The sequence below is a fragment of the Rhipicephalus sanguineus genome, chromosome 1, assembly GCF_013339695.2.
Source record: "Rhipicephalus sanguineus isolate Rsan-2018 chromosome 1, BIME_Rsan_1.4, whole genome shotgun sequence".
Lineage (NCBI taxonomy): Eukaryota > Metazoa > Arthropoda > Arachnida > Ixodida > Ixodidae > Rhipicephalus > Rhipicephalus sanguineus.
Genome location: NC_051176.1, coordinates 209,262,346 through 209,334,434, shown reverse-complemented (window position 1 = coordinate 209,334,434; position 72,089 = coordinate 209,262,346). Strand labels below are relative to the sequence as shown.

General features: G+C 45.1%; 1 protein-coding gene across 2 annotated transcripts; it reads right to left on the bottom strand.

The window, feature by feature from the left end:
• Window positions 1-45,255: 45,255 nt before the first annotated feature.
• On the bottom strand, window positions 45,256-63,086 carry LOC119387547 (uncharacterized). 2 transcript variants are annotated; one of them, XM_037654981.1, is made up of 7 exons: window positions 62,860-63,086; window positions 61,863-61,933; window positions 60,084-60,180; window positions 54,164-54,255; window positions 47,278-47,500; window positions 45,830-45,885; window positions 45,256-45,546 (listed from the first exon to the last, which is right to left on the bottom strand). In XM_037654981.1, exons 1-6 carry the CDS (start codon window positions 63,050-63,052, stop codon window positions 45,872-45,874), a joined length of 690 nt encoding a protein of 229 aa, XP_037510909.1. In that variant the 5' UTR covers window positions 63,053-63,086; the 3' UTR covers window positions 45,256-45,546; window positions 45,830-45,871. The 2 variants fall into 2 exon arrangements, with proteins under 2 accessions (XP_037510909.1, XP_037510901.1); XM_037654973.1 differs by lacking the exon at window positions 45,830-45,885.
• Between the last annotated feature and the right edge of the window lie 9,003 nt (window positions 63,087-72,089).

The following is a 72,089-nucleotide window of genomic DNA, read 5'->3' as shown; positions in this document are numbered from 1 at the left end:
TCTTCTCACGTTTGACATGCTGAGTACTGTACAGGTATTTTATATTTAAAAAAAATTGGGAATTAAATTTGTCGGTTCTGTGCTTGCGCACGGGCACACATGTTTACGCTGCGAAATTGAAGCCGAGCAGTTGCTGTACAATGTCCGCTTAGCAGAAATCCCAACACGAGCACACCACTTTTGCGATATCCATGTTTAGAATCTGCTCCGAAATGCATTGGCGTGTCACTCACTTAATTTCATAATTCCTCCCTCTGTATCTTGGTGTGCAAGGCTAATATCGTAATTAAACTTTTGGGACGAATGACTTGAAAGTGGCGCTACCGTTGAAGTTTAAGCTGAGTAAAAAGGACTTACTGAGTATTCTAAAGCTTTAATTTCGCAATGTCTACCGTTCCATTAGGTTCAACTTAATAATTTAATGATGATAGTATCGCTTTTTATTCACCTGTCTGGGCTCTGGTCTTCCTCCAGCAATTAATATTTGCCTCATCCACATATCCACCTGAATTTAATGAACGGTTCTATCTGGGACAAGCAAGTTGTGTAATACGCTTCAGAAATAGAGTGCAATCTATGCAGTGTTTGCTATCCTGAGTTGTCGTGATAGCAAAATAAACGCTGTTAGCACAGCATGGACGCGTTTACGTTGGAAGAAACTTCAAGTGTCGGCATATTGTGCATTGTAAAAACGTGAAAGGAGTGCTTCTTGGCAGCCATTGTCGCTCTGGTTCTCTTTACGCACTGCTGATTCACTCAAGAATGCCATTTTAAAGCTGAGTCAGCTATCCAAGTGTCTTTACTTGCAGTGCTTGGGCTACGTTATCGAGAAAAGGGCAGAAGAAAAAAAAAAAACTTCCTTGTTGACAGAACTAAGCACCCCAATTCATCTGCTATACATTGGATTTTTGCGGAATTCCAGGAGTGGACCGTTGAAGCTTGTTTGAAGAGCAGCCACTCGCACTGTTTCATTCCTATGTGTGTTCGAGATGAAGTGGATGAAGTGAATATCTTCTTCTTTTTCTTTTTCACCTGTTCTTGAGCAAACGACTGCTGGAAGAAAAGATGTCGCATCCTGACTTCCGGTTTTTCTTGTTTGAGCACGTCACATATATAAGAAAAGTGTAGCAAGAAAGAATGGCGAAACAAACGCGTGGCATAGAGTTGTATAGCGGACGTTTTATTTGCCTTTGGCGAAATGACGTACACAGTGTGTTTTCGCAAAATCAGGATTCAAACCCATTCCAGCGTTCAGATTCTGTCGCATTTCTTTTGTGCAGTGTGCGTGAGGCAGGTGAGAAAAAATAGCATAGAAGTGTGGTGATCGATCGCCAAACGAAACGTGGCCGACCCGCGCTCACCAAAGCGACTAATGCGCTTCCGCACTGGTGCAGACCGATTGCTGTACGGACGCCGTTGGCGAAAGGAGTCGAGAGAAAACGGTTGGCCGCTCTAAAGCAACACGGCAGGCAAGAAGTATCGTCCTGTCTGCCTCGGACAGCTCGGCTGGCCACATCATAGACAGAGCGGCCCAGCCAGTCTAGTCGACAACTTTTCTTGCGCTCGGTGTTTGCAAGGCCCCGCATACGGGGTTCGACGCGGTGGCCCGCTCCATGGCCCCTGCTTCCGGCCGGCGCCTTGGCTGGGCGGAAGGAAGAGCCACGGAGGAAGGCCCTCTCCGAGGGCTTTCCCGGCACAGCGGCTGCCGAATCCCTGCTGCCTCCGTGCATGGTTCAGGTGCTCAATCAATTCGGCGCACTCCTTCACGTGAACGCGCGGCCTAACCTCGTGGCCCGTGGTGTGCCTCAACCTCCACCTTACCTCCTCCCTGCGGATCACGTGATCAACTTCGCCTCTGGCACTCCCTATCGCACGGTGTGCGCCCCTGCAGCTTCCACGTAAGACACGGGTGGGCGGTGATGGCGACAGCGGTTATAAGGGCCCGCGTCATGCTGGGCGCGAGAGAGGCACGTCAGCCCGAATTTGCCTTCAGGTCTTTCGATTCTGTTGCTTTAGGAGCGCGCGCCGCGACGTGTTTGCACTCGGGGCCTTGTATGTGTCTGTCAGCTGCGACAGCTCGGAAGAAGGGGAGTTACGTGCTTGGAGGTTTCCTATTGACTTGTCCTTGCGCACCCCTTTCTGCGCTGCTTCCTTTTGCTCGCTCTGAGCAGTCGTTTATTATTTGGCTTTGTTCTTGGCCTGGCTTTCGCCGCTTCTATGCGCCCCCCGTTTACCATTCCCGTTTTCTATCTTTCCTTCTTCAGCGACGAATGTCTGCTTCTCTGCGAATGTTGTGTATGCGCTGATGGATTTGCTTTCTTGGCCTTGTCTTGCGGCACCGAGATTCAATACGAATACATGCTGGCATACTGGAGAAGATTCAAATAAGGCACTCGAATATTCTTTCGGCGAACTGTTGTTGGAGGAGTCTGTCGGGAGACTGGCGGTGCATTCATATTCTCAGATAGATGTGCAAAGCTCCGAGATTCGAGTTCGCCGAGCTGCCTACTAACGAGTAATACGCGGTGGTCATGAAAGATTTTACTAAATACTTTGAGCCAGTTGGCAGTGCTTGCTGGCTGTAGTTTTATTCTTTCAGCTTATAAGAGCGGAGCCAAATTTTTTAAGCAAGCGAAAAATCGGTATTATAAAGAAGCCTCGCTGTGCAGCAAGAACGTTATTTCCTGGGGGCACTCGTTTACTGAGACAGAGTAACGAAATTCAGTTTGTTTTGTCTGTTCCTTTTTCTGTCCCCTTGTGATGTAGGGTGCCGTTATTCCGCCACATGGACATCGTCAGCCTCGATCACGTTCTCCACATCGCGAAAAAGAAAATAAGCGCTGTCGCTTTCTGAGCGTAACATACAAAACAGATTCGTAAAATAGCTAATGTAATGATAATGCCGGCACAAATGACACTGACAACGACGTTTGTAGCAGGACGAAGACACTTCATTGAACGAAACTTATGAAAACTGAATGGCTGCCTTTGTGACAGGAGCACTGAGAGTGAGGGAACGGGGAAAAAGATCGCACACACGTTTGTAGCCCGGAGCCAGCTACGAGAATCATGGGTTTTTGCAGACAGAAAGCTCCGTCGGTTGAAAAATTTCCTGACAAGGGCGAGCTTTCTCACTTAGTGGCTTTCTGCGAAACTGATTTGTCATATTCATTGTCCCCCTGCTTCAAGCAGCCGGATAATGCGCCCCGTTCAACAGACTGATAGCCTCCTGGTTAGCTCAGATTGTAGAGTGACCGCCCCGGAAAGGCGTTTGTCATGGGTTAGCATGCAGGAGGAAGACACATTTTTCTTCAACGGCAAAGCTTTTTTTTTTTTTTTTTGGGGGGGGGGGGGTTCCTGTGTAACGTACTTTGTATGTCACAGGTTTCCTTTGTACCTTCGTATTACAGTCGGGTGGATGAGAATTTTTCCTGTTCATGAACCAGATTACGGGTTCAGCCTTTCGAGCTTGCGCAGAAGTGATTTGCCACCACTGCGAATGCTTCACGCTTCATCAGATGGCGGAGAGACCTCGATCATCATTTCATAAGCTCTCGCTACGCTTAACCTTACCTACGTACCTCTTTTAGGTTTCCATGAAGTTCTCTAAGGGACTTCAGTTTGAGCGTTACGCTCTGATCCGGCGTTCAAACGCCTTTGCACATTCAGACAAAACGTTTTCCGCCATCTCTGCGAAATGGGACGAGCGCCACCGCTTAATAGACTGGCGTTGCAGTTGGTGTGATGTGGCATGAGGGATCGTGCGGAAACAGCTGCTGAGTCGGATGTTTCAAAACTGTAGGGGAGTGGGCTGAAATGAGAATTATTAGCGACGCCAGGGAAGCAACTCCAGCCGTAGGCGTCCGCACAAAGAGACAGGAGCTCCCCTCCCCAAGTCATCTGAGGGGGGAGGCGCCGAGTCATCTTCACTTAGTCGGACTTGGCCCGTCATTGTTAAATGGGCAGGGTTTTGGCGACACAGATTTTTGACGACTAATGGCAGCCAAGGACCGCTGATGTTGCAGTTCAAGAACTCTCTACTTCTCGCCTTTGGCCCCGAAAAGCCGGGGACCAAGCTCAGGCATTTACGAGGCGTGCGTCATCGTTGCCACTTTCATTTTTGCATCCAATAAAAAGCCTTTTGCGTTTCATAATCGTCCAACGGGGGATATATTGCGGAAGGGGCGGGGGGGGGGGGGGTGGCGCTTCGACGAAACTTCGCTCCCCTTAATGGATTAATGGAGAACCTTGCGCAGGCCAACACTCAGAGAAAAGATGGAGTAAAGAGGGCGTCTTTTTGTCCCACAACAATAATCGTCATTTATTTTGCCTTCCTTTCCATGCGTTATCGCCGCGCGCCCGGCACTTTCTGGTCACGAACGGCATGTGCGCTATCGGCGTGACATAACATTCTTGGTAGGAGAGTGGCCAGCGCAGAGTTTTCAAGAAAGGAAACGCCAGCAAGCCAGATGACGATTATTGTGGTGGGGCAAAAACACGCCCTCTTCACTCGATCTTTTCTGTGAGTGTATGCTTAAGGGCACTCTGTTTCTCAGCTCGCCTATGGCAAATAGCGATACATCGTAGATTATTGAGATAAAATGTTAGGTTGTTTCGAAATATTAGATTACCGCACATCCCTGTGGGCGACGAAATATCTGATAGTGTAAATAAAGTATTTTCGAATAGTTCCGTAAGCTTGCCCCAACGATGCTTGCTTATGTTGTCATGCCCGTACGCTGCAGCCAAAAGCCCATGGAATGGTGGATATACGCATGCTTGGTAATGTATATTGCGTTCCTGACGAAAAAAAAAAAAATTGGCAACTGGCTATTTAAGCAAACTCTCCTGCAAAAAAAAAAAGAAGGAAAAGATTCGCTTTGGTAACTGGAAAATGGCCACGAAAACGCCGCCGTGTCCTGGCCGTTTTTTATTCTATGCCGCTTTCCTCATTTTTAGGAGTGATGCTACGTAGCATGCTTAAGTTCACTTGCAATACACCGTGTTTTACATATTAACACCTGGAACTTATGTTTAAAAAGTTGCCTTGAGAGCGGTTCCCGACCCTTAGGACAGACTATACCTAAAGAATTATCTTCTCCAAACATGGCAATGTTCATGTGGCTCTACTTAAAATATGTACAAATTAACAGTTTAATTGCACCTTTTGATATATGTTCATATTGTTAAATTGAGTAGTTGTGAAGCCATGCTTGCTAAGAGTAAAACCAATACCGACGTCTGTGTCTAGAAAATGAAAAAAAAAATATTGGCGTTACTGTTAAAATTCATGAGAATTCAACTTTAATAGGGTTCGACAGTCCTAAGAGTGCGAGAAAACAACTAATGCGGCGCCATTTTGGGATGGATACCGCATTTTGCGCATTTTGAGGATGGATACCTCGAAAATTACCCCTGTCTCCAGGTTTCTGTTGCCCAAATAGGGCTTAACTACAGCTTGATTTCGATTTCGCAGTTTCAACAACACGAGGGTCGTTTAGCAAGTTTATTAGTGCATAATTTTAGTCAGCTACATGGTCATTTTCGTTTCACGTGTGGGTGGGTCGGCAGTGATCGAGCGCAACCGCATTTATTTGCATATCCTTGCGAGGCAAGAGTGGCTGACAAGTACGTCAGCTCAGCCTCGAAGCCGGGAATATTATCTACATGCATTGTTCATGAGAAGGGGGGGGGGGGGGGAGGGGTGAAAAATGCAAGAACTGCCACGTGCGCAGATTTAGGTACACGCGTTAAAAAACCCCAAGTGGTCAATATTAACCTGGCGCCCCGCCACCACTGCGTACCCCGTAATCATATCGTGGTTTCAGCATGTAACAACTCAGAATGTAATATTTATTTTTTAACGCAATCCATCGCTCTTTTAGGCGTAAGCGAACGAAGTGTCACCGTCCTAGGCGCCGCCTTTGTCCCGTTTCTCGTTGTAACAGTATTGCCACCAGCTTCACGTTGTCGTCATTGCATATTGTTTGTGCTAGATTGCTCTTGTTTCGCCCGAAACCGAGGCGTTGCTAAGAGTCAGTAGAGCAACAATGCTGTTGCGGTTAGCAATCCTTGAAACGGAGAAAGCGCCGAAGTTACCAGAATATATTAAGGCTCCAGACAATACTCAGGTACCTTGCAAAACTCTAACCACGAGTTCTTGTTTTCATTTTTTTTTAAAAGCCGCGATGCAGAGTGCACATCCTCATTACGCGCAAGAGCGTGAGCAGCTTTGCGCGCGATAATGGTAAGTGGGTGATTTAGTTGAAAGGGGTAAAGTTCCCGAGTTTTCACTCTGCGTCGCTGTATAGGAACTCCGCATGTATATTGCCTTTACGTGAGTTGAAGCACGCTTCAAACATGAAAGCAGAAAACTACGAAATATAAATCCCTCTGAAGAACATAAAGCTACCTCATAACAGTTACCTAGCCACTGCAATCAACTTGCTGAAAGCCGTACTCATTTTAATAGCGTTAATTTACCCTGGTTTTCAGCAGAAGGGCTATCTTACGCAAAACGATAGCGACTAACATGTCAGATATATATATATAATCCCGTTGTTATTTTTTAGGGGGGTACCAGCTCGGAAAAGTTTTCTTGCTTTCTCAGGGCGTCACAAAAAAGCAAGAAAAAAGATTTTTGTTGAGGGAAGACACCTATGCTACACGAATAGTAGTATGGAGAGAAAATAACGCACAAGAGCAAGCAAGCGAAGCGAGTATGGGTAGCTCCTTTATATGAAGTGTTGTAACGTACGAACAGCTTGCACACAAGGTATGTTTGGTTGCATTCCCGCGATGCTCGTGTCTGGGTGGTGAACTATAATGAGCACGGCTTTACACTTGCTATAGTGCTCAGAGAAGCGTGCTCCCGGTATAAAGGCATCGAAAACCTGAAGTGGTCATCACTGCCGACGATCCAAAGTAGCGCCGGTCTAATTAGCCGGCCAACTTTTGAAGAAACGTTAAGATCAAGAAACAAATTTGGAACATCCGTGTTTGCTTGTGTACGATTATGCGCAAATTGCGAACCTATACATACTTCTTCGCACGATAACAGTTGTTTTACTGTAGTTCTCGTCGAATTCGAGTGCTCAAAGATAGGTGGCCTTTTTTTTTTTTTGCCGTGAGTAATTGAACCGTTTGCATAGAATATCTACTGAATATATATATATATATATATATATATATATATATATATATATATATATATATATATATATATATATATATATATATATATATATATATAATGTGAAAAACGTCGTACTACAATATAGGAAACAAAACAAATATTTATTTTATTCTAACAGTTTCGGTTGGCGATCCAGCCAAAACTGTTGGGATAAAATAAATATTTGTGTTGTTTCCTATATTGTAGTACGAAGTTTTTCACAGTTGTTATTACGGTACCCAGAAGAAGTTCTCTTCATATATATATATATATATATATATATATATATATATATATATATATAGTGGAATCTCGTCGATACAATTCTGCATAATACGTCTTCTGGCCTACACCGTTTCCATTTTTATTACCGGTCAGCTTCCCTTGAAATAATGCATTTTCATGCGTTTAATACGATCCAAGTTTTGACCAAAATTGGATAATATGACCGCGATCTTGACCGATGTATCTACAAATCCTACGCTTATTCTCTGGTATACTAGCTCAAACCACGTTCCAACAAGCCACAATCGGCACGTTGCAGAGCTGCCGAGCACGCAACAGCGTCGGTTCTGCGGCGAAAAGATCGCTGCCAACCGCAAGCGACGCATTCGATCGAACAATTTCTTGGGCGCACTTGGTAGCGTCGTAGCGAATGCAGAGCTGAGTGAGCAAACTGCACCTTCTTCTTTTTTTTTGTTTTTCGGAAGAATTCACTCCTAGACGTTTAAGGAAAGAAAGTGCAGCGCAAATCGATCAGCTACTTCACTGTTGCTCAATAAAATTGAGTTGCTGACGGAGTATGCCCCTTTTCGTCCTTTTTTTTTTTTAATCTCTTCGGTTAATACACTTTTTTGCATAATACGCTCTAGTTTCCGGTTGTTAAGATAACCAAGATGATTAAGATAAGTTGTGTTTATTCTCTTCAAGTACGTTTGGCCCATTGAAGAAGCGTCTTCAGCATATATATATACGAGTGTGGTGCAACGTGTAGCGTTTGCGATCGCTTTTCTCTCCTATCGGACGTCGTCATGGTGTCGCGGCCCACACATGTGGCGATGCTCCAGCGAACGTTGTTGCGAGCGAACGTGATGTTGATTGGGGGTTTTGCACCGAAGCTTTCCTTCTCGTGCCGACGATAGCAGGCAGTGCGTGAAAATGGCGACGAAAGGCAGAGAAGGCGCACCACTCGGGGCTTGTCGGGTGGGCCGGATAAACTCAAGAACGCAAAGGTTTTCTAAAAGCGATAATCGTTGCGTTGTTCGAATTCAGAAATGCTTCGCATTGACTTAGATAATCATGAAAGATGGCCTAACCGTATTTTCTTCTTTCAGTCTGTATTACGTCGAATTAAGCCGGGGTGGCCACACGAATGACTGTGTACACGGCCGAGTTAATAAACCGGGAAATGCCTATACTGAAACGAGGTTCCAGAGAAGGTGGAATATTGAAGCGATAAAATACCCTTTGAACACGGGGTGTTCAAAGGGTTTTTCATCTACAGAGACAAGAGAGATGACACAGGAATGGCGGTGATCAAAAGGGATAAACAAGTTAGTGTCGAGCATTGTGCAGTGGTTCTTCTTCGTAGAGGACGAGCACGGAATGACGTGAGCAAGTATAGGTAGCATAGCTGCACTGCTATGGCTGGATCACATGAGAAGAAGAAAAAAAAAGAAAAACTACAGGGCTATCGCTTCAACGGGTGTCCGCAAACAAGGACGACGCGTGTTAGGTAGCGACGGTGCTGTCACATTCTACAAGAATGAGTGGTTGGTGAGCTGCTACTGCTTACGGATACTGCGTGGGCGGCTTAGATGGTTCGACGAAGTGGATAACCATGTCATTTATTTGTTTTTCTTTTCCGAGAATCCCTAGTTTTAAAGGCTCTGTAGAAGCCGTGCGGGAAAGGGATTCACTGCTGCACCTGACAGATCCCCCAGTTCCAGTCGCGCTGCTGTAGTACTGCAGTACTGTAGTACATGACGGAGCGACGAAAACGGGATAACGCGATTGTTTTTTTGAGATTTGCCCTACCGTATAGCCACGAAGGCGCTATAAATAGAACCACGAAGAAGCCCCGTGCCGTAAACATTAGGCCTTACAGCAGGGAATGCGCGCATATAAGAATTTTCGCGGTAAGTTCGAAATGATAATAAATGTTCATTAAGCTGTAAGCCACAATAAAAATAAATATGGAACGAAGGCGAAAGGGAAATATATGAGTGCGTTGGTAAGAAAGCGTGCGCTATGCGTACGTACACAGACGGAGAAAGTGCGCGCACCACGCACGAAAAGGTCAGCTGAGATGGCCGCAGTTCATTTAGTAAGCCTAGTGCGACCCGCTTAAGCCGATGCACCCCGCATTGCAGAACCACCGAATGGACGTAGCAAATGCAATTGACGCCACTCACCCCATTCAGTTTAAAAAAATCAAGCAGCGAAATATATGCCAATTTACTATGGCAATAAATAAAAAATGTCATGGGCTTCTCAGGCCGCTGCTTCATTGTGCATCAACTGTACTGATTTTATTGAAAGAGATTTAGGGTGTCTTGTGTGTATAGTACGTACGAAAAGTGTTTACGCTTTTGGTAAATTTCAGAATGGATCTTCTCCAGTGGGAGGACGGGCTTTGTCATCCCAAGCCACGCATTTGCGTCTGAAGTTCAAAGGGGTCGCTTTTGGAGCCATTTAGTGTGCCGTGACATAACCCGTGAGTGGTTCGCTAATTACGTGACAAAGATAGCGAAGGCGCTGTGAGGTAAACTGTGTGACAGTTCGGCCTCCTTTAAGAAGTATATACATTCCAATCGCGGCCGCTTATAAACGCAACCGCAGGATCATGGTGCTGCGTACGCACTACAACTATACATGGTGTTCAAAATTAAGCTTTATGGTTTCCTTGAAATTCCGTACTGGGAGACACGTGAAAACCACCATCACTGGTGATTTTAATGACCACCATTTCCTATGGGGAAGCTGCAAGGTCAACTCTAGAGGAAGCAAGTTGGTGTTCTTTGCCTCGGAACACGATCTTTGCGTTTGTAATGATGGAAGCCCTACATATCTTCGTGGATCAGCCTACAGCAGCTGCTTGGACCTTACTCTTGTTTCACGCTCGTTCACGAGAAAAGTGCACTAATTTTCAGATTTGGAAACGCGGGGTAGTGACCACATTCCAACTTATTTGAGGATAGAAGGTTTGACCAGCTCCAAGTCCTCCAGAGCCCTCCAATGCACCGATTGGCCGAAATTCAAGATGATAATGGAAGACTGTTGTAGTGACGGCTCATCCTATAACCTAGAGGCCGCGATAAAGGATGCCCTGCAGAACACCACGCATTCGTTTTTGACGAGTTACACACGCACCGATTTCGACATCGAACTTGAGAAACTTAGTGCAATGCGCCGTCGTGCGGAACGAAGATATAGACGCACAAATTGCAAGGATGATTTGAGACTGGCTAGACGCGCTCAGAAGAAAATACAGCGCCACATGGATAAACTGGCTTCGCAACGATGGGCATCCTTCTGCGAGTCGTTGGATCCGCGAAAGCCTTTATCGCTTATATGGAAAACTGTCCGTCGTCTTTGCACAACCTTTGGTCAGCGACAACCGTTGAAATCTCTGGCACTTCAGTTGCAGTGTAGAGAGATTGACGTCGCAGAATCCTTCTGTAGAAGGATTGCCGGCGAGTCAAATTTCACGGATACAAGGACGGCGGCGCTCGGCCACCCATCGCTCTCACGTGATCTCCGCATGAAGTGCGCGTTTTCTATGGATGAGCTAGAAGCTGCACTGGCATTGTGCAGACGTTCTTCGGCGCCAGGACCTGACGACATCACATATCCTGCTCTTTGTAACCTTGGAGACGAAGCTCGGAAGGCACTCCTGCACCTATACAACGACTCCTGGCATACTGGTACAGTTCCTCAAGCATGGAAGTCAAGTCTTCTCATCCCGCTTCTCAAAGCTGGCAAGTCGCCTCTGGACATCCCTCATACCGTCCTATCGCGCTTACCAGTTGCGTGGGAAAAACAATGAAAAGAATCATTCTAACACGACTGCAATGGTACTTGGAGTACTATGAAATCTATCCAGATGCCATGGCCGGATTCAGACGTGGCCGTTCGGCAACAAACCACCTTGTTGATCTGGTGACATACGTGGAGCACCAGAAGGCCTGTAAGAGACTCCGTGCGGCTCTGTTTCTAGATGTTAAGGAGGCTTGCGATAATGTCACCCTTGAAGCCATCCTGAGTGCGTTAGAAACAGTAGGTCTTGGTGGCAAGATATATATGGGGGCGTGCAGCTACTTACAGACGAGATCATTCTACGTGACCACGGAGAATGGCCCGACAGATGAGTATTACAGTAGCCGAGGAGTCCCTCAAGGAGGAGTGCTAAGCCCTGCCCTTTTCAATCTAACCCTCATTGGACTGATCGAAAAATATACGATGTCGACATCTCCATTCCTTGTGGCGACCTTGCAATTCTCATCAAGGAAGTTAGTGACCATAGCAACATCGTCCAAGTCTCACGTCTGGGCAACTCGCGTTGCGTAAAGATTGTCTTCAAAGGTGACATATTGCCATCCCACGTGAAGGTGGGACACTTTCGTCACGTGGTCCGTCCGTTTACACCACGACCACACCAGTGCCGTAAATGTCAAAAAATGGGCCATGTCAGCGGAGTTTGCAGGAACGTGGCGATTTGCCCCCGCTGTGCAGAGCCACACAATGCGGAATCCTGCCGAGGAACTGCCCTGAAGTGTACCAACTGTCATGGATCACACGAAGCCTCATCAAGAGACTGTCCATTAGTGAAAAAAGAATGGAGTGTCATGAAACAGATGGTGCGGGACGGCTCGACGCACAAAGAGGCTGCTGACGTGGTGAGAAATAGACAACGACGCTCGCGTCGGCGACGAAGGTCTAAAACTACTGCTACCCAATCTGGACGGACAACGCGATCTCCTACTCTGACAGATCGTCAGACTTCTCTTAAGCGACAGCTACCACAACTGCCGCCACCACCACCGCCCAATGCATCACAATTGGAGAGCCGGAAAGACGCAGAAGCTTTGAAAGCGGCGGCGGATGTCGCGTGGCCCTCACTACCACCACTGCGCACTCATAAAGAGCCGATGCAGAATGCCCCGCAGTGTGCTTCATCGTCCACAGATGACTGCCAGGACAAGAACCTACAAGTACTCGCTGTGTTGAGGTCTCTCATGACCACGATGCGCACTCTGCTCAACGGAATGACAACTCCATCAGCTCAATGCGCTCTGCAAGTTCTCGATTCCTTGAAGCCAGTCCTTGCAAGCCTTTTTTAACACCTCGCGGAGGAACCGATGTTAAATATTTCTCCGTTGTGACTGTCTGTGTGTATGCGGTGAACACTGACGTGTGTGCGCGTATTACTTGTTTCCTCTTTCCTCCTCGCTATCTCTATTCTTTTTTCTCCCCTTCCCCCTCCCCCCGTGTAGGGTAGCAAACCGGGTACAACCTGGTTAACCTCCCTGCCTTTCCTTCGCTTTTATCTCTCTCTCTCTCTAACAAGCACCGTAAGACTTTCTATCTACGCTGAGGACATCTGCATTTGGACGTCAGGAGTGACACGGCTTCAGCTTCGCGCCCGCCCTCAGAAGGCAGCCACAATGACGTCATGCTACCTTCGTAACCAAGGTCTCGAGGTGTCTTGCGAGAAATGTGCAGTGGTAGCATTCACCCGGAAGCCAATGTTTGCCTATGGTATATCAATTAACGGAGAACTTATATCATTCAGCCGAAGCCACAGGTTCTTGGGAGTCATAATTGACAGAAACCTGTCTTGGACTCGACACGTGAACTACGTGAAGAAGCGGCTGACTGCTATATGTCACATGTTCAGATTCCTTGCAGGGAAAAAATGGGGAGTGCCCATACCATCTATGCTACAACTGTACAGGGTTCTGTTTATTGGATTCCGGTACAGCTTACCTGTAACATCGAACACCGGCAAGACTAACCTGCGCACGATTCAGAGCATTCAAGGACAAGCTCTTAAGTTATGCTTTGGGTTACCCCGCAGCGCGTCAACGGCTGAAACCATTACCATCGCTCAAGATTACTCAATCACGACACACATTATCACCGAGACAATGCGTACGTACCTCAGGCATTATGCCAGGCCCCCTTCCCACCATCTGGCGAGTCTCGCTGCTGAAAGGCCCCGCACGACATATAGTGCCACTGTCGGCAAATATCGGTCATCATTTACTGCGGGGTACGCACCTGCGTCAAAGTGTTCCCTACGTGGTGCTTGAGCGGCCCACGAGTTCACCTAACGGTTCCGGGAGTGCGGAAGAAGTCAGACCTACCGACACATGCACTGAAACAATTGAGCCTATTCTTTACGAAAACTACATTGCAAATACCAAAAACCACAGAGGAAACATGACCCCCTGGAGATGCGAGGTGGGCAATCCTCTCCTGGCGCTGTTCAATCGGTGCACAAGGAGAAGTTCAAAATAAGAATAAAACGTGGTGGCAAAGCAGCTCTATAAGACCCCCAGGACCCACCGGTGGGCAAATCAGAGCTACTTCGAAAACCTTTACGAACAAAGAACAATGTAGGTTAAACTATAGATACAGCCCTAAAACATTTAGGAGACTATAAAGGCAATAAAAGAAAATTATAAATAACAGAACACAAAAACAAAAACTTTTTCACTATGACATCAATAACAAAAATAGGGGGAAGAGCTGTAAGGAGAGGAAATTATATTGGATTGAGGGAAAAAAAAAAAAAACCCGACCGAAAGCAAATGCTCCCTTTGACTTCTAACAATCTCCTCAAGAAAACGAAAGTATTATTATTTCAAATGGTTGTCTATGCTCAGGAACATTCAAACTGCAATTCGCCAAATGAATTTGGAAAAAGAAAGAAAAAAAAAGAAAAAAAAGAAAAAAACAAAAAAAAACAAGAGGAAGTGAGCAACAAATGAGTGTAGAAAAACGAGCACAAAAAAGAAAACAAGAATAGAAGTGAAAAAAAAGAAAAGAGAAAAAAAAAGGATCGCGTTACAAAAAAAAAGACAAAAGAGGAAAAGATAAAACAAAACAAAACAAAAAAGTGAAAAGAAAACAAAAGAAAAAAAGAAAAAAGTCATCGAGAGAAAAAAAACAACGACAAAAGAAACAGAGACTCATGCAAAAGAGAAAAGAAGAAATAAAATAAAAGAAAAAAACCAAAACTGTGAAAATGGAAGTATATGCAAAATATATATACATACTATGCTTACTCACGAATGCCAACCTCTAACTATCGAGGACCATCTGTCACACTTCAAAATTCTTTCTCACAATTAAAACCATGAAATTACATCTCTAAAATTCATGAAGAAAGGTTAACCACACTAACAAGTCAACCACCGAATATGTAAGCGCCGCACCATTCTCTCACACTTTCAACCACTAGGTATCAGTAATGTAATAAAAAAATGAAAAACAAGAATTCAAGAATAATTCAACTTAGATATATTCTCCGCATCTACTACTGACACGTAATGCAAGTCACATTCTACCGTGGTGGGGGGTGGGAGGGTCAGTAATCAAAATTTCATTATTTTACAGAGCACTTAATCAGTAGGAGAAGTTAAACCAAAAATCAACAGCCTGCCCCCATAGGAAACAAGACAAGGAAGATTCCACGAAGACAAGACTGAAGAGCTACCACTTTCAAGATTCAGCACCGAAGATTAAACTCTGACACATGTTAGCAGCATGAAAGCAATGTAAACATGAACAGTAGTTATTTTTTTTGTCCGCTATTCTGGGTTGGGGTCCCGTTCTCCTTCCCCTTCAAAATTTAACTTGGCTCTGCCCTGTTCATTTTTCTTTTCTCATTGGCATTGCCTGCTATATTATTATGGTGCGGGCCGAGGTTTTATTCTTTTTTCTTTTTTCATACCTCGCAATAAAGAAAAAAAAAAACTACAGTAACCACGTCCACATCTATACGGATGGCTCGACTACGTCGTCCAGTTCTGGTGGTGCGGTGGTTATACCATCACAAGGGCTAACTCTGCGTCTTAAAACTTCACATGCGACGAAGTCTACGGCGGCAGAACTCGCGGCTCTGCGCAGCGCACTAGAGTTTATTGATTCTGAAAAACCAAGTAAATGGGCTGTATTTTCTGACTCAAAACCGGCGTTACAGTGCCTGCGGTCAGTTCTCCGACGCGGATGTCACGAACAGTTGACGTATGAAACCGTGAAACTTCACCACCACGTAATTCAAAAAGGACACGATATTGACTTTCAATGGTTGCCTGGCCATTGTGGTATCAGTAGAAATGATTCCACAGATCACGCTGCTCGCGCATCACATCAGGAAGCAAACATCGTTCCAATTCCGCTTTCAAGGACAGACGCTGCGAGGCAAATTCGACAACTGGCCCGCAGTCTGACACTTATGGAGTGGAACGCACCAAGCATAAGACATACCAGACTACATCAACTGAACCCTTCGCTGCAACTCCGACCTCCGTCCGGCCTTCATCGACGCTTGCTTCGCTTCTCTATCGCCTTTGGTTGGGAGTTGCTTTTACGAAGGCATATACAACGTTAATCGGAATGACTGACAGCGCGGCATGCGATGTTTGCGGCACCAAAGAAAACATCGAACACTTGCTGTGCCACTGTCCTCGTTTTGCCTCGGAGAGACAAGTACTTTCCAACGCACTGCGGCGACTGGATGATCGGCCGCTTTCAGTGCAGATGATACTACAACACCGTCCACATCTCTCGACGGCCCACGAGGCAGTGAAAGCACTATTGTGCTTTTTGAGAACGACGGGCTTGTGCGAACGCCTCTGACTTGTGGTGCAATACCGCAGGCTGCAGTGAATTCACTGCATCTCTCTCTCTCTTTTTTTTTTCTCTTTCCTCCTCTCTATTTCTTGTCTTTCTATTCCCCTTCCCCGACCCCCCAGTGTAGGGTAGCCAACCGGAAGTGTTTCTGGTTAACGTACCTGCCTTCTCCTTTTCTGTTTTCCTTCCTTCCTTCCTTCCTTTTGTTTTATCCGGGGGGACATAAAGTGAGACAATAATTACCACTGTCAGCCACCCAATTAACTAACATTGACAATAATTACCACTGTCAGCCATCCAATTAACTAACACTGAATAATGAACTTTTTAATGACTGCAGCAAGCGGGCATCTTTGTATTGAAAAGTTGGAGGCAGTCGCATTTCTACACAGTTCCACTTCGAAGAATTCCTCTAGCATGCCTGTGCCCCGAGATATTCTGCAGCAAGGTTTAATTGCAGTTTCCATGATTACGCATGCAAGACAGTGAGCACTGGCGCAAAGCTCCTTCCCGATGTGCTGCGGCAGTTGCGTGCGGCGTTTAATCTGACAACGGCTCGATGGCATAGGCAAAAATGATAACGGTTACCCTTTTGCTATAGGCTGGCGATAGCAAGCAATGACTCCTCGTCACATCAGGGAGAAACATTGCGCCGATCCTCACCGCCTTGCATGCGTAACCATGCAAACCGCAATTAAACTTTGCAGCGGGATATCTCGGGGCACAGACATGCTAGAAGAATTCTTCCGAGTGGAAATGTATAGAAACGCGACTGCCTCCAACTTTTCAATACAAACATGCTCGTTTGCGGCACTCATTAAAAAGTTCATTATTCAATCTTAATTGGGCGTCTGACAGCGACAATTACTGCCTTACTTTGTGTCCCCCTGCATACATAACTTATCTGCAAAGGTGGTTTTCACCTTCTTCACAGTGCTGAACTTTACCATAAGCATAAAGCTTAACTTTGAACACCCGGTATATGCTTGATACAATTAAAGAGAAAAAAAAACCGAAACAGTTAAAAAAAAATGTTTTCTTTGCTGCTAGCGAAAGTGCGTCCAAGCTGTTTTGTTGGTATCTAGGGTAGGTCGTGGAAAACACAACACACACACACACACACACACACACACACACACACACACACACACACACACACACACACACACACACACACACACACACACACACACACACACACACACACACACACACACACACACACACACACACACACACACACACACACACACACACACACACACACACACACACACACACACACACACACACACACACACACACACCACACACACACACACACACACACACACACACACACACACACACACACACACACACACACACACACACACACACACACACACCACACACACACACACACACACACACACACACACACACACACACACACACACACACACACACACACACACACACACACACACGGTAGGTCGTGGAAAACACACACACACACACGCGCGCGCGCACGCACGCACGTACACACGCACTCACACGCACACACGCACACACGAACACACACCGGTAATTTCGAACGTACCACTCAATTTCTTCTAAAAGCACCATCTATGCGGCTTGCTATTTTAAACATACAATTTGCTTGAGCAGAAAAATTTTGCGATTTGTCTAAGTACATTAAAGCAGAAAATACGTACTGAGTTCCCGTGAGCCGAGAAGTCTCCCCGAAAGCTCCAGAAACCAGCTGATTTAATTTTCCGAGATAATACACTGCAATCCCAGCACTGCTCTCAGTCAACGAAACCTTTTTTCCTTCGCTACATCTATATTTTCTCAAATATCCTGCTTTCTGCGTCCTCAAAATTATCCGAGTACAACAGGCTCAACGGAAGACTGTCGGACTTTTTCTCGGACTTATTGTCAGATTTATTGTCGTGAGCCCCAATATATATTTATGGAGATCATTGTTCATTGCCACTCTGTATCATTTTCACCATTTCAGTCTAGGATGGCCGTGGAATACAAGAGAGTGAGACATTGACAGCTCCATTTTCCCCAGAGCGTCTCCCGCTTCCTATTCTAGCTACACGAAACTGTTCCGCAGCTCGTTGTCGCCATCTGTTTTAAGCAACACGACTCTGAGGGCAGCATTTATATGAAGCCATTGGTAAACAGGCGTCATACACATAAAGGCGATCACGCAGAATGAAGGAGACGTGACCGATGGTGATGTCATCTGTGTTATGAAAATGGCGCCTCTAAAGCTTCCTTTTAGGCGCTCTACTGTTCATGCTAAAGATATGCCAGGGAACGAAAGTTGAAAAGCTGCTTACGAAAGCACTCCGCTCGCATGTGTCACGAAAGTTCCCGTGCGCCATTTCTTCTATACAGGGACGAGCAGGGCATTGATTCATTTGTCTCCTTGTGTGAGATCTCGCTATTATTTGTTTGTTTAAGAGGCGGCGAGTCGGCCACTTTCCATGCGTTGTTCATCGCTGGTGTACACCGCCCAGCTCGATGCATTTAGTTAATATGCTGGTGGATCGCATTTCGCTGAACTCGTCGTTCATCTTGGCCGAAGGGACGCTGTTTGCGCTGTATGTTGCGCACTGATTTCCACACGAAAGTGAACACAGACCGAGAATAATGACGCGAGACAACGCCAAAATGATTTAGACTCTTTGTGGCGTCTCATATAGAATGTACAAAGGGATGACAGCGGGTAGGGACGATTGTGAAAGACACCGTTGTAGTCTTTTGTTTACGGCGCAGCAAATATTGACTATTTTGACGGTTGCGATGATGCTTTGTGCGGAAGTCGCTCCATACAGTGCGTTCAGGTGTAACAAAAGGAAGAAAGGGAATGTTATGCGCATCTTTCCGATTTACCCGCCAGCTTTGGCACCATTTACGCACATGAAATGTCGTAAGCGAGAAAAATCTTATAAAAAGTTCTCGTTTACATTGTTCCCTAAGGCTTTAACTTGATGAATAGCGATATGAAAGTGATACGTTGTTAGAGGGACCTTGGCAATGCTTTGCACAGCTCAGAATCGGCAGCGCGAGCTACGACTGCGATCAGTAGGACAGTTTCATCGAAAGATCGTCCTTTACGTACGTCAATACCTTCCTTCAAATGACATGTGCACATATTTTATGCAACGGTTGTTTGTTTTGTCTGTTTCATTCTTACGTAATTTCTTCTTCAGAAGAATGCTGTCAAGGATTGCAGGCAATGAGAGCAAGAAAAAAAGACAAAATGCGCAGTAATTAAATTAACAAAAGTAATTATGCGCTCCTTCTGGCAATGATAAGCGTGGTTGGGGCGGAGAGGTGGCTGTAGATTCCGTGCTTGTGCTATATGCAGGATCTGTTGTAGGGCGCCAACAAATTAATGAATCAGCTTATCTTAGACGTAAAATCACCAAGTGTATGCCGAACAAACAAACCAGTTAGCTCATTCCTCTGAAGCCACTAACACCTGTAGCCTCTATAGATGTGTTTCTCATTGATGAAAAGAAAGTCAACATTCCACAGATGAGCGTAAATTAAACAAATAACTTTCAGACCTGTTTAATGACAGGCGTGTAAAAGTGATTAAATCTAGGTGTGATGAATGCTTGTAGAAGCACTGTGTCGGTTTTTGTTTCCATTCCTATTGCATGATAGACTGAGGGACTTAGGTAGAAGCGAAGCAAAAATTAAGTTCTACGAGAGTAGGCGCCAGAAAGCACAATCTGATAAGAGACGTATTGGGGCGCACCAGGATAATTTTGACCGCCTAGAATTTTTAACTTGTACCTAAATCTAAGAACACGAAAGTTCTTACATTTCACCTCCCATTCAAACGCGGCCACTGCAGCCGGCAACGCATCGGCAATCTCGAACACAGCCAGTGAAGCACCATAGCCACTCACATGCTTCCCGGTGAGCCCTTTGAACGATTCAAACTTCGGGTGTACTAATTAAGGTTTGCGATTTCAATAAAAAAATATCTGGGGCTAAGCTCCCTTAATTGGTATTGTCCAAACGTAAAACATTCCATCACTCACTCACTCACTCACTCACTCACTCACTCACTCACTCACTCACTCACTCACTCACTCACTCACTCACTCACTCACTCACTCACTCACTCACTCACTCACTCACTCACTCACTCACTCACTCACTCACTCACTCACTCACTGCGGAGTTACCGGCCGTCCGGCTCATGACGTCTCCAGATATTCATACGTCTTTAAGGCGCAAAAGTCGTTGCCTTCTAAAGTTTTACCCGACTATAGCATAGTATAGCTAACTGAATTGAACTGAACTGGCATATGGGTTTAAAGATATTCACTTTGGACGACCCATCTTGTCGAATTAACACGGCAGAGCGTCCGCACCAAAACATAGCAGCTAGATACTGAAGGAGCGAATGGTTAGGCGCGTCTATTTCTCTTTATCCATGACGTCAGCAATGCACAATACTTACTAAGGAAATGAGAAGCACTAAACTTACGAAAATAGCTAAAATTGACGTGAAAATAAATAGACGCGTGATCCAGGCGTCCTTATACACGCCACACTCCTCAAAAATGCATAGAAAAGATCATCTCAGCTTTCATTATTAACCAATCGACTTCATTTTGTTTCATGGTACTTTTTTTACTATTGCACTTTTAAATGCGAAGCATTTCTTAGCAAACTTCTGCGACTTTGAGCGTATCTATCTATCTATCTATCTATCTATCTATCTATCTATCTATCTATCTATCTATCTATCTATCTATCTATCTATCTATCTATCTATCTATCTATCTATCTATCTATCTATCTATCTATCTATCTATCTAGCCGCCTACGACTTTGTGCTCTCCTGGCCGTTTCGTTAATCGGATGTATACCAAAATTGGTGTGTCATAACATGGCCTTATTACGAACATAAATGACAGGTCATATCATGAAAATCATGACACGCATGTCATGAACAGCATGATTTACATTCCACGACCTCAAGCTCTTGCGGCCGTTCCGTTAATTTCATATACACCAAAATTGGTACGGCGTGACAAGAATTCATGACGAACATAATGACTGGTCCTAATTCGCAAATCATGACGCGCATGTCATGTGCAGCATGATTTACATGACATGGTCTCTGGGCGCCCGTGGCCGTTTAAATGAAGGGATATATACGAAAACTGGTATCACGACACATTTCTGTATGACGAACATAACTGACACGTGGTAACATGAAAATCATGACATGCATGTCATGTATGACATGATTTACATGCCACGCTCATGGCGCACTCGCGGTCGTTTTGCTAGATTGATATACACCAAAATTGGTATTGTGCTATGTGACTGTATGAAGAACATAAATAACAGGTGCCGGCATGAAAACCATGACATCTATGACATGTATTATATACATGCCTCGCTCATGGTGCGCTTGCGGCCGTTTCGCTTGCATGATGTACACCAAAATTGGTATTGCGTGACACGAACGTATGACGAACGTCAGGTAGAGGTGGTAACATGAAAATCATGACACGCAAGTCATGTACAACCTGATTTACATGCCACGCTCATGGTGCGCTAGCGGCCGTTTCAGTAGATTGATATACACCAAAATTGGTATTGCGCGAAGTGACTGTATGAAGAACACGAATAACAGTTGGTAAGATAAAACCATGACATGCATGTCATGTATGTCATGATTTACGTGCCACGCTCATGATGCATTCGCGGCCGCTTCGCTAGCTTGATGGGCACCAAAATCGGTATTGCGCGCAGCGACTGCATGACGAACGTAAATGAGACATGGTAACATGAAAATCATGACATGCATGACATGTACGACATGATTTACATGTCATGGTCATGGCGCATTTGTGCCCGTTTCGCTTGCATGATATACACCAAAATTGGTATTGCGCGACGCGACTCCATGACGAACGTAAATGAGAGGTGGTAACATGGAAACATGACATGCAGGTCATGCACGACATGATTTGCAAGCCACGCTCATGATACATTCGCGGCCGTTTTCCTAGCTTGATATACACCAAAATTGGTATTGCGCGAAGCGACTGTATGACAAACGTAAAGTGAAAGGTGTTAACATGAAAATCATGACATGCATGTCATGTATGGCATGATTTACATGCTATACTCGTGGTGCACTCGCGGCCATTTCGCTCGTTTGATATACACCAAAATTGATATTGCGCGATGTGACTGTATGACGAACATAAATGAGAGGTCTTAACATGCGAATCATGTTATGCATGTCATGTACGGTATGATTTACATGCCACTGTCATGGTGTGCTTCCGGCCGTTTTGTTAACTGGATATATACCACAATTGGTACGGCACGACACGAGTGCGTGATGAACATAAGCGACAGGTCATGCATTGTATATACCAGAATATGCGTTTCATTGGCATGGTGAATACTAGATTGTGCATGCATGCGTGCATGGCAAACATGCAATATATGGTGGACTAGATGCCATGGCATGAATGATTTCATTTGGCTCAAAGACAAACAAGGCGACGTATGCAGCTCTTTGCTGGCTGCTTCGCATTACATCGATTCCCACAGTGCGTGGGACCTGCCGTATATTTTTATTTATAAAATGAACTTTTATTAATTTTCTTTTATTCTTTTTATTTAAAAAATGCAATGTTGCATTTAGATATGGCATTCATGTCTATAAGTGTATGAGGAATGTGTACTTAGAATTTTACAAGAATAACACAGCCAACTCCAACGATGACTCATAGACGAATGCAATTGGCGTCCGTCGATAACGGAGTATTTGTTGGCATAATCCGTCCCGGCATAATATAACGCGTTCAATCCTCGCTACTCCTACGTCGACTCAAGTTTAGAACGTGGTTGCTGCTGTGTTTATGAGCCTGCCTATGTTTGGCAAAAAGAAGTATCCGGGGTCACTTATGATGCGAGCTTCTCATACTGACGCACTTATTAAAAAGCAACGAAACTATACGACATAGCGCCGTAATCGAACTGGAGGATTAAGATTCGGGAAGAGCGGGCAAATAGCATTAGAGACATTTCTCTTTTCTACATTTTTTTTTCAAGAAAGTTATCTTTTAATCTCAGCTACTTCGATTTTCGGTATTCCCTCCTTTTACTTCCAGTGCTGCTTGATCCGTGGGGCGCTGAGCGGTGCAGACCTAGCCTCCGCGCATGCGGCCCTGCCCCACATTTTTTTTTCATTCCGTAGTATTTTGTTTTTATCTCGTTGGGGCTGCCGGGGTCGGGCTACTAATAATATGTTACGATATGTCTTTATTATTCTTTTGACGTTGTGAGGGGATTTTTAAGCTGTACGTGCGGAATGTTTTCATTTTGTGTGTGTGTGTGTGTGTGTGTGGGTGGGTGGGTGGGTGGGTGGGTGTGTGTGTGTGTGTTCTAGGGAGATTTTTGAGGAGCCCCTGTGGTAAATGGCGCGATCTCGTCGCTTTATATGAGCGGCTTGATAGACGGACTATCCGTGTGTCACGGAGACGGAGAACAATTTTCAATATTCAGCCAGTGAGTTAGCAAACTTTGACCATAAATATATCGAGTATGCAGTTGCGCTAGAAAAGACAGTCTATATTTGGAAGAAGGACGCAAGTTCACATTAGTGCAGCAGCAATCCTGGGAGTAACACAAATTTTCAACGGTTATTTCATATACTATATAAATAAAATAGCCAGCTCGCAGCCGTCCGGGCAGCAATACATAATATTTGTGATTAGCCTGCATGGATACGGATAATTTTCACAGCCTCGCGTATATTTTAAAGCGCAGCTCTTCGGCGCCCATTCATGCGTTGAGCGGCTTCGCCGTCGACGTCGGTGGCGTAACCGATAGACATGAAAAAGTAGCCGACAGACATGCAAATATAACATAAGAAAAAATACCCAGGACCGAGTGGAATTTGAACCCCGGCCCTAAGCGTGGCCGTCAAGTATCTAACCGCAGAGCCGCGCAGGTGCTGGAAACTTCTTTGCGAAAAGAGCCTATACAGGCGTCATGTCGGGCAAGGAATCGCGTTAACCTATATAATATAGCGTGGCAGAAGATAATAATAATATCTGGGGTTTTACGTCCCGAAACCACGATATGATTATCAGAGACGCCGTAGTGGAGGGCTCCAGAAATTTCGACCATCTGGTGTTCTTTAACATGCACTGACATCGCATTTGGCAGTGCACGGGCGTCTAGCATTTCGCCTCCATCGAATTGCGACCATCGCGGCCGGGACCGAACCCGCGACCTTCGGGTCTGCAGCCGAGCACCAATAACCACTGCTCCACCGCGGAGGACAGCGTGGCAGAGGAGTAAAATAACAACCAGTCATCACACAATGCTAATTGCGCAACGAGTGTGAACGAGTGTGTGGTTTAATGCTTCCCACCGACTATGATATATATATATATATATATATATATATATATATTATGAGGTCTTGGTAGGGCAGACGTTTATTTGGCCCGAAGATCCGGCAGCGAACAGGCACGATCAACCCACACTGATGATGATGATACACGACGAAGATGAGGATGCATAACCAAATGCATTATGATGATGATAATGTACACATGAAGAAGATGTGCATAATAAATACCCACACTCATTCCCCCCACGTGAAAGCGGCCAGCCTGGCCGCTGCAGGTCAAGGAGAGGAGGAACGTCGTATGAAGGGCTTGATGCGGGAGACGTGGACAACCTCGGTAGTACGGTAACGGCGGTCTGCTGGGGTTACAAGTGGCGTCACGGGATAATTCACAGGTTAAGTCTGTTCCAGGACTGTGTACGGCCCGATAAACCGTGGCTGAAACTTCTCACACAAACCAGGTGTGCGAAGAGGCGTCAAGAGCAGTACCTCGTCACCGGGTCGGAAAGAGACAGCACGATGCGCTTCATCATAAACAATCTTCCTGTCTTGCTGTCTGGCTTCGGTATTCAGGCGAGCACGCTGGCGGCACTGGGCGAGTCGTGAAACGTATTCCTCGGCAGAGGATGGCGACGGATTTACGTTGGAGGTAAAGAAAGAAACGTCCAGAAGGGAAGTAGGGGAACGTCCGTAAACCAGGTAAAACGGTGAATAGCCGGTTGTCCGCTGAATGGCTGTATTATAGGCGAAAGTGACGAATGGTAAAATCGCGTCCCAGTTTTTGTGGTCAGGTTGAATATAGGCGGAGATCATATCGGCAAGTGTGCGATGAAATCGCTCGGTCAGGCCGTTAGTCTGAGGATGGTAGCTGGAAGCGGTCTCGTGAGTGGTGCCGGAGGATCGGAGAAGTTCGTTCAATAGTTGAGAGAGGAATGCCTTTCCACGGTCACTGATCAGAACACGCGGAGCACCATGGCGCAGTATAATGGCTTGGATAACGAAATCGGCAACTTCAGAAGCAGAACCAGTAGCCACAGAAGATGTCTCAGCGTAGCGGCTCAAATGGTCGACAGCTGTCACGATCCATCGTTTGCCGGCGGCAGTGACTGGAAGGGGGCCGAAAAGATCGACACCTACAACTTCAAATGGTGTCGCGGGACACGGAAGAGGCGGCAGTTTACCGGCAGGACCAGATGTTGGGAGTTTTCGACTTAGACAGGTAGTGCAGGACCCGACGTACCTGGCTACGCTAGTAGTAATGCCAGGCCAATAAAAACGACTTCTAAGGCGGTCGTAGGTTTTATGAAAACCGAGATGACCTGCAGTCGGATCATCGTGGAAGGCTGTGAGGACGTGAGAGCGGAGAGAGCGGGGTAGAACGGCCACCCAGCGCTGACCGTCAAGATGGTAAATTCGGCGGTACAGCACGGAGTTGTCGAGCTTAAATTGCGAGAGTTGGCGACGTAGCCGCGCGTTAGGTGGACAGGAAGTTCCAGAGAGATGGCCCATGATCTGTCGACAGTACGGGTCAGCTAGCTGGCGAGAGGCAAATTCTTGGTCGTTGTCCGGAGGCAGGTGGTCTATAGAGGCCAGGGAGGGAACCGATGTAAAAGTGGCCTTGCAGTGTTTTTGTTATGCGAAGCGGTTGCGGAAGCGCCGAGCGGGGCCGTAGGTAGCGGGCACGAGAAAGAGCGTCGGCGTCTTGATGTTTTTTGCCACACTTGTAGATGATATCGAACTCATACTCCTGAAGACGCAGAATCCAGCGACCGAGGCGTCCCGATAAGTTCTTGAGTGTGGAAAGCCAGCATAACGCGTGGTGGTCAGTAACAATAGTAAAATGACGGCCGTGCAGATAGGGACGAAACTTCTGCACCGACCAGATGACGGCCAGACATTCCTGCTCGGTGATCGTGTAGTTCCTCTCGGCTACAGAGAGTACGCGGCTGGCGTATGCAACGACTCGCTCTCGTGAAGAGTTGTCGCGCTGCAGAAGAACGGCGCCTAAACCGCGGCTGCTAGCGTCTGTGTGCAGGAGAGTCGGAGCGCCCTCGTCAAAATGGGAAAGAACAGGATCGGTCGTGAGGGCATCCTTCAACATGTCAAAAGCCGATTCACATTCCTGAGACCACTCAAAGGGCATACCGGAGACAAGTAGCTTGTGTAGTGGTGCAGCTATGGAGGCAAAGTTTTGTATAAATTGACGAAAGTAAGACGCGAGGCCAAGGAAACTTCGCAAGTCTTTAGGCTTCTCAGGGCACGGAAAGCGAAGCACCGCAGCGGTTTTGTCGGGGTCAGAGCGTATTCCGTCCTTGCTCACGACATGACCGAGGACTTTAATGGACTTGCTGGCGAAATGGCATTTCTTGGTGTTAATTTGAAGACCAGCGCCCGCAAGGCACGTCAGAACTTCATCCAAGCGTTGCAGGTGTTGAGAAAACGTTGACGAAAAGACAACAATGTCATCTAGGTAGCACAGGCAAGTCTTCCATTTCAGGCCACGCAGCACGGTGTCATCCATACGCTCAAAAGTCGCGGGTGCGTTGCATAGCCCGAAAGGCATCACGTTGAACTCATATAGGCCGTCCGGAGTGGCAAACGCTGTTTTTTCTTTGTCATCTTCGTGCATGGGGATTTGCCAGTCGCCGGAAGGCAAGTCGAGGCTCGAAAAGTATTCCGCACCTTGTAAGGAATCAAGAGCGTCGTCAATCCGTGGCATAGGGTATACGTCCTTCCTGGTGATCTTATTGAGCGCCCGGTAATCTACGCAAAAGCGTACAGAACCATCCTTTTTCCGCACCAGAACCACGGGAGACGACCAAGGGCTGGCTGAGGGGCGGATTATGTCCCGTTGCAGCATGTCGGCTACGTTTTCGTCGATTTTTCGCTCGGCTAGAGACACGCGGTACGGGCGGCGGTGCACAATCGATGTTCCGTCGGTCTGAATGCGATGTGCTGCAGCGGTAGTTTGGCCCAAGGTGGACGAATAGGCATCGAAAGAGGTTGCGTGCTTGTTCAACAAAGCAACCAGCTGCTGCTTCTGCGAATCTGTCAAGTCACTGCTGATGACTGCTGTAAGGGCGGAGGAAGAAGTACGATCAGCAGTAGAGTGGCCTTTGGAGCAGACAGGCGTAAGGGGCACGACGCATACAGGCTCCGGATCGGCAACGCAGGCTACCGTGGTGCCCCGCGGAAGTAAAATCTTTTCCGATGTTGCGTTCGTGGCGGCGACGAGAGCTGAACCATTGTGGAAGCGAACGACACCCGATGCAAGAGCTATGCCTTTACTAAGGCAGCGGGGTGACGGGGTGACCAATACGTCACCAGAGTCGACGTCGTTGGACACAACCGTTACGATTCGCTGTTCACGTGGTGGCAGCTCGGTATCTGTAGCAGCGACGAGGCGAAGTGGCTTGTAGATGTCGTCGCCGAGCGAGTAGTCTGTGTCGGTAAGGTGGACGACACGTTGGCCACAACAAATAGCCGCGGAAGCAGACGACAGAAAATCCCATCCTAAAATGAGTTGGTGAGAGCACGGGTACAGCACAGCGAACTCTATGTGGTGAAGAATGTCATCGATTAGCACGCGGGCAGTACATAGAGCGGAAGGGCGAATTGTGTTCCCCTGGGCTGCAACCAGTGTAGGTCCATCGTAAGGCGTCATCACTTTCCTGAGACGGGCACACAAATCAGCACGAAGAACAGAAAACGTAGCACCAGTGTCCACCAAGGCATCGACGTGCACTCCTTCAACTATTACAGAAATCATATTGCAAGGGCGTGCTGGAGGAATTTGAGTCCTGTGTGTGAATGCAGTTTTTCCTCCAAAAACTGCATCGCTTAGTTTTCCGGACGGTGGTCAGAGGTGAGGGAGGCAGGCCGAAGCGGAGACGAGGAGCGACGGAAGGGCGAAGGTGAACGGCGTCTGGTAGGCCGATAACTATTGCGCACTTCACTCGATGCGGGCGGAGATGGTGACCGACGCGGAGGTGACGAATAACGGCGGCCTTGGTAAAAGGCTCCTCCGGGGAAGTCACGCTCGCACATGTCGTATCCTCGACGCTCGTCTTGCTGGCGCTTGCGGCAAAAGCGTGAGATGTGGCCGCGATAGCCGCAATAGTAGCACGTAGGGCGAGATGATCGCCAAGGCGGGTAGTAGGCAGGGTTTGGGGCACCGGGTGAGAGCGCAGTCAGATGGGCAGAGGAGGGCTCAGCCGGCGGTGACGGGAAGCTCGCGGGGGGCGCGGCAGCAACCGACGCGTATGTTGAGGGCTGCAACGTCGAGTTGGCGTTCACTAGAGGTGTGGCAGCAACTTGCGCGAATGTTGGTAGGAGGCGAGAAGCAGCGGGTTGAATGTGCGCCTAGTGGGTCAAGGACGCTAGCTCCTCCCTGATGACATCACGCAAGGCCGTGCCGGAAGGCTGCCTGGGACACAGTGTAGGCACTGAGAATCCCATGGATCGCAATTCGTCACGTATCAGTGCCCTTATCATGCCTCGTAGGTCTGCGTCCGTTGTAGAACGTGTTTCGTCACTGTCCGGTGGGAGGCGAACAGACTCGAGTTCGTCGAGGCGCTGACACGTTGTGACAACTTCAGCAACGGTAGCCGGATTCTTGATGGCAAGAGCATTGAATGCGACAGTTGTAATGCCCTTGAGAATGTGGCGTACCCTGTCCGACTCTGACATTGATGGATTGACACGTCGGCAGAGCGCAAGAACATCCTCGATGTAGGACGTGTACGACTCGCCGAGATGTTTCCGAGCCTCGAGGGTTTTCTTGGCGAGAGCCGACCGGACGGCCGGTGTGCCAAAGACTTGGAGCCGCTGTTCTTTGAAGGTAGCCCAGTCGGGGATGTCAATCAGGTGGTTGAAGAACCACGTCTTCGCCACACCGGTAAGGTAGAAGGAGACGTGAGTTAGGTTGTACGTGTCGTCCCACCGATTAGCAGAACTGACACGCTCCAAATCGTCCAGCCAGTCCTCCACGTCTTCTGCGCGCAGGCCAGAGAAGAGATGAGGTTCGCGCTGGGGGCTGTTTACGACGTGTGAAGGCGTGGCTTGCGGTGCCAGAGTGGGGACGGTAGCAGCAGCGACCTGCTCGTGCTGTGACATATTGCTGAACAGCTGGCGCAAACGGCGACCTGAGCGAAGCTCCAGGAGGAAGAGCGGACGAGTAGAGGACGGGGGATCCAAAAGCAACCTCCACCACGTATGAGGTCTTGGTAGGGCAGACGTTTATTTGGCCCGAAGACCCGGCAGCGAACAGGCACGATCAACCCACACTGATGATGATGATACACGACGAAGATGAGGATGCATAACCAAATGCATTAAGATGATGATAATGTACACATGAAGAAGATGTGCATAATGAATGCCCACAATATATATATATATATATATATATATATATATATATATATATATAATATATTATATATATATATATATATATATATATATGTCGAGAAAAGATGATTCTAGGTCCGGGTAAATATGCGCAGTGCAACAGACGCGCGTACGAAGCGATTTATTGACGTGTCGGCCGCGGGTCCGGCCTTCATCAGAATGAAGGCCGGACCCGCGGCCGAAACGTCAATAAATCGCTTCGTACGCGCGTTTGTGTCACTGCGTATATATATATATATATATATATATATATATATAGTTGAAATCACGTTGCTTAAGAAATGGCGTGTGTAATGATGAACTTTATTACTACAAATCATTAAAGAACACCTTGTTCGTCTTTGTTTATTAACACAATTTTTCGTCATTCTTTTGTATTTGCGAAGTACTTTTACGCGAAAGGCACTGGGTGGTCCTACAGTGGCCAGAAATACAGAATGATTTCAGAGATAACAAGAACAGAAAAAAAAGAAAACGTAGGTTTTCTGGCTAAATTAACGCGCTCCGCGTTTAATAAACGTGGAACGCACACAAACCACGTGCGAGGGTCAGAAAATCGCGTTGCGGTATTAGCTTGGACGCAGTGACTGTATGGTATAGGAAGCTTCAAGTCGAGCTCTATTGCCGAGAAAGCCCTTTCCGCTAAATCTGCTCCACATATCCTATATTGCCACGAGGAGATCAGAGCGCTTGTCTCGAACATGCGACGGCAAAGGCAATCGAGTTGCTTACTGAGTGCCAGTAAGCCCCACTTTATCGCATCAGCCCTTCGTGCACTTATCGCTGCCCGTATGGACGCGGTAAGCGCGTTAGGGAGTCCCTCATCGGTTGAGACCTCGTGTATGGCCTAAACCAGCAGTTTTACAGCAAAACTGTATATGACTATAGGGTTACATGTATTGTTCGTGTTTATGTGTAAACAAAAAAAAAAGGCGAGAGTGGGCCAAGCCTTCATACACGGCCAATAATAATAATAATAATAATAATAATAATAATAATAATAATAATAATAATAATAATAATAATAATAATAATAATAATAATAATAATAATAATAATAATAATAATCAATCAATCAATCAATCAATCAATGAATTATTTAACGTGCCCAGGAACAACCGTAAGGTCTTTGTGCTGGCGCACGCAAAAAAAAAGCAATAAAAATAAACAATACAATACAGACAGTTTTCAGAAATAAAAAGAGCAAAAACACGCAGACAAAGAGAAATGAACACAAAAGGGGAGGAGTAAAATAAGACAACACGAGAAATATTGACGGGGCATAAAAAATTAGATTGCATATATACAACTATGTGGAAAGACTGAGAAGGGAAGACTTTGTACATTGTGCCACACTATGTCAAAACAGTGCAAAGCTCGGATAAAAACAATGATTGTGGGCTATGAAAAACGTCAAGATCAAGAAAATTAACATTATAGAGACTTTGTATTCTGTGAACGGTAGAGTGTTGGAAGAAGCAGGCGGGTACATGAAACGGTCTGTTCTCTCTGGTTAACTTACGCGGAATTCGAAAATTTACACAATTGAGAAGTACAGGGCAGGATATGATACCGTGGACTAGCTTGTAAAGAAATAAGAGATCAGAGCGCTTTCGTCGGCAGTGAAGTGATGGCAGTGATAATAATTCAGCAGTACTTGAACGAGATCCAGAGTCATTTTTAGCAAAGCGATGGTTATATATGCTGAGGAATTTTTTCTGGACTCGTTCAATGGTGTTACCGCTGGATTGAGCAATGCCATTCCATATCACGGACGCATACTCAAGTTGCGGAAGACATATTGCCGTGTACAATTTGTGTAGGGCCATGGGAGACCTGAATTCTCGAGATATTCTACAAACACATCCGAGAGAACGAAGGCCCCGCATAGCAGCACGCTTAACGTGAGAAGAAAAGTTTAACGCGCTGTCAACAACAACACCAAGATCACTGATTTCATAAACCTTGCATAACGGCACAGAATTGACAGAGTATTGAAACGACACGCTAGATGTTTTGCGAGTGATAGACATGAATTTAGTCTTCGAGGTATTCAGAGAAAGGTTATTACCGTCGCACCATTCGGAAAAAGAGCGCAAGTCTGACTGCAGCAAGCGACAGTCGTTAACTGAATGAATTTCCTTAAAAATCTTGATGTCATCGGCATACAAGAGGAAAGAAGAATTACGAATGGCAAAAGAAACATCATTAACGTAAATTAAAAATAGGAGTGGGCCTAATACCGACCCTTGAGGGACCCCACTAGTCACTTTATACAAAGAAGACGTTTGGCCATTTACGGCAACATAACAATATCTATTGAGCAGATAGCTCTGCAGGAGATTCACAACTGACAAGTCAACATCAAAGTGCGCAAGTTTAATCATAATCAGCGTGTGGCTGACTTCGTCAAAAGCCTTGCTCAGGTCACAGTAAATTACGTCAACCTGTCCTCTCTGAGAAATAGGTGTGGAGATCTGCGTCATGAAACTAGCAAGATTTGTGGTAGTTGAGCGGCCAGCGAGAAAACCATGTTGATTAGGAATCAATGAGTTTTTCACACTAAAAGACAATATGTCGTGGAGAGCCAGCTCGAAGATCTTTGATGTGGCACATAGTAGAGAAATCGGGCGATAATTAGAAACATCTGTTTTAGAGCCCGACTTAAATACTGGGAAAACACGAGCAGTTTTCCACATGCTAGGAAATGTGGAAGTGTCCAGGCAGTTATTAAATATCGTAGTCAGTACTGGGACAAATATAATAATAATAATAATAATAATAATAATAATAATAATAATAATAATAATAATAATAATAATAATAATAATAATAATTGTGTATATTCTTCAGAATATGCCCTCCAGGGTTCGCTGTGATGTGTCATTGCTTTTACATATTAGTCAAGAATCAGTCTGAGGTTGCAAGTTGTAACCAAACCAATCAGTGTATGTCACCGTAATCACAAAGCTATCCGCACTACCACTGCCAAGTAATGAAATTTAATACATATACCCTTGTCTAACCCTGCCTGATTTGCTACAGCCTTGCTGGCCGCCAGTTTTCACAAAGTGGAGTGGCTCCTCAATTTCTGTTTACTTTTTTTCTGTATTGACGTCTTACTTAATCACGGCACCACACCGCAATGACTGCAATCTATTCGATGTCACTGGGCACACTCGGTGTGACTGTCGCCGCAATCCCACCACACTGTTAGCAGCGAAAGCATCACTTTGGAATTGTGGACAAATGCAGGCAAATGACTAGGGCTCGGGGACAAGAGTGGTAAAGCACTACTAGCGACAATTTTCCTGCTTTTATGCTTACGCTAATCAGGTTTTATCGACATTCTTTGAGTTTGTTTAACACCAAAGTGTTTTATGCCAGGATACACCAAAACTTCAGTGACGTATTTCAACCACGGAAATGACGTCGAAAAAAATCACACAGAGAAAGAAGTTTCGTCAACGGGAGTCGAACCCACGACCTGGCACGCTATCCATGGATAGCGTGGCGCAGTGCACTGCGCCACGGCCACACACTCTGGAAGCTTTACAAACGCACCTTTTATATGTTACACTTTCTTCTCGCAATGTACTTGGTCGGCGGGCTGGTGTCGGCGTCTGGGGAGCGGTAAAGGGAAAGAATGCATTATGACCGGGGCCTCCGCGATTAGCTCCTGCAACGCGTCGTTGCTACACGTCCCACGCATTCGGCGCGTTTTCCATTGAAGAAGTGCAATTTTATCAACGCGTTGACACACCGCGAGGTGGCGACCTTAGCCCAAGCCTCGACCTTGCTCATAGCCTTCATCCGTATTAAAAATAGCTCTGCGACGCGCGCCTGCTGCCTCGCCTGGCTATAACACCACGTCCCCGCTTACGCTTGCCCCCGAGAAAAATGGCGGCCGGGCTAGAGAGGAGACACAATGCGCGTTGCGTTTCCCTCTAGTCCTGCCGTGGTGTTCAATAACTCTTTAACATGCCGCGGGATGGCGACCTTAGCCCAAGTTCTGCGTCCAATAAGCGACGCTCTTCTGGCTGTCACACCGATTTCTCTGACTACGCTTTCACCGTTAACTACTACAGCCACTACGATGGTTTAATGATTGATCCTGGACGTTAGTCGTCGGGATGGCGGTGTGCCATCAAGAATCAACGTGGGTGCATCCACGCTAAACGGTGCTATAGCTGCCAAACACCAACAGACATTGTACGAGCTCTTTTATATCAATGTGCTGTAAACATTAAACTACTTCTGTAATGACACGCTTTACTTTCGTGTTGTACCGATTCCTATGTGCGGAGGGATGTACCATGTTTTTTAGTCATATAGCTTAATATTTTCATCATTTTTTTTGTTTGTTTTCAATTTTTTTCTCTTCCCTATATTTCTTTTGCTTTTCATACCGCCCCAAACACCTCATCTGCAGTCACAAGCCCTGCACAGAGCAGTGCGAGTATCTTCAGTTTTCATTAAACTCTTTCTTGTTCCCCCTCCTCGGACTATTTCGTATGACATATGGCTGGTGCCAGCATTAATTTGCCGCCACGCCTTTCGAGCGCTAACGCCCCAGATTAGCCTGCGCCGCTGTGAGCGCGCCGACACACGCTAAAAGCGTAACAGTCAGCGAATAGGTGGTGGGCCGCTGTTCAGCGCTGTCAGCACAATACTGGGGGCCACTAGAATTTTAAAACTTGTTGTTGAAAGAATTCGAAAATATTTTTGCAACTCCTGCTTTAAAAACAACTGAAGGGGAATGTCGGGACAGTGGTGAACACGACACGAGACGCTTAAAAGCAATTTTAAGCCCCGTCAGTACTATGCCACTTCAAGTAAACATTTTGACTAAGAAAACGATGAGGTCAGTAGAAGTGGTTGTTCTAACAATATACTAACTGTTGGAGTTTAACGTCCCAAAACCACGATATGATTATGAGAGACGCCGTAGTGGAGGGCTCCGGAAATTTCGACGACCTGGGGTGCTTTAACATGCGCCTGAATCTAAGTGCACGGGGATCAGGCATTTTCGTCTCCATAGAAAATGCGACCGCCGCGGACGGGATTCGATCCCGCGACCTCAGGGTCAGCAGTCGAGTACCTTAACCACTAGACCATCGTGGCGGGTAAGTGGTTGTTCCAGAGAGCGCCAATAAAAGATGACTAACGGTCGTGCGCTCAACAAGCACATACACACAAATCACCCTTCGAATTGATTCAACTAGACAAAAAAAGAAATACAGGAATAAATGTGATGCCATATTCTTGATTGGCAATATACGCGCGCAATAGGAGAGACTGTGTTGTCATCATTCTCCTTTTGCCCACCACATGCGCTCTCCAAAGCATCAGGTCGCCCGTTTGAATTTAATGCACGTACGCAGTTACGAGCGATGAATACATTATTATTCACCGCTGGTCACGCAAAGCAGAATGAGCCCCGGACGTGAAGTGAACGCGGAACCAAGCTAAATCGATGGGGAGTAGTAGATTCTGATTGCAAGGGGCGAGCGCAAACGCCAGCTAGAAGCATGGCGTCCGCATATCGCGATGCATAGTGACCTCTCTGCAGAACGGCGGGTGTTATTTAAGCGTCGGGTAGATTGGTGACAATAACAATTCTTTATAATGAGTAGAAGCTATCTGTAGTAACCCTTATCAGTCAAGATACGAGCGCAAGTAGCGACGCACGAGCAGTTGATATAGGGCAGAAACCAAAGGTCAATCAAAATGTGGCTCGGCCAGAACGCAAATAGACCTGAAACGTAAAGTCGCTATAACGCGGCGCCCATGGAAATGAGGCATACATGCCATTCCGGTTCTGGGTTACATGAGGATCAGTGTCATCGCATCTGTTTTCAAATCTGGGTATATCGCCACGCTGTAATCGTGGCTGGAATGCTTTCCAAGCCGCTATTTCTTTAAAAGATCATCACATCGAAAACGCCATCTAGCCCTGATTACGCGTCGCGGTGCGCTACATCCGCAATGACGTCGGGTGCGAAAAAATGAGCAACGAATGCAATGTTATCCTTCCTGTATCTTCCGTCATAATATATATATATATATATATATATATATATATATATATATATACGTGCTCGTTCGAAGAAGTGGCATGTTTATGGCACCAGATTTCAGAAACCGTCGGCACGCAGGAATGACACGTGAAAACGGGTACCGCCCAATCGTGACAGGCGAACGAGATGGCGGCGGTCTCGGCAAGCAGTTCTAGCGAGGGAAGACAGTTCGGAAATCGGCCTCTCGCAGAGGTATCACCTAGATAGACGAGCGCCACAACAGGAGTTCGACGCGCGCGACTGCGAGAGGAGCTGCTCCCGAGCAAGCAATCACCGGCCAGACTGACACCGAAACGTTTCTCTTCTCGGCTCAGAAGGAGAGAGAGAGACAGAGTCGACAGACAGATGGGGAGGGCAACGAACGAAGGAAAAACAGCACGACAGCGTTGCCAGATGGTGAAATTCGGCACCAGATTGGGAAAATCTGGTGAAAATTGGGGGCTGCTGGTGTTGAGGTGCCGGAACAGCTACACCAGACAAAATCTGGTGAAAAGTGGTGAAAAATGTTGAGGAATGGCTTGCCACTACAATTATTCGTATTTACACCGCGTTGTTGCCGACGACTTGTTGGCCCTTCATCCGCATCCCACGGTATACAGCGCCAGTTTCTTGCATCAAACCAAAGCCGGCCGAGCCATAGAGTTTTCGTGAGCAGCCCGATCGTGTGGCGAAGGTCGCGGGACAGTTCGCGGGCCTGCTGGACGCCACCGTGTCCCTCTCCGCTTGTTCCTCTTGTCTTCAATAAAGTTTATTTTCTCCTTCTCCTTTATTATGCATATCCACTTTTATGGCTCTAGAAGGCGACGGGCCCTAAGGAGGTTAAAAAAATTCTAGAGTGGAAGCAATCGAAACTTCTAAGGAGCGAATGTGAAGCCAACGTTCGGGCACACTTTACCTGAAAAACATAGCCTTCCCGTCTTATGTCCGACCGTGACGTAAATGCTATAGTTTAGTCATTGGTCGGTTACTATCCCGAGGAAAGTAATATATCCGAATGAGTACGTATGTGATATGTCTAATAAAGCTTGCCAAGACATTGATAAGGAAGCCAGTAACACAGAGGCTCATTGGTAAGTATCTGTCCGGAACAATTAGCCATCGAAGGTCCGTACTCAAAACCAACCTTTTCTTTACCTCTTATTTTCTGTATAGCTTTTGGGCCCTTAATACGCGCGGATAAAAACAGTAAACAGGGCTAAATGACTGAAGTCGGTTTGTGGACACTGGCTTCATCATCACTTCAGCATCTTTTTAACATCCTTGGGTGGGCCACCCAAAAAACTCCTTGCCTGTTTCTAGGAGTGCGCGAATTAATATTCGATTCGGCATTCGAATCGAATAGTGCATATCCGAAATACCGAATATTTTTCCAGTATACACTATTCAGCATGGACGGAAAACCCCGAAGTAATGATACGTTGGAGCATTGAGGGATCATTTTTGTACACGCTTACATGTCTAACAACAGACCCAACCACGGCGGGCTCGATTGTAATTTATAGCTTCCAAAGGCATAGCGCATCCAAGACGGGACAAGGCGAATGACACGTAGACAGGCATACACATCAGGGGGTCAGCCGGGGGGGGGGTGGGCAGGGGCGTAGCCAGAAATTTTTTTCGGGGGGGGGTTCAACCATGCTTTATGTATGTTCGTGCGTGCGTTTGTATGTGTGCGTGTATATATACGCAAGCAAAATTGAAAAATTTCGGGGGGTTTGAACCCCCCAACCCCCCCCCCCTTGGCTACGCCCCTGGGGGGGGGGGTTGGGAGTGTTCAACCCCCCCCCCCTGAAAATGGTCAATTTTGCTCGCGTATCCATACACGCACATATACAAAGGCACGCACGAACATACATAAGTAGGTTGACGCCCCCCCCCCCCCCCCGCCCCCGAAAAAATTTCTGGCTTCTCTCCTAGCTGATACACATACATACACAATGATGTGTGTTTATGCGTCATTCGCCGCAAGTGTTATCGTGATGTAAATTTCTTGCAAATGCAGTTTTCAACAATTATATTTATCTGTTTATGGCGCTATAAAGCCCATTACGTGATAACTGGTTGGTTTATCTGTCTCAATAAATGTTTAGCTCGATGTGCGGTGTTCGGTTAAAGAGCGCTTAATTCTTATGCATCAATTTTATTTAAAGGCTGGTGACAAAGAGCCACCTTGAATACCCTCGTCACTGCTGTATTTCAATGTACAGTTACAAAATAACCCGAATGCTCCAGTCGCTGATGCGTACGCCTACCTCAGTCTACATAATTGTAGTAGTTTTTGTCAATTAAATGTAATCGTAATGTTCCTTTGTTAAAATTTGTGAATATTCTTGCAAAGGAAGTGTTATGGAGTCCTGGAGCTGTTCCGAAAATGGTTACCTAACTATTCGTGCGTCACTTCGCGACGGTGGATGCTCCTGTAGAGCGCCACCGCCACGTGCAGACGCGTCTTCGTTTGCGCGCACCCGCCGCGCCGAGGAATTGTGTGCCCCCCTCCCCTCTTCCCCCCTCGCACACACACGTACAAGAGATAGCTACACCCCCCCCCCCTCCTCCCCTCGCTGTTCTCCCCATCTGTACATAGCCCATTTCATCCGTCTTCGGCGTTTGTTTCTTTGCCTGGGGCTCGGAAGAGCCACCTACGGACTATGCAACTTCAATGGCGCACCATCCACCCTCTTCTTCCCGTGCTTTCTTTTTTTTTTCTTCGAGAAGATAACCCTGCTCCCTCCGCCGCCCTCCGTTCACACCACCGTCCCGTTTCTTCTATTTTATATATCTCGTTTTTCTTCCGTTCTCCTATTTCACTCCGCGGCGCCTCGTTTGTTCGTTCCCACTCTTTTCGCTGCCCAGAAGTTTGCCCGATACGGGATGTTGTGGGAAGCGCACGCCTGCCTTTTTCAATGGCAGCGGAGGGGCCTTTCGCGAAACAAGCATCGACAAGGGTACTTGAAACGAATGCATGGCTGAAGCTAATTGCTGCTGCAGGACACACAAAGGATCCACTGAAGAATGCACCGAACGTTGCCGAAAATCTTTGTTTTTTTTGATATACGAATGCGCACAATGTAAAATTGCAGAAATATCCAAATCACTCTCCTTTGTAATAAGATCATTATAAACAACAAAAATATTTTCTCTGGGGCAGGGCTTTTGCAAAATAAAACGCTAAAAAGAAACAAAAGTGACGTCACAGTCGCCATATTGAAGTGTTGGTGAAATCTGGTGAAATTTTGTTCCAGGGTTGGTGTCGGAGCCCTTTTCCAATCTGGCAACGCTGCAGCACGACCAAAGGGAGCTAATGTACACTGCCCGTTCCGGCCTCGAAGGCTGGGATATAAGTTCCTCTGCAAGCAGTATGGCAGGCCCCCTTTTTCGGCAGCCGTGTAAGCAGGCGGAGCGCAGCGAGGCGGCAAGCTGACCCGGAGCTAACGGCCGCAACATGACGAATGCAGCCATTCCAAATGCGCGGGCGCGCGCTCCGCTTTTCGCACGACAGACATCTTCGCCGGGTGGAAAGACGCGGGAGTTGTGTGATGGATTCCGCGAGTGGTTTGGCTTCCTTTGGCCACCCATGTTCTTTTTTGATCTTTCTGTTTTTCTCCGCGTTCCACTGCATTTACATACTTCGAAATACTCGTGCTCCGACTGGCGGCAGCCAAGGCTTAGTCGTCGGCGGAATGCCCAATTTTGTCGGCTGTGTAACGCGGCTGTTGAATACATCCGTGCTATCCATTCTTGTGGAGCCTCAAGTTTTTCCGCTCCTTGTCCATTCTTTTTGTGTGCATTGGGGCCTTCTTATCTGCCATACGTGACGCATATTATACGCATATTGTACGAGACGCCTCGGCGGTGCCCCTTTTCTTTATATGTGGGATTTCCAATCGCGAACTTTCAAGTGGACCTTCCTCTATTCATACAAGTGGGAGGAGACCATGTTCCAGGCTCATTTTAAGGGCATTATATGCGTCTTGTTACTGTTTCATATCGCCTTAATCTAGACAATCTGGTCAAATAATCTTGTAAATCAGTAAATTAAAACTTTCTCATGTAAGAGCCCCTTAACTCCTTGAACCCCCTTGCGTTGGTGACCTTTACATTTTTCTGCATTGGACGAGGTGTACCAGCCACATTGGTCCAACTGTTATGAACATATTTCTTAACTTCTCGGAATCAGACTCATTTTAATTTTATTTTAAGTACGCCCGTTTAGCTCTCTCATTTCCCTCTGGCGATATCACATTATGCGCCACCGTTCTATCATAGTCTGTGCACGCTTGCACGCTTGTGTGAACACAGCATGATTTTGTCATCATTCAGCTTTATTCATTATGTACAATATCCTTTCCTGAGGTCGACATAGATTGTGCTCCCAGCGCGGCGCACAGAGCGCGCACAAGTAAAGCAATCAAGCTAATGAATTTGTCTGAAGGTAGCGCCAGAACAAACCGGTGCCGCTGTGCAGTGTAGACACTTTCGCGCCCACCACTCATATTTTCGGCCGATTCCCTTTAAGGACGGGTACGTTTGGAGAAATTTAAAAAATTGATACGATGGAAGTTAATATAAGCGTATCTGACGTATAGGCAGCATAGTAATACCGAAGAAGGATATGTGCGGTGCTAAATATATTGCCACTATTGTGAGCAGCGTCTGCCTTTGTAAGCTTATTCCTTGTTTAAGGCAAGCCAGATTGCTCCTTTCTATCGGCCCAAGCGGGGCGATTTCTTTTTGCGAAAGGAAGTGCTTGTAAACAGAGTACGGTGGCTTGGTGCGCTATCATCGAGTCCCTCTCTGCGAGTTTATATCCTGGTCTTCACAGAACAAAATATCGACACAAACGAGCGGCGCACCCGAAAGGAACGATGGATTGAAGCAGTGGAGGACAGTCGGTGCGTGCCGTAAATATTGTTCCGGAGTTTGACACGTATTGCAGTAGTGTGTTTGTGTGCGGGCGTCTGAACGCGTTTATGCCCTATACTTAACAAAAACGACTGGCTCGCTTGCGGACGCCGAACACACACGTACTCTTCCCCCCTGCTTGTGGGCCTCGGAACCGCTACTTTTTTCGATATATATATATATATATATATATATATATATATATATATATATATATATATATATATATATATATATATATATATATATATATATATATATATATATATATATGGATATATATAAATAATGGCCTGTACCTTCGCGATATGTGGGCAATATTGCTGGACCGCAGATATCGATTTCACCATTCTAAAGCCCCGTCTGTGCAACAAAATGCAGGGCGCGTGCTCGGAAAAGTTCCCAGGGCTCGCTTGTAGGGCCGTTAGTTTCGCCGGCGAAAAACAAGCCAATGGCGAAAGCCCGTAAACGGTCCCCCCCCGAGTCAACAGCGACAAAAGGCGCCCTTCGGCAGGCCGTGGTTGTTTTCTTTTCATCCGTGTCGCACTTCTCCCATTGTAAAGCTCTGACAGCTCTTGTTTCTTTTCTCTGGGCACCGAAACCAGACCCGCAGTTCTCAGAAACCACTGAAAGGCACCTGCGCCTCGGGATATTCGAGCTAGCGTCAACAAAGCGCACGGCGATTATTAATGGCAACAAAACACTCGCTTCTACTGAAAAGAAAGAACGAAACAGAAAAAAAGAAGGACCAATAGCTAGAAAGAGAATAAATGTCCAATAAGCATTCCGATCACGGCTCACCTCTACCGTTGATGACATTTCATGCTACATTTAAATCGGCACCCCATGAACAGTCCCCGTAGCAATGGCTCCTCAAACTTGTTTGTTTGAAAAAATGTCGACAAAATGTAGGGCACATTTGCGAAACTGCGTGCACTATTGTCATACTGGTATTTATTTTACGATGCACCAGCTCAAAGTTAACAAATTTGCAGCAAAAGCTTTCAACAAATGTGTGCGCCTATGTGTGTACATGCGCGAGCGCGTAAAAGTGGCACGCGTTTGTGTGTCGTCTTGCTTTGCTTTCGAACACTCGGTCGTTTCAGAAAATGAAGATTTCTTCATTTCCCCTTCCACGAGTAATTTAAGTTTTGCCTTCATATGAACTCGTGCTTTTGATGCCACACGAGAGAGTGCGCGCGCGCGATAGAGGGAAAAAAAAGATCCTCTTCGTGACAAAGTGTAAGTAGTAGGTTCTGTAATATATTCAGCACTGCATTGAGTATCGTCTAACGATCACAATCTTTCCACCATCTATACGAAATGAGCGCTAAATTTAAAGTAAAAAAAGAACAATTTATGACCAGTATAATCTCAAAAACACGTAGCATTCTCTGAAGACCACGTGCATTGCTTTTAGTTCTCGTGGCACCCTTCTGGAACACGGTCTTTGTCAATGTCATGTCCGATATATATATATATATATATATATATATATATATATATATATATATATATATATATATATATATATAAAGTTAGTGGTAGCGTGTGTGATTATACCCTTTAAATTTTTCGTTGCTAAGTATCGATTACTTATATAACACTTAACTAGCCATAAATCTAATTCTTGCTTGAATCGGTAAAATATTAACTTTATGTTGTAGTCCGCCTCAGAAGATAACCTCAGAATCAAGCATTTATTTTGTGCTGAAATCTGATGGTTGTTTTTTCCGAGAAAAAAGCAAAAGCGCGCCAAATACGCCAAATATGAAATAGACACGCGGTGGCGCGCCGCTGCTCAAGCGCAAGCGTTCTTTGGTTGCTACACGGCTGCATACGTTTATGGCCACATTGTTCAGGGCTTCACGCTCTTTGACAGACGCGGCATGAAAACACGCCGCTAACGCGTCCATCAGTCCGAAACGTTGGAACAAATAAAAGTTTTCGTATGTTCGTCCGTCCGTTCAATCAAACACCCACACAAACACCCACACGCACTCACAGACGCGCATATATATATATATATATATATATATATATATATATATATATATATATATATATATATATATATATATATGTACGGCGCCTACAGGCCCTTCAATCCTTGAAGAAAACTCTTGAAATTGAAAAGTGTCTCTGTTCAATGCCCTTGAATGTCCTGGAATTATTTCCCCTCGAAACGCCTTGAATTTCTCGGAGAATACCTCATAAAAGAAGATTTAAGATTATGTCACAAGCTTTCTGTGGTAGGTCGGAGTGGTCCCAGGAAACTACCAATTTCCACATATCATACAATCGAACTCGGTTCCATTGCACCTGGACAGGATCAGAAAACACTTCAGTACAATTGCGCAACAAAAAAAGACACGAACAACAAAGAAGACATACCCTGCGTTGGCTGTGTATTCTTCTCCGTTTTCCATGTCTTTTTTGTTGCGCATTTCTACTGAAGTAGCGGATTACCAACTAGCCCAGGATGCTGCTCTCATTAAAATCGCAAAATACTTTGATATATTGCTAATTCAATATATTACAGATGTAAGACACGGGTAGTACGCTTCGCTGCATGATTGCTATTGCGGTTATTTGTATACTTTGCCGCCCTACATGCCTGTGTTGTAATGAAAGATCTTAGAACAAGTCCACAATAACGGAGTGCAAACGAGGCCCTTGTTTCATATTTTGATATGCACACCTTGCTCACCTGTCCTCCGTGGCATGTAATTCCTGTCCCATTCACTGCTTTGTTTAGCAGCATCTGCGACACAAACAGTGCTGTTTGTGTCGGCGCGAATGTCATCAGTGATTTCACTGCAGTTTGTGGAAGTTCATTAACAGGCGATCTGTGTTGATATCGAAAGTGGCGGTGATAGTTTTTTTGATAGTTCGTCCGTGGTCATGCAATTCCAAGCGCAACAGCTGCCGAGCTTCGCCGCTCAGCCGAGAGAGGGCGCAACCATTCCATCATTGGAATTTGTTTGAGGGTTTCGCCGCTAGGGGCGCTCCCACGCAGCAGTCAGTTTTTTTTTGTTTTTTTTTAATTGAGCCTGGTGGCACACTTGTCACCGCCCCTTTATAAAGGAGACGCTCATAACATCCATCCATCCATCCAATAGGAAGGCGCCGGCTCGCGGAGGGTATTTTCCGCCATGGGCGCCGATCATGAGGGCCGCAGAGAACGACCGCGCGCGCCCGCCTGAGAGCGGCAGTGTCGGTAAAGAGCGGCTCCCGCCGTCAGGGCTAAGCGAGGAAATATAAACACAAGAGAAACACAGGGACAGGGCGTGCATTGCACTTCCCCAGCATTCACTTAGAGTGGAGCTGCCTACAATGTTTCATTCACTTGTAGTACTTTGCTATACTTTTGCGAATAACTTTCAAGGGGTATTACTAGTGTTTTGTGACCGCTTCATGCCGAAACCCCCGGCACTTTTTTTCTGTCGTCCCTCTCTTTGTCGAGCAAGGGGTGTACGAAAGTGAACATCATTGGACTCGTGCCAACGCTTGTTAGGAAAGTACTCAGAAATGTAAAGTGGGAGCACTCATGAACATCACCTGACACAAAAAAAGTCCCAGGAAGGCTGGATATTTCAAGCCGAATTTCCGTGTCTCTCGTGCAGCGAAGCTATTTGTCATTCGGAAACGATCCTATATGGTAACTAGGTGGTACATTGGACGCCGTTCTGCACCGTTGAAGAACCCGTGACGGGGTCTTGAAAGTCCTTGAACACCCTTGAAGCAGTGACGAGATTGACTGAAGCTACTTTGGAGCAGCTTTTTGGAGCAGGAAAAAGGGCTTTTGGAGCAGCCAAAAACGCGTTTTGGAGCAGGGAAAACAGCTTTTGGAGCAGCTAAAAGCTCACTGCCAAGTGAAAAAATAGACCGCGTGAAGCAAAACAGGTAAATAAGGAGGAACTTCTTTGAAATAAAAAGTTCTGTCCAATAACCCCTTACAAAAAAAATTGTAGCCAGTCTGTGGAAATTCTGCAGACCACCAGTCATCCGGCAAGTAGACTAGGAAAAGAAAAGTGACAGACTTTCTGTAACCCCATGTCACCTTTCAGCGGGCAATTGGAACACCCTTTCTGCAGCAAGTCTGCAGAGCCCGAGTAGCCACAGGATGCAGCTTGTCTGCAGAAAGTCTGTTGCCGAGATGCAGCTTGTCTGCAGAAAGTCTGCTGCCAGTATGCAGCTTGTCTACTGCAGGGATGCAGAATATGTGAAGACGACTGACAGACGTTCTGCAACCCCCCGTCACCTTTCAGCGGGCAATTGGAACACCCTTTCTGCAGAAAGTCTGCAGAGCCCGAATAGCCACAGGATGCAGCTTGTCTGCATAAAGTCTGTTGTTGGGAGAATCTGTAGTCCAGCCATTCTGGCATTCAATGAAATGAAATGGTATTTTGTGTTTTTTTATTTTTCTCTGGTTGGTTTTATGTAGTGTATGCCAACACACAAAGCTAGTAAAGACAAAAACAATACCCGTATGAGTGAGTTCTGACTAGGGCGACGCACTTCCGGCCAAGACTGTGCACCACAGAGAAGTTAAATGACTGATTATGGATTCGATGATTCGCACTTGTCCTCAACTTCTTCCTGGTCAGCAGTGGAGGTGCTTTGCCTCGACCCCATCTTCTGAAGCATGGAGCCTAGGCTCCTCTTCAGTTTATCGTCCGAGCATTTATATTTCAGGCATGTATATTCTGTAAAAGAATGAAAATGAATTTTAGGGACATCATATTAAGTCATATGCACTGGGTTTTCTGGTAATCAAAACAACATAGCTGGATTAATCTATGTTATAGTTTTAGTATCATGTGGAAAGTGCAATGTAATGCCCACCAAAGGCAGGCTGGTAAGATTATTGCAGGAGCAAAATTTTTTTCACAAAGTCGTTAGCACTTTTTTGGTGGCAATGGAAAAGTTCAATGTAAACATGAAACTACTCAGGAAAACACTGCATAGACCATAATGAAGCATGCCCACCTGTTTCGAGGTGAAACATTTGGTGCAGTACGACCCCTTTTGTCAAGAATGCAGCACTGTATAGGTAGCCACGGAAAGCCAATATGACACAGCAATGTCCATGCATATAAAAAGAAACAGGACAGAATGAGAGAAAGTGTTAGTGCTGACTTCAAATGCAACATTAGGAAAAATCAGAAGACATTTAGGAAGAGAAAGAGTTACATGGAGCACAGAATAAGAGCAACTAACTCCCTATATATCTCAATCTAGGCAAAGTGTGGTACTGTTCCACTGGGCGCGTTATAGTTTTGACAAGTCATAAATTGCAGGGAAAGAGAAATGTAGTGACAAGCAAGGAAAAACAAAAGATTACATATGGAATGATGCAAACAGGAAACTTGCAGACATAGAACACTTATATCAAGATCTTTTGTTTGTTTCCAACAATTTCTAAAAATATGCCAATGTAAATACCAGTACTGCCTTTGCAGTGAATTAAAAAAAGCGTGTGCGACTGGCCACTACATATTGGGCCTTTACAAATGTTTTGCAAATTGCTTTCAAATGCCTTAATGATGCATGATGAGATGCCAGAATTGTAGCCATTTTTATCCAAGCCATTTTTAGTTAAGGCCGATTCTGTGTGACCAGCACAACATACAGTGCATGGCACTCAAAATGTGTGGCAAAAGTTAGGCCACTCGCAAGGCAACCTCAGTGTTCATGTTTATTGGATTGCTGAAATGTCATGCATTTTGTTACTGATTAACTATTATGGCTTAATTAAACAAAACATGCAACCTAACATCTTAAGTTACAAATGATAATTATTTCAATTCTGAACAAGATAGCCTTGAGCTACGTGATGCCTGCTATTTTAAAGAGTCATGAACGACCCCTCAGTCTTGGTCAGAAAACACATCCTTCGGAAAACAGCCACTGCTATGAACAGCTCAGCCTAATTTTGCAGTCGTGTGCAGCAAAGAGTTGAGACTCGGAGCACGAAGTTGCCATTTTCTCAGGCGCCCTCTTTTCACAAAGAGGCCCGTCCTCACCCTCTTCGCTAGGCGGGGCACCTACTGTGTGATGTCACGCGGCAGACAGCATGCTATTGGCCGATAGCTGACATAAATCAAAAGCGGCGTTTGGATGAGATGCGCTTCTTGCCATGCGGTCCCGCCACTTGCCGGCACTGCGCTCCTCACTCTGCTAACTTTACACCGTAGCCACACTTGCGCACACGAATCACAGGGAGAGAGCGATCGCATTTCAGCACGTGCACAACACTGTTACACAACACTGTCCCAGAGCATAATTGCGATTACAAATACATTGAAAGTATGATTCATGAAACTGACATTTTTAAGATTTTTTTTTTGCTATTTTAAGCCCATCATCTCCCCCTCCACATGAGAATCGCTTATAATGGTCACCCATGTGTTTAGGTATCAAGAGCATTGACCTACCAAGGACTGCAGCCACCCTCTTTTGGTCCAATCCAGCTTTCGCTGGCTGGTCTTTGTGGCTGTTGGCCTGACGGCCAAACAGCGTTTTGTTCTCCAGCTCCGCGTCAGTGAAGAGAACACGCAGTAGAGCCCTTGCGAACTTGGAAGGGGCGTCACGAAAGTTTTCCTCAAGCCTTGTCAGAGTAGCCCTTGACACCAGGACGCCACCGCCAATATTTTGGTGCTGCAATAACAAAACGCAGGTATGTTGGCAAACTATAACTGCGTAGAAGTGCAGAACACAATAAAATTTAACAGCAAAATGCCTTATTTTGGCTTGTTGACAGAGTCGAAGCAGGCAGTAGTGTGGTAAAGTAACTGTTACACAGTGCAATTTTGTGGAATTTCTAAATATTAAGGCATTATTTGGAGCTCAGCCACACGTCAGTAAACACTGCTCTCCTCAGCCACATTCTAAGTTGACAGGGTGCAGGCGTGGCCATGTTGGTAATTCATTTCACTATTTTAGCACACCGGTAAACAGGACATAGGACAGAAGAACGACACGAACACAGTGCTATCTTCGAACATTTCATCTATTCCAGTAGGCGTCGCACCAATAAATAGGCGCATTTGGGTGATTCCACAAGAGATCGAACATGCCTGTCCGGTCGCAATTTTTGTTTTGCCTGGGTTTTTTATATGTTATGTGGGCACATTCAAAGTGCACGGAACCGAAAGTTTTATTTCCAAGAAACGCTCCCAGCGCGCCAGAAAATTACTTGAAGGTGGCGGCGCGGGCCTCCTGTTTTTGCTCGCTGCAATGTTTTCGGATTTCACGGCCGAATTTAACGCGAACCATAAGTGATGTGTCGAATTTTTTTTTTGCTGGTTTTAATACGCATTACTATGAATTACATCCATGCTTTTTCTATGCCGTCCTCAAAAAGAAGAAAATATGAAAAAATGACAAACACGGCCGAAGTCAAAAAAGGGTCCTTAGTTTGAGGCGGCTTGGCGCCTTTGCTATTCGAACAGAAACTTGAAAACAATCTCAACTATAGAAAAGAGCCTTTGCAACATTTATACAGAAGATCATTTTCCTACGAGCAGCGCGAAAAAAGAAAAAAATAGTTAAAAAAGCGAGTTTTTTCAAAAAAGTACATTTTCAAAAAATAAAATAAACTCCGGTCTCAATTTTAATGACAATTTTTTATCGAAGAGCGCTTATGTCTGTGAACACACGGTTTTAATATTATATGTCCTCATTTGCTTTGTTTACGAGATATAACTGGCCAAAATGACCCTTGCAGTGTGTGCTCACTTCAGTGCGACTGATGGTTGTCATCAGCTTGCATTGCACGTAAATCTAGTTTTAATTATTTCCCTGCAGTAAAACTTTGCTCTGGTATCTTGTCGTCAAGAAAAATGTATTCTCAAACTTTAATTGTGTCTAGCGTGTGCGGGGGTGGGCTGCTGCCGCTCTGTAAAGGGCTAATGCGTACGCAGTTTGCAGCTTACAACCTCAACTCACCCTGCCAGTATTCGCTAATCAGAAGCACGCGAGACACCGCGAACACATGGTTTAGGTCACTTTGTCAAAACTCTCCTTGCACACAGAATGAAGCATCTGTATGCAGCGAAGGCCAACTTAATCTGTAACTAAGTGCCACAATCAGCAGGCGCACTGTTATGCAGTTGTTTTCTCACTGCCTGCTTGCTTCCCTTCCATTACGTGCATTGTACGCTCTAACCATCTTCCCCATTCGACGCACACTGTGCCTAAACAACATTTGTAAATAGTTAGCTCAATCATTTCCGAGCCGTTTATTTCACTTCCCGCTATCGCATGTTTTCGGCGTCGCAGATAGCGTCTTCCTGTATCATCTCGACCTTTACCTCAGCGTTTCAACAGTCAGAAAACGTGTGGTGCAGCATGATTAAGCCATGAGTGGCCGAAGCTGCCCAATTGATGATGTTTTGTTGCCACTTTACTAAAGTGCTTTCCCACGTCGAAGACAGCAGAGGTCATTGGTGGCGCCAGACGGACATTACCCTTAGTTTTGACAATGAGTGTGACCTACAAATTATTACAGCCCAAAGCGCTTAGACACCCTTAGTCATAAAATGTTAAACCGTGAGCAGTTCTGGAAACGCATTCATGACAGCTGCGCAGATGTGAGATAATTTGTGTGGCGTCGTTCAGTATAAACGTTACGGCTTGCTCTAGGTCTAGCTGTTCACTACACGCGATGCGCGCGGCCCATGGCTACGTCCGATTATTCTGTGCCGATTATTCACGCGTTCACAAAAAGAATATTGCTGAGGAAAACATTTTTGTTGCGCAAATTTTTTTCTTTGCTCTTTTTGTTGTTGCCTACCTCCAGAAGCTACTGTCATAGGCTGAGGATCTTCGCGACACCTGCGAGGTCTGCTAGCATTGCTTTACGCTCCTCAAGGAAAACCTGCCTACATCTAACCGCGATGAGGTAGACGAAGCATTTCTTCAGGAAAAAGAAGCTATTGATATCTTGAACAGGCGCGCCCATCTTTCCTCTGACGATTGTAGGCGAGGTTGTAGGCTGCAAACTGTTTACACGTTAGCCATTTAGAGGGCGGCAGCAGCCCACTTTTGCACGCGCTAGACACAAATAAAATCTGAGAACACATTTTTCTTGACGAAAAGCCACCAGAGCAAGGTTTTGCTGCAGCAGAATAATTAAAACTGAGCTTTACGCACAATGCAAGCTAATAACAACCATCAGTCGCACTGAAGTGAGCACACACTGCAAGGGTCATTTTGGCCAGTTATATCTCGTAAACAAAGCAAATGAGGACATATGATAATAAAACCGTGTGTTCACAGACATAAGCGCTCTTCGATAAAAAATTGTCGTTAGAATTTAGACCGGAGTTTTTTTTATTTTATTTTTTGAAAATGTACTTTTTTGAAAAAACTCACTTTTTTAACTATTTTTTTCTTTTTTCGCGCTGCTCGTAGGAAAATGATCATCCGTATAAATGTTGCAACGGCTCTTTTCTATAGTTGAGATTGTTTTCAAGTTTCTGTTCGAAATAGCAAAGGCGCCAAGCCGCCTCAAACTAAGGACCCTTTTTTGATTTCGGCCGTGTTTGTCATTTTTTCATATTTTCTTCTTTTTGAGGACGGCATAGAAAAAGCATGGATGTAATTCACAGTAATGCGTATTAAAACCAGCGAAAAAAAATTTCGACACATCATTTATGGTTCGCGTTAAATTCGGCCGTGAAATCCGAAAACATTGCAGCGAGCAAAAACAGGAGGCCCGCGCCGCCACCTTCAAGTAATTTTCTGGCGCGCTGGGAGCGTTTCTTGGAAATAAAACTTTCGGTTCCGTGCACTTTGAATGTGCCCACATAACATAAAAAACCCAGGCAAAACAAAAATTGCGACCGGACAGGCATGTTCGATCTCTCGTGGAATCACCCATTTGTATAAAAAATGAAAACAGAAAGGACTTGCAAACACATGAATATCTTGGGTTATAAATTGTTGACAATGTATTCTAAATATCATGACAGCGGGATATGATGAAAGAGAGAGAGAAGTAAATTTATTTGGTCCAGTGGTTTAGGGACCAGGCCCCTGCCTTAACGTCGGCCAGTAGCCCTTGGTACCTGGCAGTGTTTTCGGTCAGATGGATGGCCCAGAGTTGCTATTCTGGATCTGAGCTCAGTAGTACAGCCTCCCATTGCTCATCATTAATGATTTTGCGGCCCTGCCGAGACGCCTGAGGGCAAGCACACAGAATGCGTCTCAGATTTGCCCGTTCCTTGCATAACTGGCATAACAGACAGTGGCCCGAAAGCAATGACATATTTCAGAGCACATCATCCCGCAGACAGTCATGCTATTTAAAATCCATTGTCAGCAATCTGTAAACGAAGATGTAAGCACGTTTGCAAATTCTTTCAGTTTTCATTTTTTGTTCTTTACAAATGCACCTGTGTGTGCTGCTTTTCAGCCTATTTATTGGTGCAACGCCTACTGAAAGGAACCAAATGTTGGAAGCTAGCATTGTGTCCATGTCGTTATTTTGTCTTCTGTCCTGTTTAACAGTGCGCTAAAACAGTGAAACATATTCTACACTGTCTCCCTTCAGCTCATGTGCTTCGCAACTGGCGGCACATCCACAGCTTCTGAAGGCGTGCATTATCCTGCGAAGATATTTTCATTTACTTCTGATTGTGAGTGCAAATGCAAGAAAAGTAGTAGCGTGGTCTAGCTTGTTGAACCAACATGCACCTCAGTGTTTCGTTTTTCACCCAGCAGAAACGGACACTGAACCCGAATACATGCAGACAGTGTTTGACCCTCGTAGCACAACGGCACGGACAATACCTGTGCACCACTGCCTTGGCCGCCAGATTCCTCTAATTACCAGAAGTATGTTACTACTGTTGTAACTGATAGCCGTCATTTGCCTTAATATTGGTAGTTTGTCATGGTAAAATAACATGCAACTATTACTTCGAAGTTGGAGCTTGCATTGTCATGCTCTGACGTTACATCATTAATGTCAAAGAAGCAGGATTGGAAAAAATCATCATATTGCAATGCCACATAAAAATTTTTAGCTACAGTCGAATACTGATATAACGAATACCGCTACAACGAAATTCCGGCCACAACGAATAATTTTCAATTCCCCATCAGCCACCCATAGAAACAATGGAAAAATGTCTTGTAACAACGAATACTTTTTCTGGGTATTTCCGCTTCAATGAAGTTTTCACTAGTGTGGCCACATCAAAAGACCCGTGTCTTCATCGGAGACATACTTTGTGCCACCACACGCACATCCCGGTAATTTTTTCACCATTGAGACGCTCGGCGATAGATCGTCCATTCACCATGACGATGCCGGTGGGTTTTATGCGCGTGCAAGCCACAGCAGAATCGGTCAAGAACTTCCACCATGGTTTTTGACATAGCGCTCAGAACGAAACTACAGCTCGTCGTCGCTAGGCTTGCGATCGCAAATGACAAGCACGGCGTTATGAAGGCACGCGCGCTACCAACGACATTTTGCCACAACCACTGCGAACATAATGCGGTCGTGTCAACGCAACCATGGGTGACCACGAAAGTATGCGCGCATCCAACGTACGCGCACAGACTCAAAACAATGATGTGGACAAAAACTGCAGCAGAGGTAATTCTAGCCACCCTAGCAGAGCCGATCACGGTTATACAGATAACAACGACGCAGTTTGAGGGCACATGCACGGCCAGCGAGCAGATTAAAAACGGAACTACCCTCTGCTGTCGCCGCTGCACACGAAACCACGGTGACAGCTAACGTTCATAGATTCTATAAACGTGACCGCGGTCCCTATCGTCGCGATCATCGATGGTGAATAAGCTCCGAAAGTAAGCAACGATTAAAGGCAATGAAGTCGCAAAACTGTCACTCACTCATGTCACATCGCTCAGTGCGGAGCTTCGGCACTTGGCTTTCAGTCGGCCTGTATCGAAGCTTTTGCATGCTCATTCGCGATGCTGCGCGCTCGGCACGCTTTGAGGTAGCCTGAATATGTATAACCAGCACCCCCCCCCCCCTTACAAAATGCTGGAGATCGAAAAAAAAAGATACTCGTGTATTGACACAGGGCCGCCTTCTTTGCATTTTGTGAAGCCGTGCCGTGAAGCCAACTTCCGCCTACGAAATTATAACCAGCACCCTGAGTTTACCCCCAAATTTTGTATATATTTTGTGCGTGTTATACGTTCACTCGGTATGCGGCCAAGTACATCTGAGTTAGCGAGAGTGCAATGCAAAAATTAATGCATGTGCTGACCGGGACCAAAGAACGAGTAATATTAATAGTCAGATTTTCCGAACTTTTGTGGTAATACATGAAATTTCGCTGGAATGAAATTCCACGATTAGACTTTTTTTGCGCGTCCCGTCAATTTCTTTGTGGCGGGATTGGACTGTATAACGATTCCCGTGAGAGCGAATTCATGAGTAAATATCAGGCGGTTAACACAAAGCACTTAAACTGTCTTAATTGCTAGCAAAGTTCCCCTAACTGGTGCACTTGACAAGATTTATGGTCCTTTGAATTAGTCACTAAATAAACTGGCTGTGATTTGGTGGTGACAGGTTGGTAAACGTGTTGTACACCCCACATGCATCGAGCGAAGCTTGATAAGGACACCACTGTGATGACATGAATAGTGGTGTGCGGCCATGACACCACAACGAGACTGGGAGTGAGACAGCTGGTGCTGATGATTACTGTGTAGCGACAACCGAAGATGGTGATGGTGATTGGAGAGATCGCAGACGGCGATAAAGACTCACACCAGGCCGCTGGCATGCTGAACAGCCAGGAGCTCGTCCCAGGCTGTCACGGCACGCCTGCGGCCTGCTGTACCGGCGGCCTGGTGAGAGTCTTCATTGCCACATGTGATCTTTCCAATCACCATCACCAGCTGTCTTGCTCCAGGTCTCATCGCGTCACGGCCGCACACCGCTATTCACATCATCACAACCACAAAGGCATGCGAACAAACTATGAACTGTTTTATTGACCGGAGAACGTCACTTAAACAGACTATCAGAAGAGAACTGCACAGATATAAACAAACACACCAAATGATAGCACACGTAACCCATAAAAAAAATCTCTGCACCATAAAGTGATACTGAAGCATCACTTACACAGCTATTACCTTTTGTCTTGATAAAAGTTTCCAAAACTTCCCAGGCACACATGTTCTTGCTGTGCCCTAGTATCTTAACCTGATGAAATCATGCCTCACATCCACCATCTAGCCCCTCAAACTGAACCAACTAGCCCCTCAAACTGAACCAACTAGCCCCTCAAGACGTTCTGACCTGAGTAAACAAACTCTTACCATGTTCTCTTGAGCCTGTGCAGGCGTTGCTGGCGCAGAAGCTTCAAGCTTATTGACTAAACGCTGGAGCTTTTTGAGGATTTTGGAAGTATCTGGAAGACAATAGTTGAAGTTTAAGAGCAAGCATTTTGATCAAGGAGTACATGTACAGGAGCACCGACTGCTAATGAAGGAGCTTTTATTGGTGCCCGATAGTCAGCTTTGATACTTCTGTACAGTTTACGCCACCGCACATTAGTTCCTGCCCAGTCTGTTCTCTGGCTAAGGGCGCACGGTAAGGCAAAATTTTTTTTTTAAATAGTCACTTTCTTTTTTTTTTGCGATTTGGTGTATTACATTGTGCATATTTTCCATATTTGTGCCTCTTTTGGAAAGTCCTTTATGTGGCTGAAAATCAGCTTTTCAAAAGAAAGTAGTGACTGAACATGCACCCTTCTTATCTTCAATTTTTCCAAAACTTCCCGTACGAAAGCCAAAATTCTTGTACAGAGCCACCTGTATATAAGTGGTCGGGTAACTTCTAAGGCAGCCCGAAGATGCGGTGCACCTTTTTATTTGCATTCGTTCTTCAGAGAGCATCTGTGCAATACCTTTATCTCTTAGCTTCAGGGGCAGATTATCCAGGGTTCAAAGGGTTCAAATGAACCGGGCCCTCCGGTTTTAGGGGGCCCCCCAAGGGACAGAAAAAATGGCCGACCTCGTTGTTTTGTTCGAAAAAGTTTAACCCTCCTGCTGGATTCCCCTGATAGAAACAGATTATCTATTTCAATAATCAATATAAATGCTTCTAAGAGGTTGTTCGTTGCATGACGTGCATAATCTTGAAGTCAGTTCCCAGTTCTGCAGTCTGTGGTAAAAACCTTTTACTCGCCCAAGACCATGCATCGTGTACAGGGAAGGAGCTGATCCAGCGGATGGACACATAGAGCAGCCTGACGAGGATTTTAGCAGCTACGGTCCAACACGCAATGCGAAGGAGCATAGAGTGGTTCCTGTTTGAAATATCGTTTAATGCGCTGAATGAAAATAACCGGTAAGAAGCTGACGCATAGGTATGCTATATTATGCTTTCATTATAGTGTAAACAACGCACCATGAAATAGTTGTATGTTAAGGAACTTCCTCATTATGCAAGGACTCCGAAGGAGTAATGGTTTGATTCTTCGCTTCTGGCATTGCCGTTCTGTCTTAATTTCTGCTTGGTGGTTATACTATAGGGAAAGTTAAGAGACCATCACTTGGTAAAGGTTGTGCACAGGAAATATCTACAACATATATCCACTATCTGGCCGCCAGCAGACCATCACCGCAATTGCTTGAGCGTTGTGGTGGGGGTCTTCAACCGACCATCACTTTTGAACTTCTTTTACGCAATGCCCTGCATAGCACATGCAACCACGGGCGTCTCAGGTGAACATGATGCTTCTCCGAGCCGACCGGATGCGCGCAGCTTGTTCGACATCACATAACACCGCTGCGGCGCTCAACGATCCGCGAGGCAGCACGGCTCTTATGACGCATTCTTCGGTTAAAGAAATTTCGTGCGCCTTCACGCTCTGGAGCTCTGTACTCGTCGTTGTCACTGCAGAACAATCGGATATGCTGACCTTAAAGGTAAGAGCTTCAAAATTTACATTCGTGCGAGTATTGGAAACAAGTGCAAGCGTATTTCTTATATTTGGGCACTTGGGCACTTTAAGATGGCTAACAGGTACAGCGTGCACGTTTCGTGCGAGAGTTGCAGAGCTTCTATTTTCGTTACTTTGCAAAGATTGAGGCACTACCAACATCTTTGCGAGACCCTTAGTAATATTAAAATAATATTCAGTGGATTAACATTTGAGTACTTTTATTGCGAATATATTATTACACAATGACTAAGTAGGTGCATTTGCTCTTGTGCTGCTTCCGTCATTATCAACTTATTTTATGAATGAGCAAGTGCGAGCTTTTCTTACTAACTTATTCAGAGCGGCCGATTTCGCCAAGCTTCGACACTTTGTGCTTTATTTTTGCCACCTTTGGAGCCTGTCGGTCACCATTCATTGGAATGAGCGAGCATCGCTGTAATATTCACCTGAACCAGAACGCTTGAGAATGCAACCCGTTGCGAAGATATGTGAACCACAGTGATATAGAGATCTTATTGTAAAGTCAATTCCGGCTGTATCGTCTTATTCTGTGCACTTCCTTCATATTGTAGACAGATCCAGATCATGTCGAGAGAGTAATCGGTAGACAGGAAGCAGCTAGCAGAAACCCAAACTACGCGATAAACTAAATCTTGTCAGTGAGTTTATCGCCAATATCAGATTTCTTCGGTAGCGTTTCATTGTCTTGTTAAACTACCGTAATGTTACTCACAAATTTGTTTTGAGAGTATCCTTCATTGTCGCTCTTAGTAAAAATTATTTCTAGAAAAGCACACTTTGAATAAGTTAGTTATAGATCATAAACTTGGCTTGCAGGCTCTGTTACTGTACCATGCCACGGAAAAAGGAGTTCTCTGGCGCTCGAAAGCGCCTTTTGGCAACGGAGAAAAAAAAAAAACACCTCAGCGACACTTTAGAAAAAAATGCCTAAGCTTTCTGGCTATTTTGCCAAGACAGAGCTCGGCCAGTAATCCGTCGACCAGTGAGACCAGTGAAGGTGAACCAACAGACCGTGCGCTCAGCGAAACTGTTTGTTCCGAAGCAGGCACAAGCGAGGCGCTCTCTTCAATGGCTTTAAAGGCAACAACCTCAATGAGCATGGTCGGGGAACCAACTTCATCGCACACTGCGATGAAGCCCAGTTCTCCAGGGACGAGCAGCCCGACTGAGACAGATCAGCCATTGCCTGATGAGCGTCCTTGCATGTCTATGAATCCCGTGGACTGGTCTCCTCTGCGCGTAGCCACTGTCAACTTTTGGGTGGCACAAACCCAGGGTGTCTGTGAAAATGCTAGAAACATGCGGGGTGATTACTCCCGCTCGAAGCGGTACTTTCAGCCAACTGACGCGGCACCGAAGGGCTACCACCGCCACTTCAATCAAGAAAGGTTCTATGCACCAACGGCGAAGCAGTCTTGCACGAATGGCTGCTGTACAGCCCTTCCAAATGATCTGTGTATTGCTTTCCCTGTACTCTGATGTCAGCAAGAAAGGACCAATTTTCGGAACCAGATGGGTTCAGTTTATGGAACAAGGCATATGCAAAGTTACAGACACACGAGGAAAATGAGTGTCATAGACAATGCGTGCTTGACCTGTGCAAGCGACGTTCTCTCAGAACGTCGGTCATTCGATCCTTTGAAGAGCGGTGATGTCGATGTCAGAGGGATGTTAGCACATTAATGGCAGTCACGCGTGTGTACACTGACATGGTATATAAATGTGCCTTCTTCACAGAAAGTAAGTCAGCGCCTGTCGTCGTCTGTGTCCCTTTTGTGTTCGTCCAAACATTCGCGCTGTTTTTCCTTCCTTTGAAGAGCACTGCTCGGAACGGGCAACTTACTGGAGAAATGTTCTTCACCGCGTAGTTGCAGTGGTAATGTTCCTTGCAGAACGAGGGCTCTTTCTCTCGGAGGATCCAATGATTTACTCGGGTCTCCTCAAAATGGCAAGTTCCTTGGGTGTCTTGAACTGATCGCGAAGTTTGATCCTTTCCTTGCCGCCCATATAAAGAACTTCGGGAACATTGGACGTGGCAAAACATCCTACCTCTCCTCTCAACCATTGTGGAAGAGGTTGTAGAAGCCCTCGGAGCTGAAGTCCGAAAAAAAAAAATCACTTGCGCGGTTGCGAGTGCCAAGTACTTCTCTCTTTCAGTTGATTCTACACCTGATTCGAGTCACAGGGATCAACTTACAGTTTGTCAACGTGGATTTTTGGGCTAGTTGGTTATATGCTTCAGAATGGGGCATAGCGCTAACACACACGGACGAGGAGCGCCTGTCCTGTTGTCTCTTCCTCGTCCGTGTGTGTTAGCGCTATGCCCCATTCTGAAGCAACTTACAGTGGTCGTTCGCAACGTTGCTAACGATGAGCCTGAAGAACATTTTCTGGGATTTTTGCCCATAACCAGTCACAAAGGGGAAGATCTCGCGAAGAGAACGCTCGACCTCTTAGAAAATCTTGAAGTTAACTTCCAAGACTGTCGTGGCCAGTCATACGACAACGCGAGCAATATGGCTGGAAAATACTCTGGCATGGAAGAAACAAACACGGTGCTTGGACTGCACTTCTAAGTGTCGTATGCATTCCTTCTTTTCGTCTAAACTTCTCGCACAGTTTAGTCTTCTTTCAGTATGATCCAACGAACGAGACAAATCTTAATGCTGTCCATGCGTCTTCGTCTCCTGATATAGTTATTTATTACGATGACAATCTCTCCATGTGCTCCGCAAGAAAGAAAACGCCCAGGTGATATTAAACACTACGGGGAGGCTTAGAATAAATATGGCTTGTGTTCTTTGCAGCTAAATCTAAAAATCGTCAAGTCTCAAGCATGACCAGGTGACAAAACGGGAAAGAAAGGGGGCGGGGCGAGGGGGGAGAGGCCCCCCTTATTTTTTTTAACCGGGCCCTCCGCACTGTTAATCCGGCCCTGCTTAGCTTCATTACATACTGTGTCTGTCATGCTTGTCGACGTTCAGATGCTGAGGATGAAGAAGGTCTCCAGCAAGTGTAAATTTCACAGCAACCAATACAGCTGTCTTGTAAATGAAATGAATGCCAGTGATGTACTGAGGTGCTGAACGCTGAACCAGCAAGCTCTTCCTCGTTGCACTTCTAAGTCTTTTCAACATGCCTCAAGGAGAATTGCACAGATGTTGACAACGAATATGCTCTAATGGACATGAATATCATTTGTGATGCAGTTAGACAGAATTATGCATGCAAACTGTGCAGTAGAAGTGTTGAGCTAATCGGAATTGAGTTGCAGAGTATTTGCTGTCTTCGTCTAGGCTTCAGTCTTGAAGCTGTGTATGTGGCATGAGATGTTAGGTATCCAGCTGTTTTTTTTTACTTTAAACTCTATTATCTCAAAACCATTTGTTTACTACTTAGTTACCATTATTTCCTATGTGTTCCAAGATATCCAGTTGTTTCTTTTTCCTTGTACTCTGCGTAAGTGCAAAGAGCTACTGTACCAATGTTGAAGTTATGCACATTAGAGTATTTGTGCAAAAAAAAATTGAAAGGCACAAATTAACTCAAAATTTATGTCCTAGTAGTAAAAAAATCAAACAAAATAATAATATTAGCAAGATTTGAATTAATCTGGTACAGTTAAAAGAGCACTAAATTTGGGAGAGAATGATGTATGCGTTATGTTACTAATTTCATATACTGCGAAAACGGTTCCTTAAATGGTCAAAAATGCATGGGATGTATACAGCTGACCCTGTGCCCTTAAGACGTAGCTACAAAAGCTCACATTTTATATTACTTGTCACTTATCAGTGCCCATTATTGTTCATTGTCTAATAATAATTTTTTTTCTCTCTTTTTTCTCTCTCGCTCTTTTTTCTTCTCCTCCCCCCCCCCCTCTTTTTTTTGGGGGGGGGGGTGCGTGGAATACAGGGTACAAAACGACATTTCACCATAGTGTTCCGCCCGGCCCCCATATCATATCAAGAAGGTGCCTCCTGCGCTGCCCCGAAAAAGATTGCTGCCTAAGCCCCTGCGTTTATCCAAAATCACGATATGATTATGTGAAATGCCATAGCGGAGGGCTCCGGAAATTTGGACTCCCTGGGGTTCTTAATCATCTGCTTCAGTTTAGGCTGCAGACACTGGCACGCTGATGCTCGCTTTTTGTTAAGCAGGAACTGCTTATGAATTGCAGCATGAAACTCTGCTATAGGAGAACAGGAACTTGCTAGGAACATCACAAGGTATTTTGACCACTGGTATGACTAATGAAAGGCACATACCAACTAGATCTTTCTGAGCATCCAGTGACATCTTCAGAGCAGCATTTTCCTTCTTTAGCTCTTCAACTTGGGATACATGCTCACAGCACGCATTTATCTGCAAAAAATTAGTTGAATTGTAAAAAAGCAACGTCAATTCATCGTGAAGGTGTGAAAATGACATGTGTATTCTGCAAGAGTGACTCTCTTAGACAAACACACTGCTGCATCTGTACTGAAAAATCTGTGACGGCTTTAACAAGAAACCGCAACCAGTACATTTATGTCCAAGAGGAAAACGCCACAGTGATGCATCACAGCCTTTACCCATGTAAAGATGAGGTGACTGAACTGCTTGTGCTCAACAGTATTGTTAAAGGAGTGCTGACACAACGATTTTGCATCTTGTTTCTTCTACAATAAGTAGCTAACAACCCACTTATCAGGGATGGAAGCCTCGCACTTCAGGAATCAACTGCTGCAGGTTTAACTACTAGCGACGGGAAGATTTTCGTGGTGCCATAAAGAACCGTGTCGAGAAACATCAGTTCTCAGTGCCTTTAAATATCCTAAAAATAGTGCACACCACCCAATGGGTATATCATGACATTTGGATTGGAATTTGATGATTATACCAATATTCTTTACAGACAGGCTTTCTACGACAACTTACTGCAGAGTACATAAACAAGTTTAAAGGAGTACTGACACGATTTTGAAGTGCAGCAAAACAGACATTTTTGGTTTCCTTGGCATGTAGTGTTAACGCTCTCCCCACGCCGCAGCCGGGAAACACGTATAAAATATTTTAGTTTGACTTTAAAGTTTTCATCTCCCAGCATCGGCAAGGCAGCTTCACTGCCATAGACAGTGCTATGACGTGTCAAGACAGCTCACTAGGTTTGCTAAATCTGCATCCTGCATGCAGCCTTAATCACAAAAATCGCTGTCGGAGGAGCTGGACAACAGTTCACTCATCATGAACCACGTGCGACTGATAACAAAGGACAGCAGGTGCATGTTTCGCGAGTTGCAGTCTGCCCGTGACGTCACGGGAAGACTTGACACGTCACTGCGAAGCCCTCCTCTCGAAACTGAAATCGCAGTTTTAAAGTAGTGGTATTAAAAATATATTCAATACATTCCCAGGCACCACGGCACTCTTTTTAGGGTTCTCGACACTCGTGTTTTCATTTAGAGCAACAATAAAAAAAATATAAGGTTCGTGTCAGTACTCCTTTAACTACACAGAATGGTGCTCATGCGTACCAAACAGAAGAATGGGGACAACAGTAGAGCAGGAAAGCACGATTGTGAAGCACGAAAACGGATACTAAAGAGTACTTAAAAAGTTGCAACGTCGATGGGTGTTCCTGCTTCTAATATACCCATTCTCTGGAGAAAGCAAAAGCCATAGAACTGTGGACGGATGGCTGATAGGATCAGCCATGGTGATTTATTATTTGTTGTTTGATGATATTAGTGTGCTTGAGATTTCATTTCAGCATCACAAGCTAGGCGAAGCTAACAAAGGTTGTTGTTTTTGTGCTATATTAATCGTAGTTGCACAATTGCTTTTTAACTGCTCTGAATCGTTCAAGCACTCACTTCCTTCATATCAATAACCACTATGATGGAAAGAATTGTGAAATTCTCAACAGTAGAAATTTGTGAACAGAGTATTTTATTACTAAGCATTAAGGCAAGTGTGTCGCTCTAACAGACACTGGGGACCTCGAAGCAGTTGCCATTGCCACTAAGCAAAGTAATGTTTGAACTCCCCTGCCAATTTGCACTTACCGCTGACGAAGGGCTACGTTTTGCTTGCGCTGCCAGTTTTGTCCTTTTTCGTTCCATTTTGTCAGCCTCACCTGCAGATACAATGCATGTTTGTTGCACACACCTCAAAAGGACCAACACTGATAGTGCTGGGCCACATGAAATAGTGCAACACTTCGCGACCTCACTTTTCGTTCATGGACCAAGCACGGTCTAGAAAGACAGAGATAAATAGAGAGAAAGGAAAGAAAAACAAAGAAAAAAGACAGAAACAGAGAAAATCGAAGGAAGAGAGAAAAATATATAGACAGGCAGAGCAAGATACCGAAAAAGAAAAAGAGGAAGCAAGAAATAGTGAAAGGAAATAACGAATGAGAAAGATATAGGAGGAGCGAGAAATAGAAAGCAGCATACAGAGAGAGAGAGAAAGCGATAGAAGCAGACAAAAGAAGACAAAAACAGAGATCAGACTAAAAGAAAAAGGAAGTTAAAAAAAAGACATCGAAAAATAGACAAACAAAGCAGGCCACTCAGCTCCGCCGTTAGGCTCGGTACCCATAGTGCGAAGCTGCATTAATTTTTTTTTTTTTTGCTTTCTTGCTGTAGATACAGGCTGCTCACGTCTGCTTTGAAATTATTTGCATTGCCGTAAACCTTAATTATGTCGACATTTACGATGTTGGAGGACTAAAATGTGTTTTTCCTAGCTATTTTTGGCGCCTAAAACGCGCTTTTTTAGTGCCTGAAAATCCGGCCTCTCTGATCACAACCAAAAGTGCCCGCGTGACACCGATATAACGATAAGATATAACTATAATATAAACCAATATAACTGGTTTATATTAAGTAATGTAACGATAACATATAACGAACAATGCGTACCACGGATGCACACATGGAGTACCTCATTGGCAGCAGCGTAGACGCGAAATGAAGCGCCCACTTAATAGATCTAAGTGCTTGTGCTGGTATCAAGATGAATAAACAATAAAATGTGGTGGTTTTCACCATTACTTACCAGCAGCAACCAGATAAGCGTCGCATGGCGCCTCGTTGTCTTTCCACAATATTTTGAAGGTTTTCCCGGTCAACGTCTCTACAACCTTTGTATCTTTCATTATCGATGTCGCGGTCGCTACATCTGCCATGGATCTTGTTGGATACACATCCCACTCCTCGCTGGTTGCCCATTTAACAAGGATATGTGACATTTCGTAACACTGAAGCAAATATTTTCAATCTGCAAGTCGATGGAATCGGATGAGACCGCACAAAGGCCGAGACAGACGGTACGATTTTCCATGCGATGCGGCGTCCGACACGGCGGTGGGAAAACCGGAATGGTGACCTTTCATAGCATCGGACAGCCACCATTCCCTCTCCCCCACCGCCGTGTCGGACGCCGCATCGCACGGAAAATCGTACCGTCTGTCTCGGCCTCAAGCAGCACAAGGACGAACACAGCGGCTTTCGCTACTTCCGCTACATGTGACTTATAGCCTCGGCGATTGGCTCCCGCAGGTGACGGAGGCCACACTTAGTTTGGCATTGACAAGATACTCCGCGCGCCACCTTTAACTGAAAAATTGATGGCAGCGTCATCGCTTGACAAGAATAATTAGAGCATAGTAGCAATAATATGCAGTAGTTCATGATAAATGCGGTAAAGTTTATATTCAAATGGTGGCGCTGTAGTCAGCTTGTTCGAGTGAGGCGCGAACTTTGAGTTCTGACTTGGCTACTGATTCGAGGTCATTCGTAAAGTTAGCCTATTTATGCGCCATTTAGGAGGTAAAATAAAATCTTTTTTGCAGAAATTGTTGTAAAAATGAAGTTTTCTCTTTTTCTGAAACCACCTATCAGAGTCAACTAATGCTGCTAATGCTCTCGTAAACACGCTGCACTGATCGCTTTGGTCGCCGTGGCTGTATACCAACTGAGCTGTGACGGCGTCATTGTACTGTGCGCACTGTGCGACTGATAGGTGTTCTGTGGCGTCTGTGCGTCGATTATGTGACAGTTCCACCGGTTACCGGATTTCGCCTGCCAATATGCCGAAAAGGTACCGAGAGTGGCTTCACAAAGACAATGTCGCGAAACCTCGCACAACACAATTCAGACACGCGCAGAAAGCTGATCACGGCGATAGCTCTGTTGGATCTTTGTGTGATGAATCCCTCGACGATACAGTCGGCAGTGTGGAAATGAACTCAGCAGAAGACGCGTCCCACGGCGCCGTAAGTGATGGGCCTTCCGAAGCAAACGATGAGCAGCTCGATATCGTACAAAGCGTAAGTTTCCTGCACTTTTCTAGCATGACCTGCGAAGGAATATTGTTACTCGTATCTGTACCACTGTGATTTTGAACGTTCGCGTATATCGATATGGCCTTTTAGCAGGGCCAATTTACCGTACGGTTAGTTACAGTCGTGGTCGGCATAAGCGCTAAACGACGACTCCGCTCGGCGAAGTGGAGCACTTGGAACACGTGAAAGACGAAAGAAATAGAAAGAGCAAATAACGGACTAAATGGAATAAAGACATAAAAAGATGGAAAGACAGAGAAAGAAAAAGAAAAACGCGAATAAGAGAGAGAGAAAACAGAGTAAGACAGAAAGCAAAAGAAATAGAAACAGTGAAGGGAAGAAAGAGAAATATATAGAAAGACCGAGAAAGAAATAGAACAAGAAAGGAATAGAAAGCAACAGGTACAAAAAACATGCAAGAAACAGAGAGGAAGAAAAAAAAAAGAGGAACAAGGAAGGCCACTGCCACTGCTTCAGACTTGGCAACAGTAGTGTGAAGCTGCCATAATTTTTTTAGTCCGCAAGACCTCTGATAGCCACTTTGATCGTCTCATAATGTTACCAAATGCAATGAGTAACTCGCATGACTGAAGAATTTTTAAAAGGCGGTGTGCCGACGACGACTGTATGGTATTTCAGCACGTACCGCATGGCAAACCAGCACTGGTAAAACACTCCCGCAAGTTCCTGTGTTACATAGTGGGGCCGGTGCACAGGCAGGTAAAGAACAAGGCAAAGTTGACCAATAAATTGAGACAGTGCATTGGACAATTTGTGCCAACCACAACAACAACGAAAAACACAGGAAAATAGTGTTGGTGCCATGCGGCATATTTAATGTAATTAACTGTGCGATTACGATATTTTTGTTGTTTGGTTTGTGTTGTAAGCCTATCAGAAAAGAAAAGTTTCTTCAGTTGAAAGCATACTTTATAGAATTATAGGAAACAATAAAAAAGGTTATATAAAAGTAACAAGCCCACCAGTGCACAAGTAATACGATTGTATTCATGTATTTTTGGTCAGTTGCTGTCGAGTGGAGGGCGATTAGAAATGACACAATTTTTCTTTTAGGTATAACCTTCTTGCATCTGTTAAGCTCCACACTTTCAATTTTATGGGCCTTCTGCATAATAGAGGCCATCTTTGTTGCTGAACCGTGACATTGCTTTGCAGTCTCTGCAGTTATGTGCATTGGCATAGTAAACCTCCATTATGGGTACCTGCTTGAGTGCTCATACCCTGACTATTTCCACAGGATTCAGAAGCAGATTTTGTTGTAGAAGATCATTTGCAAGATGGCCCACTGGATAGTGATGAGGAGGACTTAAGCTCCAGTGATGAGGAGGACTTGTCATCCCAGCATGAACCCTCGGAAAACCAGACATCAGAGCTGGTCAGTCTTTTCAGTAGTCTTACTCATGGGTACTGCAATCAGAAGGCAAACATGGGCCAGTGCTTTTTCCTTCCAAAGAAATTTCACGTGGGAACTGTAACGAAAAGAAATTTTTCCTAATTTTGTTCATGACATATCTGCTTGTCATAATGAACTGTTAATTACAAATTACTCTTTCATTATCGGCTGTGTGTCGCACGCCACTATGAAAGAAAGTACCTGGCAGGTTTGGAATCTGAACTTCCATAACCGGCTTCGTCTCATGGTTGCCTCTCATTGTCGCAGTTATATGTAATAAATTAGTGTAGTTTTGTAAATAAACCAACATGTTTATCTGTGGCTGTTTTCTAGGTATTAAACTTAATAGGAGTGCATCTGTCTTGCCATATTCTAATGTATCAAGTGCAATATTTTGTCTTTACTGGAAATTGCGCTGTTCAAGCAGGTGACCACCCATCCTTCCTTCCTTGTCTAAGCCTTTGTGCTTGCTCGATCTTGTTCAGGGAAATCGGAAAAGTTCCATAACGCCTGCTTACCAGGTTACACTCCTGCAGCTGAATTCATCCGACTAGTCAACTAAAGTATCCAAACTGTGCTGCACATTGTCACCACTACATTAGAGTAGAATTACATGGAGATACTGTGATGTCTTCACAAAGTGCAATCAATTGTGGGGACTTCCAAGAAAATAGAAACATGGTTTACTTGCTGTATTTCTCATGCAGTTGCACTGAGCAAAAGGCACGAAAGACTAACAAAGACAACAGGACAAGTATATGCGCATGTCTATACAGTTCTGTTGTCTTTGTTAGCCTTTTGTGTCTTTTGCTCAGCACAACTGCATTAGAACACTGTACCAACTACCCAAGTTGAAGCTTTACTCGATGCCGCTACTGAATCTATACAAATGCAGCATCTTGCAACCTGCACAGTGAAGGGTGCCATGCTTACTCAATGTGACTTTACTGCCATCGCACTTGGAAAGTTGGCCAATTACCACAACAAGTGTCTCTATAACCACAAAGAAAAAGAGTGCAACTGAACCACTGGACTATGAAAAAAAGAAAAAAAGAGAAAGGGACAGATAAATGAGCATTCTTGTTTTGGCACATGTAGCGTTGCTGTGCCTCTGCTTCCTCTTGCTTTGGGTCACTCTCCTCACGATGCTCAATTTACAGCTTTTTACTGTGCCCACCAACCTGTAAACACGCCAATTTTTATGTATTGTGATCCTGTATGCTACTGAAGTAATGTGTCACGCTTCAGCATTCAAAACTGCTCGTATGCAAATTTCGCAGGATGAACAACTCTACCCTGGGTCACGCGTGACTATTGGTGAAAGCATGATGCTGATTCTTGGGCATTGCCTGCGGCATAACACCACCAAGGAGGCAACAGAGAGCCTTCTAAAGCTCATTGAAGCCCACATTCCGAGAGAAGCCACCATACCGACATCTAAGTACACCTTCTTCAAGCAGTTCACAAGCGCCAGGGAGAATGCCACATTGCATTTTTATTGCCCATCTTGTTCACTTTATCTGGGAGAGAGCGAGGCACAGGAACTCCACTGTTCCACTTGTGATACTGACTTGCTTGTCGATGTACTAAGAAAAAATGAAAGTTATTTTCTTACTTTCGACATCGGGAAACAGGCCAGAGACAAGCTTTCGCTCAAGGAGCTAAATTTTAACTTGTTGCATAGAGAGCCGCAGTACGATGTAGGCGACCTGACGACAAGCCAGGGTTACAACAACCTGCCAATGTCTTCCCATGACTTGTCAGTTACGTGGAACACAGATGGTGTTCCTCTTTATGAGTCATCAGGATACAGCATCTGGCCGCTGCTCCTTCAAATAAATGAATTGCCGCACAAAGTAAGAACACAACACATGCTCCTAGCTGGGTTGTGGTTCGGATCCACAAAACCTAACTTGAATACTTTTCTGCGGCCATTTGTCAAACAAATGAATGTGCTTTCTAGCAGTGGTTTTGAGTACAAAGACCTCAAAGGAAATGTTCAAAAAGTGCGAATTTTTCCGGGACCCTGTTGCGTCGACACAGTGGCCAGAGCCATGGCAATGAATATGAGCCAATTTAACGGGTCTTACGGATGCGCGTGGTGCACACATAAGGGGGAAGTTGTGCGAAAAGGCAATGGTCATGTCCGTGTGTACCCAGTGGTATCCCCTCAACCAGCGCCCAGAACACACGAGACATTTTTGGAAAACGCTGCCACAGCAGAGGGAACTTCGCAGCCAGAATGTGGCGTGAAAGGGTCGAGTGTGCTACTTGATTTAGCATATTTTTCGTTTCCTACAGGTTTCGTTGTGGACTATATGCATGCAGTGTGCGCTGGCTTTGTGAGGAACATAGCATGCATGTGGTTTGATACCTCCACACTGTTTCCATACAGCATTGGAGGCAGGATAGAAGAAATTGACCAGCGGCTGCTTGTTTTGAAGCCCATTTGGGAAATTTCCAGGCTGCCGCGCTCGCTAAAAGTACGAAAGTACTGGAAGGCGTCTGAATGGCGCAATTGGCTGTTATTTTACTCGCCAGTGGTGCTTCATAAGATCCTGCCAAAACCATTCTATAAGAACTGGTTAAAATTTGTGGGGCTTATGCACTTCTTGCTGGCTAATACAGTTCCTGCAGAGAAACTACGAGAAGCTGGCAGGGCAATGCGCACATTTGTTAAAGAATACCAAGATCTTTATGAAACTGTAAATATGACATACAACGCGCACCTTCTGCTGCATCTTGTTCAGTCAGTAGAAGTCTGGGGCCCATTGTGGAATTATTCAGCTTTTTCGTTTGAAAACATGAATGGGCAGCTTGTTAAGCTTGTAAATGGCACACGCTATGCTGGCTGGCAAGTGGTTGAGAAGTTTTATTTTTTCTCAAACCTTCCCATTATTTGGGACAAGTGTTCCCATTTCGAGGATTCAGAGTCAAAGCATCTGCTAATGAGGTACTTTTTGAAAGGGTACCATCTGCGAAAGCACACAGAGAGCTCTTGCGGGGTTGTTTTTTTTGGAAGGGGGGAGACTTGTGACCGTGGTGCCTTGTACAAGAAAGTGCTGATTGATGGTTTTTTGTACTGCACAAAGGGCCTCGACAAGTCACGTCGTCGTAACTCTTTTGTGTGTATTAATGGTGTATTTGGCCAAATTGAGAATATTTTGGCTACTTGTGAAGATGGACATCCTTCATGTACATGTGTTCGGCATGTTGTGTTTCAATTAAGCAAACTTAATGTTGTGAGAACATTTGTTGCCGATAACTTCAGTGGAGTCATCATGCGTGAAGTTTGCGCAACGTCAGAAAGAGTGGAGATGGTTTCTGAAAATCCACAGAAATGCATGTTACTACAGTTGCCATCAAAGATGTTTGTGTGCTGTGTGGCCAGCAAGTACATTTTTGAAGCGACATAGTGTTGTCTTTGCATGAGGGAGGAATAAGTACTGCAAATTTTACATCGAGGTTTTAGGAAAGAAAATGCTGGTTTAACTTAATTGCAGTTTAACGTCCCAAAACCATGATGCGATTATGAGATACGTCACGATGGAGGGCTCCAGAAATTTCAACCACCTGGGGTTGTTTAACGTGCACCTAAATTTAAGTGCACAAGCCTTTTAGCCTCCATCAAAAATGCGGCTGCCGCAACCAGGATTCAATCCCACGACCTGCGGGTCAACAGTCGAGCACCATAACCACTAGACTACAGTGGCGGGTTAACATGCTTAGTGCACACACTGCACTGTTGCTAGCGTCATATGACAATGCAACATTCTTCCGTAAACTTGAACTGGTAGATTTTCTCAGCAGTTCTAACTAATTTTAAAAAATGGTACCAGTGCACTGCATCTCGGGCAGAATATGTACTTTCAAACTTACTCGGTTCTAAGAATGATTGGACAGTAGGTGAATTAAAAAGATTTGCATTACTTTTGTGTCCCTCTCGTGCATGCTGTTACAGCACAGTACCATTGCTCAGCCTGTGGCTGTATGCTTTTCTGTACCTAAGGAAAATTACGGTCGCTACGATCGCTGGCCAAGCAAAAAAGGAAATACTGTTTTTATGTTTGGGAACCTGTACAGCTTTCTTGTTCGCTATCTTTCTTGACCATTAAGTGCAACATTTACCTGACCAGAGAAGCTTTCGTATAATTCCTGACTGTGTAGTTTTCCATTTTTGCTCCTTGTACGTGGCCCACAGAGTTTCATGTGTTGTTTTTTCTATGATAGTTGTACCCTTGTTTCTTTTATGTTTCATATATGCTTGTAAATATTTTATGGGCCTGCAATTCCGTGCAGCAGCTACATGCTTTTGTTTTCCTGTCATAGAGTAGGGCCTGTCATGAGAGTACGTTATTTTTGTTTTCATGTATATTCTTAATCTTATGTTCATTTCATTGACTTGAAATGCTCTCAACAGCACTGTCCAGGTGCTCTCATACGATTGAAGTGTTCATTTTTTCAGAGCTTTAATTTTTTCTTGTCCGAAGCAAGCAAATTGTGCCATCCCATCAATCTAATTTAGCTATAAGACTTCTGTTTGTTAAGGCTGCTCAAATGTCAACTTCGTAGTTTTTTGCTCGGTATCTAAAATCGGTATCTAAAGTCTATGCACCATTAACCCTTTGTATCCCAGCGTCCACATATGTGGACAAAACATATCAGTGAAGTGGGATCAGGCTAGCCAACGCATTGCCTTAAAAATCGATTTGAAATGTTGGCATTACTTCAGAATTTCATAAAAACATCTATATGTGTCCACTTCTGTGCACAAACAGCGGTAAGTGCGCACAGAACAATGGCGTTCTTCACAAGTTGCCTGTTGAGGTGTATGCCTACATATTTTTTATAGGTTCACTCTAAATTCTTAAGAGTTTTTATATTATTGAGATTTATTCGAGAAAAGGAAGGGTTTATCTTGTCTTTGTGCGACTTTTGTTGCACTGTGAGCGACCAAAGTTTTGCAAGTTGAGTTGTCGCTGCGGCGTCCACGTTTGTGGACACCAGGCATACCGAGTTCGTGTAAAAAGCTGATAGGACGCCACATGGTAGTAAGACCCGCTTCGTTGCCGTGCGGCTCTACCCAAAACATTATCAGTGATATAGCTAAACACGCCTTGTAGAAGTTATTTAGAATTTATTTGTTTTATTCTGGACGTGGACTAAGTGATGAAGACATACATGCCATAATTTTCGAGCTGACTAGCAGAAGCGAATGATCCGATTTGGAGGGCACCGGTAATTAGCACGTTGAAGTAGAGCCATCAACAACCAAATGCCTTATGAAAAATGCTACTGCTGATGATGAAAGCATTCAGTTTGAACGTAACCATGAACGCACTGGCAATGATGATCAACCACGATAAAGATGATGACGAACACGTTGAAGTAGAGCGGTGGGCAAGCAGATTGGCCTTGAATGGTGATGATGAAGGCGTTGAATCAGAGCCGTTAGCCATCGGCCATGTGACCCTTTAGATGATGATGATGATGATGATCATAACAACAATAATAATAATAATAATAATAATAATAATAATAATAATAATAATGGTGATGTTGAACGTGTGGAACTGATTATGGCGTTGATTATGGTAAGTAGTGATGATGATAGTGATTATTGTGTTGGAACAGAGCCGTCGGCAAGCAAAGTTCCCATGTACGATGAAGAAGGATGATGGACCCAGTGTAACTGGTGTTCCCAGCGTCCACATATGTGGACACTTGTTTTCTTGTAGAACTAAAGCTAAAAATTCCCATGTTTTGGTTTATTCACACTTTCGTATGTATTGTAATTGCATATACGCAAAAAAACATTTACTTGCGCAGCTGGATTGGCCATGGGATACAAAGGGTTAAAGAACTATGTACTTCATTTTCACCGATTAGGAACTACGTAGGCCCTTGTAGGCACCATCAAAATATGTGGCATCACGGCTAATTGTGCGGGAATTTCAAGGTGGCGTTGCCAACTAGCATTTTCTTTTTGCGCGTTTTCTCGTTTATTAAGCGTCTTCTCGCAGCAAGCGTGGTGTGTTTGGTATCGTGGAAGACTACTTTACTAATGCGAGAAAATTCGTTTTGTGCTTTAGCGTCCATTTAAGTAAATTTGGGTGTGCAAAGTAATCAATGCGTATATTTTTTTATTATCGCTACAACGAAATTCTCACAATAAGAACAAAACTCGCTTCCTCGGCGATTTCATTATTGAGGGGTTCGTCTGCACTCAATTGATTTGCGTTTGCACGCACATCTGATTTCAGTGTTCATGCTATGTCTTATTCGTTTGTTCGAAAATCAATGTTCTCAACTTGAAATCTTTAATTACCTGAATATAGTAACTACTTGTGCCTGTTGTATATACCTCCTTCTTCAGGTACGTATCGCCATTGACACACTCCCTGAAGAGTATCCCAGCTTAATATGATTTTGCCTCTGTATCTGTCTTCATTGATATGAAGACTTATAAAAATCTTGTCAAGTTGCAAACTACCAGCTTTTACTTGTCCATCCTTTTGTTCTGTAAAT

What these genes read in the sequence shown, in the direction of transcription:
- LOC119387547 (XM_037654973.1), bottom strand. Translation starts at nt 63,052, where the DNA reads ATGTCACATATCCTTGTTAAATGGGCAACCAGCGAGGAGTGGGATGTG. An exon ending in TGCTCAGAAAGATCTAGTTG is followed by an intron (nt 54,256 to 60,083) that starts GTATGTGCCTTT and finishes ATTGTCTTCCAG; the next exon opens with ATACTTCCAAAATCCTCAAA. An exon ending in CACAGGCTCAAGAGAACATG is followed by an intron (nt 47,501 to 54,163) that starts GTAAGAGTTTGT and finishes TTGTTATTGCAG; the next exon opens with CACCAAAATATTGGCGGTGG.